This window comes from Achroia grisella, unplaced genomic scaffold, assembly GCF_030625045.1.
Source record: "Achroia grisella isolate CSIRO2021 unplaced genomic scaffold, CSIRO_AGI_Agris_v1 utg1186, whole genome shotgun sequence".
Classification (NCBI taxonomy): domain Eukaryota; kingdom Metazoa; phylum Arthropoda; class Insecta; order Lepidoptera; family Pyralidae; genus Achroia; species Achroia grisella.
The window spans coordinates 145,955-218,043 of record NW_026712592.1 but is presented as its reverse complement, the minus strand read 5'-3'; the positions used below and the strand labels follow the sequence as shown (position 1 = coordinate 218,043).

The 72,089-nt window shown below is 28.8% G+C and overlaps 1 protein-coding gene across 2 annotated transcripts; it reads left to right on the top strand.

Annotated features, from left to right (window-relative positions):
• The first annotated feature begins 28,272 nt into the window (after positions 1 to 28,272).
• Positions 28,273 to 59,612, top strand: LOC131854410 (endoglucanase-like). 2 transcript variants are annotated; one of them, XM_059205528.1, is made up of 8 exons: positions 28,273 to 28,423; positions 47,383 to 47,490; positions 51,089 to 51,259; positions 54,583 to 54,752; positions 55,573 to 55,786; positions 57,017 to 57,446; positions 57,727 to 57,830; positions 59,095 to 59,612. In XM_059205528.1, exons 2-8 carry the CDS (start codon positions 47,430 to 47,432, stop codon positions 59,205 to 59,207), a joined length of 1,263 nt encoding a protein of 420 aa, XP_059061511.1. In that variant the 5' UTR covers positions 28,273 to 28,423; positions 47,383 to 47,429; the 3' UTR covers positions 59,208 to 59,612. The 2 variants fall into 2 exon arrangements, with proteins under 2 accessions (XP_059061511.1, XP_059061517.1); XM_059205534.1 differs by lacking the exon at positions 51,089 to 51,259.
• Positions 59,613 to 72,089: the final 12,477 nt, after the last annotated feature.

Below are 72,089 nucleotides of genomic sequence, written 5' to 3'. Positions count from 1 at the left end.
AATAAATGTGGCAACAAGTCTTTACCTATCTCAAAGAGAATGCATGAACTTAATACGTGTAACGCTCAAGGCTCCCAGTAGAATGGTTTGTACGATATAACCCGCATAGTGAGGAGATTCCTCAATTTGTAATCCATACAGCGCTACCAACGGAAAACGAAGATAATACTTTGTCTCCAAAATACAACTTTAGGTAATGTTGTTTAATAAATCATGCATTAGTATATAAAAATTAATAAATTAAGTAAAACATATAACATAATAAACCGAATTACAAACGTTATCAACCATATAACGTTCCTCTAATAATACAGTATTAATAAATATATTCGTAAATAAACATAATATGTAAATAATGTGATGATGTTGTAATGCCATATGTATTACAATAATGCTGGTAATATAAATTTCAATTTTACTTCAGCAATAAAACAATATATTAATAACGTCCCATATTACCTGTAACCGTTAATTAGGTCTGCATATTTGCAATCTGCATACGTAAGCTAATGAGTTGTAACGAAATAATAGGACAAACAAACGCTTGGTAATTGCGAATAAATCGAATTTTATTGCGTGGCCATAAAATGTTGATTATAGTAGTTAATCTGTTTTCTGTTATATTGTTAAATGAAATAATATCATAAATTTTAAAATATGTAATTAATTAAAAAAATGTTTTGGTGAGCAATAGTAACAAAAATTTAGCAGTAGGCATTTTCTATTGCTATATTTATGAACAGATATTTGCATAATTTACATTCAATGATTGCCTTTCTTAATCCAATTTATTTTCATAAACAAATTACAACATAAATAAAAGCATTAGAACAATGAAGTCTTATTAACACTGAAAAATATTATTAAGCACTAATAATCTTCGTTTAGCTGATTCAACCAATTGTTTGTGACTTTTTAATTAAAATAAAATTATGTTGCCTAACGAAAAAGTGTGAGAAGAATTAAAAAATCACAATAAATGCGAAATAACGGCGATTCTGCTTTTTACTTCATGAAAGTGAACTATATTTACTATTATTGCAGTATGGATAATTAAATTCAAATTTGGTTTAAAAAGAGTAGACGTAATTATTAAATATTGTTAAAATGAATCTCCAATAGTCAATGCTGTATTATCTATTGGAAATTCATTTTTCAACTTTGTAATAAGCATTGATATTTACTTTCCAACACACAATTTCTTTTTTATCCATTATCTCTACATAAATGGATTCTATTTTATGATTTCCATGTATTCTCAGTACCATTATCTGATATTATTAATTTACATGATATCTCATTAAATATTTGAAAACTATAGTATTCCCTTGGTAATTTTATTATTAATATTTTAAATACCAAATTTGTGAGTATGTCCATCGATACTCACAAACTTTCGCGTATTTCTGACTCTTTCACTCAAAAACTATGGAACAGATTTTGATAAAACTATACAGTAATATAGCTTATACATCAGAATAACACATATGCTATAAATTTACCGCGGGTATCGGTAGTAATATTATATTTGAATAAATAGGTATACATTATTTTCCTCAGTAGGTTTAACCTAAATAAATATGAGTAAATCTAAAAATGACATGTCACCCTCAACTGTAGGTTACATGTATTTACTTAGCTAAATTTGCTAGCATCTGCTAACTGCTTATGATATTAAACTTCACCTATGATGTCTGTTATTCCGAAGTAAAGGACAAAAGAATTAAAAATCTTAACCATAATGTGTTCAGAACCATAGGTATTGTTTGAGGGTAATTATAATGACATTTAGTTTTTTATTAATTATTCGTATAAATAGAAAGTCCAATCTTTATTTGTAACTACTTAGGTAAAATATAATAAAACAATGTAATTATCAGTCAAATCAAAGAGAATTATTGATAAGAATTTAGGTCTATTATATAATATTAAGACAAGGTGAACCTACAGTCAATTCAGAATGTAAATTGCTTTCAAAAGGACATATACCTGTATGAATATCGTATCATCATAAGATAAATTGCTATATTAAAAAAAATGATAATAATAAATTTCATTTCCTACATTTTGCATTATTGACTTAATGTATACATATATATATATATATAGCTGTACCCGCGACTTCGTCCGCGTAAATAATGAAAAAATATTTAACTCAATTAACACAATATAAGTCAAATAAATAAGTTTCATCATTTTAGCTTAAAAAATGATAAAAAATAAAAATAAATATTTAATCAATAGGCTAAAAAATAAATTTCAAGCTTCTACCTTTAAACATGACGATACATCTATAAGACCTTGGATCTACCCTTTCAATCCTCTTGTAACCCTTTTTCACATTAAAAAGTAACCTATGTCCTTTCTCAGGATCTAATCTATCTATGTCTGTTTCAAATTTCAATTTAAATCGGTTCAGTATTTTTGGCGTGTAAGCGAGACAAACAGACAAAGTTACTTTCACATTTATAATATCAGTAAGGTATTTAATAAACTAACTAAAAAGACAAAGAAAAAAGTTTAATCGTTCTAGCTTCCACAACCACACAAACAGCAAATTTCCACAATAACTTTCATTCCCTATTTTATTTTACTAACCCCCCTAAGAGTAAAAATTTTACAAACATTGAATGTCATATTTATTGATATTTAAACAACAGCCTAAAAATGAGTCTCAAACTTCTAGTTTTAAAAAATGACGATTCTTCCATACAGCGTACCATTGCAACCCCACACATCCTTTTTTCACATTCAAAAGTACCCTATATTCTTTGTCCGGGTGTAAACTAACTGTGTACCAAATTTCATTTAAATTTTTGTTTTGTTTTGGAGCGTAAGACTGACAGAAAGACAAACAGAGTTACTTTCACAGTTATAATATTAGTGGGGTATTTAGAAATCTACCCCAGAAGAACCTATGAAAATAGTTTCATCGTTCTAGTTTCAAAAATTATGAATTTACATAATAACTATCATCCCCTATTTTATTTTACCCCCTTAAGGGTACTTTTTTTACAAACAATGAATGTCATATTTATTTATATTTAATCAACAGCCTCATAAATAAGTTTCAAGCTTCTAGCTTCAAAAATGACGATGTTGCATAAAAACTTGCATCCCCTATTTTATTTTGCCCCTTTAAGGGTAATTTTTTTACAAACAATGAATGTCATATTTATTTATATTTAATCAACAGCCTCAAAAATAAGTTTCAAGCCTCTAGCTTAAAAAATGACGATTTTACATAAAAACTTGCATCCCCTATTTTATTTTACCCCCTTAAGGGTAATTTTTTTACAAACAATGAATGTCATATGTATTTATATTTAATCAACAGTCTCAACAATAAGTTTCAAGCTTCTAGCTTCCAAAATGACGAATTTACATAAAAACTTGCATCCCCTATTTTACTTTACCCCCTTAAGGGTAATTTTTTACAAACATTGAATGTCATTTTTATTTATATTTAATCAACAGCCTCAAAAATAAGTTTCAAGCTTCTAGCTTCAAAAATGACGATTCTTCCATACATTCTTTCATCCCCCCTTTTAACCCCTTACAACCATTTTTTCGCATTAAAAAGTAGCTTATGTCCGTTCTCAGGGTCTAGACTATCTGTATACCAAATTTCATTCAAATCGGTTCAGTAGTTTTGGCGTGAAAGCGAGACAGACAGACAGAGTTACTTTCGCATTTATAATATTGATTTTTGTCACAGCACAAAAATATATTTTTATCGTTTCCGTACAAATAGTAATTTTACAATATTAATCTACAAACCAACATTTTGTTTCTTACAATCAGCTAAATAATTTAAATAGTTTCATAATATATGACACAATGAAAAAGTCATTTATTTTATAAAAAAGGCAGTTAGTTTTTATTTTAGTGAAAAATAAGAAATTTCTAATTTGATACAACAACCATATATTTATTAATAGCTATACTTTATTATTTTTGTGTTAATGCTTTTTAAATAAACACCCACACATTATTTCTGTATAACCTACAAAAATGGGTAAATAATTTAATTTCGGATAGTGCCACACCACAACATTATTTAAAAAATGAAAATAATAAAATGTGAAGAAATTGTGATTGTTATTAAGTTTTGTTTTTAATAAGTTCGTCAGAACAGAGAAACAACATTGACATTTATTATTTTTTGAGATTGGACATTGACTTTAATTTTTGTAATTTATATTGTAAAAAACAGGATTTGTATCCAGAGCCGTAAAACAAATTAATAAAAAAAATCTCCAAATTTGTCTCGCAATCGGCCAATTTCAGGTTTAAAGAAAAAAACACATACACACGATATACGATTTTATCATAAAAAAGTGTCAAAAAACAATATTTTCGCTAAACGTCAACGTCATGTTTTCGGCAAGATCTTTCGTTTTACATTATGTTATCTGTGATTTTGTTCTCTGTGATGGATACCTTATTGGCGCAAATGCACGCGTTGTGTTGATTGGTTGTTAGCTAGTGAAATGAAAAGATGGCGAATGGCGCAAACGCACGCGATGTGTTGATTGGTTGTTAGCTAGTGAAATGTAAAGATGACGAATAAGTATTCAACCGCATAAAGATAACCTTGTATTTCCATTTTGAACCCCTTACAACCCTTTTTACGCATTAAAAAGTAGCCTATGTCCTTCCTCGGCGTCTAGACTATCTGCGTACTAAATTTCATTTAAATATATATATATATAATATTAGTAAGGATTTAGTGGTACTTAAGTCAGATTTACTGTTGTATTTAGAAAATCAGCAAATACTTCTTACAGTATTAATTGTCTAATGTATATTATATATATAATATACCCATTACGTATACTATCATTATACTTTTTGTCTCCTTTATACAATTAAAAACAATTTAAATAAAAAAACATCATTACAAGTAACCAAGAGTAATTAAATAATATCAGAGTTAAGAAGTCTAAAACTATACGAATAAATCAATACTAAATTAATTTTCGACGACCAAAGTCTCATCCGTAGAAAATTAATCGCTTCTCGATTATACCGATAGTTAGCAAAGTTTACTTTTTGAGTTATGATACTTTAGTATTTGGAACTATTTGGAGTTTATAATAATTTCAGCAATAATACAACTAGCTGTACTCGCGATTTCGTCCGCGTGAAATTGAACTTTATTTTCTAAATTACTATATTTTTTCTAAAATAAAGTAGCCTAAGTTACTTCTTATTAAAGCAGCTACCTGCCAAAAAAAGTCCCGTCAATATCGGTCTAGCCATTTCAGAGATTAGCCGGAACAAACAGACAGACACAAATTGTAAAAAATGACATTTTAGTGTATATGTACCGTATTTATATTTATATACATATAGTAAAAAACAGTTATTTCAATATTACAAACAAACTTTCTAATTTATATGTATAGATAATATGGAATCCATTTGTAATTTAATATTAGTAACACGACTAGATTAAACCTTCTCACCGTTGCTTCTCAATTTATATATTCAAATATCCTATATATTCATAAAAATCTTGACTTATTTCTAAAAACAGCAATATTCATAATATTAATACTAGATTTAAAGACAACTTGCTGTCCCCAAGTATCGTTTAGAAAAAGTAAATAGTTCTTTTATGGGAATAGGTATAAAATTTTACAATAAGATACCAAAGGATATATTGGAATTACCCTTAAATAAATTCAAAACATCTGTTAAATCATATTTACTGAGCAAGGCCTATTACTCACTAAACGATTACTTGAATGACGAGCGTGCATGGCAATAGTTTTCATGTTCGGGATTTTCATTTAATGTTGTAAATAAACTGGCTTTTAAAAAAAAGTAATTCAATTGAGTTTCTTGCCAGTTTTTCTCAATTGGATCTATATACCGAACTGGACAGTAAGGAAATGTAAAAACTTGACGTTCATAAGCGGCTAAAATGTCCTACATGAAAAATAATTTTTGAATTTGAATTAAAAAAAATATTCTAAGTTAATATTTTATATACCGAATTATATATTCAACACACATGTAGATATATGTATATGGGTGTTCAACATATAATTACATTATCAACATATACATATGTATGTATATATCCATCTCACTTCTTCACAGGTTTTTATTTTCAATAATGTTTATAGCTTTGATTATACCAATTTACCCCTGTATGTTAATTCACTACATTTAATTCACTACTAAGGCCATCTTACGTAACTGATTTTATTGCTCGCGTCTTTGTCCGCGTGGTATAGTGACCTTGACCAAATAAAAAAATATAATTACCCAAAAAATGTTCATTGTTCTACTAAAAAATTATATCTTCATACAACCTTTTATCTCCGCTTTCAACCTTTCTATCCAAATCCAAATGTCCTTTCTGAGGGTCTAGAATATCCGCGTGCCAAATTTTATTTAAATCGATTTAGTAGTTTCGACGTGAAATCGCGAAAAACAGACAAACAGATTTATTTTCGTATATATTATATTACAATAGTAACGATTTGTATGTATATCTAAATATATTCAGGTAAATAGAATGCTTATTTATAACATATCAGAAAAAATGTTTTTTCCTTCTTCTTCCGAAATTCTTGGTCAATTATTAGCAATAAATCAGAAAATTCATGTGCGTTTGTATTTCATGCTGTTCGCGCCCTTATATTCATTGGTTAGTGCATCTGTATGATGTATCGGCAAGGGATTGAGGTCTTTTAAGCATGCTTTTATCTCCATGATCTTTTTACACCGTGGCACTACTATCAACGTTTTTCATTTTATGTATAGGTTTGTCATTTTACGGATATCTCTAAACGTTCTATGAACCGCCTCTTTTCGATGTATTGGTTTGTAAGTTTAGTATATATCGCGATATATGTACCTATCTATTTATTGTGTCTGGAAATACTGTACCAAAATTAACAAATGACGTGTTGTTCTCACTCTCTGCATTAGATCAAAATCACTTTACTTAAGTAGCTTGTGTACTAAAATAAATAATAGTTACTATAGATTTTTAACTATTCCACGAGAACTGCTTAATTTTCCGGGATTTTTCCGGAAAATGTTGACCCGGGATGAAAGCTACCTCAATGCAAAATTAACGTACCTATATATGTATTTGAAAATAATACACTCCTTCATAAACATATTAATTTTAAATACAACCAGTCTCAGAGTACTTGGAAAAAAAACAATAAGATAGGTAGTGTTTTTATCCAACGAAATTGGATTGGAAACACAACAGTCTGTACTACTGCCCTAAAGATGCGAACAAAATTGTCTGAAAGGGTATTGATGATAATTCCTGTTTATATCCATTGAAGAACAGAAGGGAAAGGCCATATCCAATTGTTAGATCCCATTTCCGAACTTAAACGACCTCCGAAGGTCAATTCTAGCATCAAATTGACATTATCAGTACCATTTTCTGAGATAATAACGTCAATAAATAATACGTTGCTTTGGAAACGATTGTGCTTATTGACAGAGCAAGATATAAATTCGATTTAAGGCATCTGAAATCGTAATTCTATACTATTCCAATACATACATAATATTAGTAACTAAACAACAATACATTCTGAAAAAAAAAAATTAAGGGATTATTATAGTGCATCATAGCTTATGTAGATGAAATTAGGGCTGTAGAATAAGTTAGTAAGACATATTTTTCGCTTAGAAAATTATATTTTAATTCATATGTACATATTTTAATATGTAAGTATATACGTATATACAAATATAAGTATATAATTTAAGTCTTCTTGCTTATGTATGAACCAACATTGTTGAAGTATATCGATAGATCAATATTTCATTACTGTAAGTACCTGTGAAAATGAAACTTTTATATCATTTTATATTATTTCACGACCTCGGTGGTCTAGCGGTCTAGCACACCGCTTTACATCCGATGGTCGCGGGTTCGATTCCTCGCACGGCACAAACATTTGTATTCATGAGTATGATTGTTTGTATCGGTCTGGGTATTTTCTATGTATAATATGTATGTATTTACGAAAAAAAAATTATCTATGTATTTGTATCAGTTGTCTAGTACCCATAACACAAGCTTTAGCTAGCTTAACTTGAGTCTAGACGGCGATGGGTGAATCATCCTGAGATTATTATTATTATTATTACTTTCTATTAAAACAAACATTTTCTTAAAATTACACATAAATATTAGAATTCAATTCATTAAGATAATGATTAAAATTAACCATGGGTAATAGTAACTATTTTTCGCAAAGTGTTAACATATGAACGTACTGACTAACTGAATTTATAGAACTTCTTCCAGTTTAGTTTAATAGAATAAAAATATATAATATCTAGCCTAGATAGAAATTACTGTTCAATTTGTTGCTCTAAGAAACAATACATATTTTAAATGCATTGAATCAAACTCTATTACTAATTAAGAAGTAACGCAGATGCATCATTACAAAAATTCAAATAAGTATGGCGAAAGATCTTTGCATTTCTTAAACAATATGTACGATTTGAGAACCGTGCGACTATCAAAGAAGATTTAGATAATTACATATATATATGTACTTTTACGGTAACAGTGACGCCATAGTACTTGCACGCTTTAAAAGATTTTTTTAATTAACAATTTGTAATTTAATTTAGAATAGATATGTTCGATTGAAATCATGAATTATATACTAATATAAAAATTCATATAATAATAATTTCAGGAAAATTCATACAACGCCATCTAGACCCAAGTTAAGCTAACTAAAGCCTGTGTTATGGGTAATAGATAGTTGATAAAAATATACATAGATATTTGTTTTTCGTAAATACATATATATTATACATAGAAAACACCCAGAACTATACAAACAATATATTAGTGAGATATAACTCTTGATGACATGTTGCTTGTCTGTCACAACTCTGTTACATTAACTACTGGTGTTATATTAAGTGTTAGGTATTTCAACAGATTTTTCAATATGTATATATTTTAAGATTAGAAATTAAACTGTTGCTGTGGTGAATTTGTGTACCTACACGTTCCTGAATAAAGCCACGTGTATACTTTTTACTACACCATTTATTCGACCATTTCATATACTTTCTCTAACACTCTTTATAAAGGAAGGTCAGAAGTTAATTACATATTCTTCATTTATTTTTATATATTTTTTTCGAATTATATAATTTTTGTTATTGGAATAAAAAGTAACATTTCCTACAAATAATATGAAACGTATTACAAATCTGTACCTAAATAACATTTTCATTAATATATTCAGTTTAAATTAATTCAGAAATCAAATAAAATATAATATAATGCAAGTTCAGTTTTGAAATAATATTTTAAAATATAATACAATATTTATCCATTAGAGACACTTATTTATGCATCTTCGCCTTGCAAATCCAACAATTTTCGTTAATTGAAATTTAAAAATGATTATTTTGGCTATGTTGTATAGGCATCTATACCTATACAATAAAGATTTATGTATTTGGTTACAACATTTGAGTAAAAAATTTAAGCAAACTGTTCCCACAGTGTACACAGACCTTTACAGAGTGTCAATTTTATGAAAGAGACAGTGACAAAGTTACCTTGTAGAAAAATACTACGGGCAAAGGACGCTTCAGCATCGAAAGCGGCCTGATACAGGTAATTTATTTTCGGAAGAAAATTCGCATTAATGTCAGACGCAGGCAATTTATCTTGGCGTAATTCGCGTAAAACGCTTATTGGCTGTCGTGGCCCTACACGAAGATAACATGATTTATATCCGCTACCTAATTATTTTATAGATGCGATATTTTTATAACGTACATACAAAATCAAAAACTAGGATGTAGAATTTAATTAACGAGGGATCAAAAATAAGCAGCGTCGGTAAAACGTTTCAGAGCTATTTAGCATGTCAGTTACTGTATAGGAAAATATACTTATCATATTTTGCTATCAGTAACTTTTCTTCCTAAGAAGGCATAAAATTTTTCGGTTTTAGCGTCAATAAATCTCTTATCTTCTATTGGTAGAGATTTCAAGAAATCCCACCTCACCCTCACTCGTGCTTTACTTTATCTGTATCCATACAATTTCAACTACGTACTAAAAATGTCATATTGGTACCTACCTTTCATCTTTCTCTTTCAGTCCGTTTATTTGTTACAATTTGACACCATAACAACTAAAATGCCCATCGTTATAATAGAAATAAACCATTTGAAATAAATGAGACAACTTTTATTGGTTATTTATACCGATGGTAAATGACGCGCGCCCGATGCGACAGCGGCGGTGCAACAGAAGGGAGTTTGCAAGTGCATCACCAGTCTTTTTATTCCAATATATTCCTGTCACAGGCACTAAATTCCTAGTAAAAACAACCTTTTATTTAAATAAAATTTTGCCCTTAATTATATAGATGTCAATGGCTTAAATATGATAATGGCACTTGTTACTACTAAAATAATAAGTAGTAGCATAACACGTAATAGATTTATTGAATTTAATATATATAATATATATATTGCTATATTCGAAATAGTTTGTTACGTGTGCGAACAACTAATGAACATCGAACAATGTCTAATGTTACCTCGAACAGATCAACTCTTGTTTAACAAACTCCGATAGCTAGCGGCGGGAAAGGAAACCACCGACAAGAATTGTGCCAGTTGTCTGACAAACACTATTGGTTCTCGCGTCCAGTGCTCACAGATTTTCTGCTGTCAGGCTCTATTATTTGTTATTAGTCAAAACATTTGTTGGTAAAACTTCTTACTTGTAGCAAAGTGGATTAATGGAACACAAAAGCTTTTTGTCTGTTAATTTAATATATGAAAGGTAAAATAAGAAGCAATTTGAGAAAATTGCGTCATAATATGAGTTTATGGAATATAAGCTAGCATTTTTATGTATTCATATAATATGTATTTTTATATTTGTTATATAATCTTGTTAAAGGTCGTTATGATAACGGTTCATGTGATTGAAAATAATGACTCTCGCCTGGATTAAATTTTATATTGTGCGAAAAACTATTAAGTAAGTATACATGGCAGGTTTCCAATTCTAAAAATAGGGCGTCTATGTGTTACGTTTGCACTGGCTATCTTAGTTTTCAGGCCGAAATACAACTACACTAGTATAATTCCTTTATGGGACATAAATGTACACAAAATGGTAGAACTTTGCCTAATTGAACATACATGTAGTAAATCACAGAATAGTAACCAAGCAAAGCTTGTAATGGCTTATAAACTAAGCTATTCGGGTGCTTTCATAGTATCCGAATAGCTTATTTTGTATAAAATTACATTTTTAAATATTAGATACCCAAGAAATATTGACATAAATATTTGTTTTCAGCTACAATCGATACATGAATGGGAATGCAATGCGTAATATTAAATCACCCTTCTTTTGTTATAAAACAAAAATAGTACAATAATCTTAATTTTTAATAAGGATTTAATTACGCTCCAATATCCAATATATGTATATATATCATTTTGTGACAGTGTGATGCTGTATACTTAAAGTAGTGTAAATATGCATACACCGCATAATTAAAAAGTAATTAAGTTCCTATTATTAAGGGGTGATGCCAAGCCTGGAGCATGCCAAAATAGAGCATGCATACAATACATAATAAATATAATTAATACATTCTACTTCTTCTTACAATATTAAAATGCTTATAATGTTTACATATTACTTTATTATTACAATAATTTCGACATCTAATATGAAAATAGGATATAATAGTTTTTACTCTCATGTACTTTTTGAAATTTGATATATTAACTATAACATTAAAATATCTAGCATCCTTAAAATATCAGATTTTTTATACCTGAAAAGCACCATCCCTACAGCTCAAACACACTGCATTTATTATTCCGTCGATGCACACTGGTTCACTATCGAGTGCAAAATACACCGAGCTAATAGCAACATGGGTTCAGTATTGCCAGGTATTGCTACATTCTATGCCTTGTGGATAGATTCATCTGAAAAGTTAATTGCCCGCCTCCGCATTGTTCGTCTAAAGATTTGTAGGGTTGATGGTTTATTACAGGAAATATGTTTTACAGAATGTTGACATCATCACACTTTGGTCACTATATTTGAATATAATAAGCAGCGGCATACCTGCCATTGTTATTCGAATTACTGTTTTATTAGATTTTTTGTTTAAAAAAAAATAAGATTGATATGGGTTTATGTGATATATGTTGGAAAGAAGTTGTTTTGGAACACGACTTTCAGAAATAGTCGGAGATGAAAAAATCTATACTGAACAAATAAGTCCAGCGAAATATCATAGTTACAGGTTGTTGTTGTGTTTGCAGGAGGAATATCTATGTTTAAGTTCTTATATGTAATAACGAAATAAAAAATGATTAGTATTTATTGTACACTGAATGTAATAGTGACGCCACGGAATGTTCGAGAAGAAGTGAAAAAATGTGTATAAAGTAAAACAAGACTACATCGATGTTCGTTGACGTGACGTTCCAAATTTGAATTTTATAATTCTATTTTGAAATGTATTATATGGCTATTTGTGATCGCAAATACAGGTAATGCTAATTGTTGTTTTTTTTTACCAATAGATAATTTATTATAATATTCAGTTAACATCTATACATAATATTGTTTAGTTGATTGAATATAATAATAATTACATTTAATCTTCATCTTATATAATAAGGCATATATTCTATTATGCAACGAAGCTGTTTTTTTAGATATTTTGCAATAAAGTTTCCATATCCCACGTCACGATACATTAAAATGGCTTCTCTAATTGAATAACATTTATCTGGAACAAAAAATATGAAGATAATAAATACAGAATAAAGATAATATTTTACAATAAATTATAAAAATAAAATATACGACTAAATACAGTTTGTACCGTGCATCGCCAGCACCCTACCGTGCTATAGCGGTGTCTATGTAAGGGACCCATCTCAGAATAATATGTCGTGGGTAAAGCCACAATGATTTTCAGTAGGACACCCAAATATATAAAGGATTTTCAAACAATCTTCGTATACATAATATATAATTACAGACAAACGAAATAGTGTATTTGTATATATGTATATATATATATATATGTTATATACGTTATTTACAGACATGCTATAAATAAATAGTGTATTCATTCTAAAATAATAATTATGTATATTTGTAAGGAACGTAAAATCGAAACTAATATGCATTAGAGTATAATATTTTTTAAACATATATTATTGTGTACTGACTAAAAATTAATTTTAAAATCTCAATTTACAGACAGTCAGATTGGAAAATAGTGCTGATTCATGGCGTATCTGAATACAAGGGTGAGGCTACTCTTGAATCTTCTGTAACATGTTAGGTGAGTTCAGAAGACAACTTTGCTGGCCCCGACATATTAGCCGGGCCTTGTGGGAGCCAGTATCTGGCTCACCCAAACCTGTCAACGACTCAATCCCAATCTCAACTATCGGCCAACACAAAGACAATACGCGCGGTTACAACAACGAAGAAATAATCATTACTGTTAGTAGCTAAAATTATCAATCAAGAGCTCCTTCCAATCTCGAAGAACGTTTCAAATTCGCCTATTCTGCTCACTCTTTATCATTACATTCTTCCGAAAATCTCTTGCTTTCTACTCCTTTAGATTACACTGAATTCCATCACAATTCCTTAACTGTAACTGGTATCGAGTTACAGAGCTCGTTACCTGCGACTATTAGAACTGCAAAGTAAATTGATATTTTTCAAGTGAAAGAGTTTCTCCTCATAATATTTTTTTTTTGTTTTACCTTAATTATTATAGATTTTTTCTTTACTGTATGATACAAATTAAGTTTATTCTATGTATCATTATATGTATTTATTTATTTAAATTCAAAATGACATATAGTTTTTGCTTTGAAGCTAAATTAACTATGCAGTTAATATATGTATAGTTGAACAAGTTATTAGTGATTTGTATACATACCCCTCTTTATAACAACGGCTTTGAATTACTATCATGGAGGGATTATCCAATTAGTACAGTAAGGATAAGGGTATTTGCTGATTGTTCATGGTATCCTTGGCGTTTAATAGGAAATCAAATAGATACGTTATACGGAGAAACTGCTATCATCCACTCCATGTAACTGTAACGTTGCAGGTTTAAAAGGATGTAAGTAATAGTTACAAAAGTATAAATTATAATTGGCATTTTAGACATGTTTTTATTATACACGTTCAATATATATTATAAAATTTTATGTACTCATTAATTAGAGAATGTATATTTGAAATGCATTACTATTAGTTTTGAAATACGTTGTGGTTGATTATTGTAATCGTTAAAAAGTGACTACCATACGACCAAAAATTATTCTTTACGCAAACAATTTAAAATATTTGTATTGATTATTAAAAGTAATTAATAGTTTGGTTGTTTATAGTTTATCACCGAATGTGAATAACAAACCGAGTGAATATTTCTATACTAAATTTAATCTTAACAAATATTTTAACTGCATTTCGTTTTCAAATTTAGTTACGCATAAAATATTACATAAATACAATGTGGTAACGTGAATTATAAATCAGCAAGTTGTCATGACTGAAAAATGTTTTATTATGAACCAAAATAACGTCGTGAATCAAGGAGGCCTATTCTGTACGCAAATTTAGGTGACATATTTGGCATCCCTCCAAAAAAGGAAAATAATAAAACTTAAGAGGGGCGGTTTTTACTGATAAATTCTCGATTGTTTATTCCGGATGCGTGACATAACGATGCAAATGATCTCCGAATTGTTTCTTTGGAATAATACCAGTTGGTTCACGGTTCATTTCAAATGGCCGTTTAAAGACTGTTTGCAGTAATATTTTTTTAATTAAACAAAATAGACATTCTTGTCTAAATCATATGTATAACTATTACTATTGCCTGCTTCTATGTACAATACCTATATGTGTAGATTTATTAGCTGTTTCTGATGGAACTGTTTACAATTTTAAATGTAGCTATTGATATTTAAATAAATATATGTTATATATTTGTATGTAAAATATTTTTTTTGACAGTTAATAGTCTCAATTAGTGTTCTTTATAAATCAGTCTATAATATAATTAGCGTAGTATCATACAATAAGTGTGTGTAATATATATACATACGAATATATATTATATACAGAAAATCACTAATATCAACAAATTTTATAATTAGCCTAAAGAATATATAGCCATATATTCTGCACAATTCCATATACACAGACGAAATTTTCACTCCTTGTTTATTATATAAAATATTATAAATCTGACGTGACTAAACAATAAACAAACTAATTTGTATAAAGTTTGTCAATTTCAATTTTTATTCTACGTTGAATAACAATTCCACAATGTCAACAGTCATGACATGACCTCAATTAGTATTCACGATGCTCACTTCATAATTATTCCGAAACCGTGTTCAAGTCACAAAACAAACAAGAGCAATAGGCTGTGGGTCTACTAATTCAGTCAGTACAGTGATAAAGTTGTATCTATCAGAAGCTATGTAATTATAGATAATCTTCCTTATGATTATAAAAGAGCAGCGCTGATACACAATGGCACCCATCATTGTATTTCATGTAGGTTCTAAGAAAAAATATAAAATTGGACTTTATATTCCAATTTTACATACTGTTTATACTCTTCATAGAAATAGGTAGATAGTAGAGTTAAAACGACAACCCAAATAAAATAAATTCATCATCAAATAAGACAGATAACATAAATATGTCAAGATTTTAATAGAGCTCTTGTAAGTAAGTACATAGAATGTCATATACTGTATAAAACCACATACGTTCAAAAATATACGCATTTTCCATTTCCTTTAAATTATTAATGAAGTAGTCTGATTAATTCTCACACATTTTAAATATCAGTAGCTTTTCCCAACATACAGTTGTATTTTTATTATTATTTTAATAATTCCGTCTTTTAAATGTGGTAATTAATTGTTGACATTGTCTATTCTTACGAGGTAATGGTGTCTTTATTTATATATTTTTATTGAATTATTTAATCAGAATTTCATTTTGTAATGTTTTGTATGCCAAAAACTGGCGCATCACGATTAGTACAATCAATATGTAAAAATATAAAGAACTATTTACAGCCTGCCAATCTTTCATTCATAATGTAGTATTCCGTGTTAATGAGAATGATGTAAATAAACATTTGTTTCGTATTAAGTCGCTTTTACCATGACCTCTAACTATATATTATACTATTATTTATAATGATGAAAATATTTTTTTATATGTGATTTTAGGCGAAAATATAATATAGCAACTGTTCTTAGTATTCTATATACTTTGTCTATATCCGTAACATAGATATCGCAGTAGATACAGAGCAGTTTATGCACTACAGAGAAAAGTGATACAAACTGCATTGCGGACTGCACAAGTGCATAATTGTGGGAAGTGAACTCGACCAAACTGGACCGTTAATGCACATCACTTACCTGTTTTCATTTGCTCTTTTATTCAATTGTTCTTTATGCGTTCATTATAATTGCAAACAAAATTAAAATAGAGTACACAGATGATTTACAGTCAAGCAATATGAGTACGGGAACCAGTACTGATTTCCATAATCGTATGCTATGTAATGATCTGTGGGCGAACAGTCGGCATCACGTTCATCACTATTTTAAAGGCATAATAAAATGTGGATCTTGTAAATCTCCTATAGCATTTATAACTAAACGATAAAAGACTAATATAATATGAATAGGTATAAAATTATTGGATAAAAACTTTTACAAAACGTTAAAGAAAGACCTAACAAACTATTTTTATTATCGCATCCGAGGCGAAGTCGTTAGCGCGTACGATATTGAATGAAAAATAATGCGACACCGGTGCATGCATTGTGGCGTACTTGCCATGAAATACAATAAATTTCTCGATAACATCGGAACCCGTATAGTATAGATAGGTAACAACGAATAAGTAGTTTTTCATTGACTTGTAAGTATATATGCACTAGATTTTAGTTGTCATACTTACTTAGTTTGAAGACCCCGGTGAACGTCGGACTTTCGAAGGTCGCGGGTTCGTTACTCGCACGGTGCAAATATTTTTATTAAAGATTATTTATATCCGTTCTTTATTACGCATAACACAAGCTCTACTTAACTTGGAATTAGATGCCCCGCGTGCATTATCCAGAGTCATTAGTATTATTCTAACATTTGGTAGAGGCCAAAACTACTGCCGTTTTTCGTATATACCTACATATTTGATCTGTTATCGGCACATTTCAGCGCTACATTAAATCTTGATGCACATATTTAACGCAAAATTTTGGTGTTATATATTTATTTATATAAGGCATTACTGAGCAGAGACACGAACTTGAAAAACAAGGAACTATTCCTGTATTACTTTGTTTGATTATTACATTTGTAAAATATGTAATTGTTAAGTCAATTGAAGATACAAATTACAAATCTTAATTTGCTTTGAATATATTTTTACCGAAATATGCAATAGAAAATAGTTTTATATAACACAGTTAACGAAAGACAATAAATTCACGCAAACGAAGTAGCGGGAAATAGCTATTGTTAATATACACGCAATATAGCTGAAAAATGGTTGCCAATCTGCAAATCCTACGCTCCACGCAAAACAAATAGCACTCGTAGCAACAATATTTTGATTTGTGTGCAGCGTTCGGATGTTATTCAATAGTTTTATTAATAAATATATTGTTGTATCAAGTATATTTTCAATCAAAGTTTAAAGCTTTTATGATAAATAACTGTCATGCTAAAAAGCGCAACATTACAAAACTAGCGTTGTAATCATTTTTATGATGTAAAATTGGTACAAAGACGTTTCTTAAGTTATTTTTATAGTTGTAAAATTATATCATTTACATAACTTAATTGTACAACTACAACCTAAAATTAAAAAGCTTAAAAAATATAATACAATAACTAAAATATATTATTAAAAGGGGTCCCTTTAGGCAAAGATCCGAAGATACTGGCAGCGTTCCCTCTTTAAATAGCTAGACTAATTCTTTGTCCAAGGTAGCTGCCAGCTCTTCGGTCTTCTGTGATGTCGACTAACCTTTTCGTTATTTCTTTGAAAAGTCTTATAGCGCTAGGACCCCACGGACCAAGGGTCTCGATACCAAATGGGACAAAATCATATTCGGAGCCTAGACCCCTGTATTTATATGCTTGTTGTAAAAAAATAATTGAAATGTTGTTCATTTTTATTAACAATTTATCTGGTTCTAATATGTTAAACATACTACAGTCACAAAAAAAACTATTTAACATAAATTATAAACATATCTTAACTAAGTACTTACTTTAAATATTAGTAAAAAAATATATAGTTAGCAACAATTCGTCGTAACAGATTTTACATATAGTAGATTCCTGGTAACCTATAAATACAATTTTCTTTACTCATGTCATTTTTTCTCTACTCTACATAATTCAGCCACAAAAGTCCAGTTTTTGATTCCACGTACAAAAACGTTTATCATTTGGTCTACAGAGAAGGGAAACATTGTGAGCGAATGAAGGCTTTGAAAATTGATGCGGGTATTCTAAACATGTCCAATGTGGCAGCCCACTTATCAAGCTGAAACCAGAAAAATCTCTTAAGTGATAGACATTTGCAAATTGCCTGTATTCATCCTAGTATTTTATTAGCGAAGTGCGTGTGTGTAGGATATTTTAATAAATAATGTTTAAACTATCCACAAAATGTATTTATACTAATTTCTTCATAATAGGTGTACAAAATACTGCTATGCGTACAAAATATATAGAGAAAAATATACTCAATAGTAGAATAATACAGTTTTAATTATTTTTTATATTTATTTTTATATAACTAGTGAAATATAAAAACAAGACCTGAAAGAAATAAGTGAATATTATGAAATAATATTCTTACTATCTTATATTTGGTGAGTTGTATTTACCATTTAGGTAGTACAAGGCAAAGTAATGGGAAGGACCTGAAGAATGATGGTGAAAATAAAACATTATATATATTTTTTTAATGTACTTTAGGTACTTAACATAAATTGTCTCGATTACTCGAAAGTTTCAGAAAGATTTTTTCTTATCTATAACAATAACAATTAGCTATTTAAGTAATATTATTAAAAATAAACACTTGTGGACTGAAGGCTAGTCATATTCAGTGTAAAATGCTTTACTGTGTGATATTGTTCTTGTTTATAAAAAAATGCTGTAAAATTGGTGATTATTCTAAAAGTTAAAAATTCTGTTACAAAAGGAATATGTTACATAAAATTAGTTTACGAAAGGCGAATATGTAGTATTTAAAAAAAATGTAATAGAACTAAAAAAGATTATTGTAAAATCAGTTTGAAAAGTTATCGATTTGGAACATATCATAAAAGTATGAACGGTAACATCATTTATCTAAAGTCAAAAATAAACGAATTATTACAGCAAGACCATCGGAACCCAGTTGGTTTTCATGTTGATGCGTCAAACCAAACCGACAAGATTGATGGTTCTCGTTTTGCGATTTCCAAACAAATATTCGACAAAATGGATAGCTATAATGCAGTGGGAATAAGACTATTGTTCTACTACTTATTTCTATGGTTTCATAACTGGCTGGATGATATCAACACGCAATTTATGTATATATAATGGTGATGCATGACCTATGTACATATTTCATTTTTACTTGCTTTTTTTTCAATCTCTTATTATTATGTCCTCTCTCTCGATATTCCATTACGTTCTAAGAAAGTACTTATTATACTAGTGATCTTATAGTAAATATGTAGAATGAATCAAATTGTTGGTAAACTGTACTTGATCGCTAACATACAATTCGTAAAATCCCTTATCAAACTTGAAGGGTATAAATGACAAATGCTAAAAGGATAAAAAAGGTATCCAAATGTTAAACATAGTAAGCAGTATATTATGTTGTTGAAGAGGAAGTTACTCGTGAACGAAAAGCAGGCTAAATGTTTAACCACCCCACAACTTTTCAAAACGAATCGTGGAAGGGAAATAGAGAAAGAATACGAAATAAATGCTTTTTCATTTAGCGGCTCTTTTGTGTAGGTACGGGTTAAAAGCAGAGAGCGATGTATAGGGAACATTAGGTAAAACAATGCGGCATTGTCCCGAACTTGCTATGTGTTTGTTGGTATATATAAAAAAGTTTTGAATGAGAATGATCGATTACTCAACCTTTATCACCATTTGTTGCTGATTTCCTTTTCGTTTCAAGTTTGTAAAGGAACATGCCAAAAATGTAATAAACAATACAAAGTAACGTTGACTATATATACTATATGTGGTAAAGTAGTTATAACAGCCATATAAATAAATAAATAGACATCTTAAATGTAAAATTAAATAAATAATAAATATTTTAAGTAAAATAAGAATAAATCTATTTTCTCACAAAGTCAAAATGAATATACCTTTACTAATATTACATATAGAGATGAAAAGTTTGTGAGATTGTAGTGAATAACTTATGGATCTACTAAACAAATTTTGAAAATTCCTTTACTAATAGAAATTTCCATATTTTGTAAGTTTCATGGGCTACATATAATAAAATCATACTACGCAGCGGAGTTGCAATGAAAATGTTCCAAAAACGGGGAAAACGTGATGCAGACGTAGTTGTGCGAGTCAGCTAGTAGAATATAAATAGATTAAAAAATATATTTGCTGCTGTATATCTATATGAATAAAATAGATGAAGATAGTACCAGTATAGACTATACTGGTACTATCTTCAACTATTTTATTCACTGTCGATTTTATGCTATCAAAGATGTCAATTTCACATCATAATATTGACATATTTCATTATTATAATAAAAGGATTAATTCTGTCTATCTCACCACTTGAAATCCTGGCTTAACAATTTTAGATCACATTTGTTACTAGAATACCTTGAATTCTGTAGAAAAACGAAATAATATTTTAATCTATATAATAAATATAATTATGTTTACACATTAGCCTCGCATTAAAATATCGTAAATGAATAATAATAAAAAAGTGATTAAGTAATCAGATAACTCATTAACAACTCGAAAGCATGTGCTGAACTGCCATGTTATGCTGGGCGTAACAAATTAAAAACTCAATCTCATTAAAGCATTATGTAGTGAATAGCAAACACTACATTAATAAAGCGTGCAATGTGAAAGTTTTTCATTTTCGCCAGTTACTCGACATTTGCTTCAAACTATTTCGGTACTCACTCAGTATAAAGTATAGTGCCATTGTAATAAAGCTTTTATTACAATACTCTCCATTGTGGACTGAAAATTTTTCATCTTACTTACAAACAACTTAAGAAAAAGTTGTATTCGAAGTTTACGAGGACGATTTAACTTTATATTTTAAAAAAAAAAATACATTAAGCGAAATCTTTAAAGACTTAGATTGCATAATAAAAAAATATGTACAATATATGTATATCCAACAAGACTTCTTTTTAATATGTCATTACTTTTATAAGTAAACATAAAATTATGCTTACTATTACTATATTACTCCCATCGAAGAGACCGTTCTTCTAGGCGTCCAGAGAATAGCTTCTGCACACCACCGCCAGATCCTAATGCCTCCTCGGTGAGCTTAGGATGGCCCTAAACCTCCTCCAACCTAGGGATTATATGGATTCAATGCCCAGCATTGACCTGACTAATAGCTTCAAAAAAACAAAATGTCATCAAGTATTTGTAATGCCTGTATGTAACTACGTACATTAATGTGATGTGCCTATTCAAACAATTATTTTTATAGAGTTTACAACAATTCATTGTCCTTCGTCGTGTTCGACTTAGGCAAAGTTTGCTTAGGTTCGATTTGCCTAATTGGGCGTGATTTATTACGAAGTAAAACTATTTTATTCTAGTAAGTTTTAAAAAGTATTTCAATAAATACATCTATAGAAGTCCATTTGTTAAATGAACTATTTAATTATTTATGTAAAATAAATTCTTGGCTAAATAAAATCCTCATATAAAAACTAAAACTGAATGTTGTAAATTGAAGAAGAAGGCATAGTGAGGCTATAGTGTTTGTCCCCGATAATGTCCTTTTTATATATCTATGCTTACTTTATAATAAGCTTTTTATAATTGACATCTATTTGAAACAAATAAATGGTACAAAGGCTGAACGTAAGTTTCATTGCTAGCAGTATTTTTAAGTTTTATAAAGGTGGATTTTGGACTGTAATACTCCTTCTGTTATACCCATCCATGTGGGTGGGTATAACAGAACCACACTGCGGGTATTAATTTTTTAATACAAGAGGCGGAGTGAGACTTAATAAACTATTTCATTATTCAATATGCATCAATAAATCAATAAACTATATGGGTATTTTTAATGACATTCACACACACATATGTGACTTGTAGGAAATATAATTATGGACTGATAGAAAACTATATATAGTAGTATTCAATTTAAATAAATTGTAGACTTTTTATTCAGTTTCAATAAAAATTTGACTGACCGATTTGATGCCAATGGATAAGAGATCTCTTTCCATTTCGTTACGGCATTAAGGACATACTCCAAAGACAAGCGGACCTTTCTATGTAATCAAATTAGAATACTTTTTCAAAGGAAAAGTTACAAATAGTAAAGGAGCCGTAAACTTAAGAGTTCAGTATATCGTCTTACAATAAATACTATTAAAAACTTTAAGTAAACACTGCTTGTAGACATAAAAATATTACTAGTAGGTATATAAAATGTAATAATAAAAATAAATAAAATAGAATTCCTTGAAATTAAAGTAGAATTTAAATAGTTTTATTTCTGAAATCGCAATAGACAATAATGCACGTCATAATCTATTATCTGAAATAATATTTATTGTGAAGGAACATAAGCAAGAAGAATAAAATGAGAACAGTATCTGTAATGCTGCCGCAACTTGAAATATGTGCTTGAGAATAAAAGTTTGAAAATACAGATGGACGAAACTTTGCTATGTTTCTGTCCAAGCACTGTATTTTATTTTACTTCGGTATGTAGATCATACGGTTACGTATTGTAACTTCAAACTAGATTCTGCACTCATACTAAACTTATCCTGTATTTACTTTTAGAAAATGTATTTGTTTTATTCGTTATAAATGACAGAGTGTCGAATAAGTTATATACACATATTTTTAGAGCTAATTGCTCTAAAAATATGTGTAAACATAATCTAATAGTATAAATGCAAATGTTTATCTTATTATCTGTTTATTACTTTTTCACGCTTAAACCGGTAAACAGTTGACTCGAAAGTAGATTGCTTTATAAAGAAATTAGCTTGTATTACATAAAAAGAAACTACAAGAAGCAAGGGATGAATACTTATATAAAAATCAGACAAAATCACAGGTTTGCTTGTCAATTATAAATATCAAGTATATATTTTACTGATATAACATCTGAAAATAATACTATCATTTGTCTCCATGGAACAGGCATAAGTAACAATTCACGCAAATAACACTGACGGTGCCCTGTAAAACAAGGGAAAACAATATATCTAGTGAAAAGGGCGAGTAGTTTTCTTTTCTCAGTTTAATATATAGAACGTATATTAAAAGGAACAACTCGTAACAATTCGTATTTTTTGCTACATTTAATCATTCTACAGAGTTCACAGAAAAAAATATATATTACTATTCAGACGAAATTGTGTGCATAGGTAAGTTATTTTAAAATACTATATTATTCTATTATAATTATTTGGAGAAAGCAAGGAACTCGTTTTACAGAGGATTTGCATTTATTTAAATCACCGGGATCGTGAATTCTATATAGTAGGGACTATTTACAAACTTTTCGCATAGGATGCCGCATTAAACATTAGGCATTATACGCGTAGATTTTACTTTTTAGTGAACTATAAGATTCTATAGCCTATCGGCTTCTAGTTCCTGTTACTTACAATCCTCTCTCCATTTGCCTATTTTCATTTATTATGTAACAGGTACGATAACAAAAAGACAATAAAATCAAACACTTCCTTTCAGTCGCAGATACAGTTTCAGATCTTTTAGTAGGTAGGTATTTGATTTTATTAATTTTTTTTAAGTCCTATTAAAAAAGATAAATCTAAATATAGGTATTCCGAGAAGGTATATTGATAAGATTATTACATTCTAGAATGATTACAGAGTGATTTCTGTAGCATTAATAATGTACGTTGAAAGAGACTAACAAAACAAGTAGACAGATTTATTTGTTCGTAATAATTATTTATGTCCACCACTAAATACCAATCGACCCGTGACCAGGATGTTTGTAACAGCGACTAAGCCTGAGAGCTTGAATAAAAAATATGGTATCATTGTATTCTTATACCGCATTAGGTATATAATGTATGAATTGTAAATAACCGTTAATAAAAACAAAATAGAAAGTATTTCTTTCAGCCGAGAATAACACCTTAACGTATCATTACAAGATCAAATTTTGTTTATAGCACAATGAAGGCAAGCAAATATACGGTAAATGGTTATCATAGCACATATACGCCTAAGCACTAGTTCAGGCACACATTGATAGTGCCATGTTTTTTTTTATTATATTTGTTTCTCCTTGGTTGTGTTTAATTTCTCACTGTATATGTATATTAATGGATTTTTCTACTTCAGCCATGATTTGATACCGCAAAAAAATTCATTGTTGAATGTGTTTCTCTGGAGGGGTGGTTTTTTTAATTATGTATAGGTAATGGAATGGTGCACCCGCCTGCGCTAAAGTTGTACTCTTCCGGGGCACCAGTGGCGAATGATAATATGAGCATGAGGTCAGTGAGCCCATCGTGGCAAATTCGTGGAATTTATCACAGGGGTTTCCAGGGGAGGGTACGTGGAGGTAACCTGACATCACACATTGGTAGCAATGGGGTCATTAGTCAACATTACTATAATCCCTTCCCCCTTGGAGGGGTGGTCGATAATGTTATGCCATGCACTAATTAACTGTGTACCAGTAACATAGCATTGGATGAGATAGCATGAGTTCAGCAGTTTGTTTCCAGAGCAGACCGCGTGGAGGTCAATCTGACATGGCCCAGTACTAGCAATGAGGTTACTAGTCCCAGTTATTAAGAAGCCGCACCCCACAATATTTGAACCCGAATTGATAACGTAGGGACTTTAGATACAGGAAACTACTCAAGTTAAACTCACTGTATCGTCACTCGTACAAGGGACCAATGACCGTACTTAACGTTACTTGATTATATTGATCGGTGCCAACAATAAGTTTAGGTAACTTGACCACTTTCTGATGTATGTTACGAGATAAATTGTTTTATTTTTTTTATTGTGTGTCATATTATAAATCATCCTTCCCGCTGAATCTTTTGTATGTTTTTCTGTATGTTCGCTATAATTAAAACCGCTTCAGAAATCACTATTTCTAAAGAAAGTTTCTTAATGTTTTTAGAACTATATATCTAAACCTCAGGTATACAATTATTTAAATATCCATGCGAAACATGGGGTAGGTCGCTAGTCTATTTATAAAAAAGTATTTAATTAGGGTTAAAATATAAAGGAACATAGAAGAAAATATAATTTATTATTTTATTTCCTTTATACGAGTATTTTACCTCCATGTATATATATACGTGCCTACGTAAGTACATGACCAACCATTACAATAGCAATATAACATCATAAAATGTAAATATAAAATTTCCAAGAAAAATAAATGCAAAATGCGGAAATGTGTTTATTTGTCAAACGTAAAATATGATCACTAAAGGTAAAGACTGAAAATATCCAGCAAGTACTTTATAGATAATGCATTTATTGCGTTTAAACTGATGTTAAATATAGACATGCAAATAATAATGGAAACTATCAAACATGTAAATTGTCTTTACGACCATAATAACCTTTTCCAAAAAAAACAAAACTGGTCTAAATACAAATTACTGATAAAGGCATTTATTCGGATTACAGACAGATATATACATAGCAATTAAGCCCCGGTGACATTAGCATACTGCGCTGTAATATGCCTTTTAGATAGTAGTAGGTATTATTTTTTTATTAATGAACCAACAATTAACATACCTTAACACATTATAACACACTAAGTTGTTTTTTTATGTATTTTATTATAATTTAGGGAATGACAGAAAAACTGTTCATCTACCTTATGTTAAGAGGTAACCGTCGCTAATATGTATTAACAGCACTACGAAGAACGATAACACATTTATATATTTCCGAATTTTCATATTACTGCACTACATATATATAAATATGTATATGTAATACATTAGACCTCACAACTCAAGATTCTAACGTCCCGAAAACGTTGTTTTACCATATAGATTTAAGTACTAATATAGCTATTAAAAACAATTTTCAATACCGTTAAAATAATTTAAATTTAATAAAAATGTACATAAAACGTAATAGAATAAAAAGATTTAAAACTAGTGATTAATGGATATCAGTGACCAATCCCTCAATGTTAAAAATATTCAGTTAGACAATTTTTTTCTATATTTATGTAAGATATCTAATTATAAATTCGCTAAATATTGTAATTTATTTCAAGTTTATTCGGTCATTCTAGGTCATCTAAACGCCGATTTTTTCTATATAAAACAAACTTAAATTATGTAGTACATTTACATAAACGATAAATTATAACAAAATTTCAGTTTAGTTTTAGAAGAGCGCACCTAAATTATAAACATGTTACTTTGTAGCATTGTGCTAAGTTGCCGTGCTCCTCAGGGGGAGCATTTCAAGTAATTTCAAGTTGGCAGCATTCGTGGCGGTGAGGAAATTAACCAAAGCATCTAAAACCCTACTATTACAGACGTACATACATTTACGCTACGGTAACTGAGGGTTCATACATATAATGGTATCGGCACATATTAGAAAAACTAAAATGCTAGATGTTGCTTATATCCAATTCATACGATAGCCACCAATTAACAATTGATAGAAATAATAGATCAATCAGCGATCTTCAAGCATTTTTTTAACTTATGACGTTTGTTGCCTATCATAGAAGAATATTAGGGATACATACAGATGACAAATCTGTAATACTACCAATTAAATAACGAAAGTATGAATCTACTTTTACCAAATTATATATATATATATTCTCCCTTTTTTTCTTTATTTTATTGAATCTAGGTAATGGTTATGCATTTGGTTGTATTAGGTGTTTTTTTTCTTTCAATATCATTGTTCTTTGCTTCACCGATACCTAAATACAATATATGAATATATAATTAAAAATATATGTTTTAAATTTGACGCGATTACGTATAAATAGACAAAATCACGGAATCTTACCACGTTTTATTTATTTTTATTGAGTTCCCAGTACTCAAGACTAAATTAAAATAGTTTAGTTACGCAGTAGTAATTACCTATATTGTTTTTGGATCACTAACCAAAGAACAATGATACCGAAATAAAAAATATATAATTACAAATACTTTACTACGGACATATACTTTAAGAAAATTGACAAAAATGGAAAATAAGATATCAAACTTTAAGTAAAAAACGACTCGTTACAATTCATCGTAAGTATTCTTATTATACAGAAATAACGTCGTCAGAATATGAATATCGTCCTATAATTTTTAATTACAATATTTAAGAATATTCCATTTATTTTGCGTATTCAAATGAACTTTCCGTTGGTTGTCGCTACAATGCTGTCTACATACAATCGGGTCAATGTACACCGATTACGACAAAAGTATAATGGTTAACCCAAATAATATTTATTGTTGAAATCACTATTAAAATTTTGTAGAATCAGATTTTATTCAAATTAAATATGGTGGATTATTCTCGTTTTTTTTTTAATATAGTTATAGTTTCTATTGTATAGATAAAACAGCAAAACGATAATATTAAGATAAGTCGTAGTACAATATAAAGCATGAAGACGGGTTGTATCCTCGTGATTGATGTAGACCGATGTAAAAAAAAGTACATGAAATCGCACGTATTATTAACTTTAATTCAAGACGAATTAAAAAAGATACATTATATTTATACAGTATAAAGTAATAGGTCGTATGTTCGATTATTTTTTTAATTCCATACTAACAATTAGGGAGCAGTGTAAGCAGATTCGAACCCACCCCGACGTCAGTTCGCTCCCACTCGCTCCCATTTCTAGCCAGTACCATTTCAGTACCACGCAGCCTCTCGTGGAGGTAGCATCGAACCGCGACATCCGAAACTACCCCATAGACTAGTTCGATATAGAACATTTGACGTGTGGAGTGCAGTGTATGTTAATATCTGTGCACCTGTTCATTTTTTAATGATAAATACTGCTTTTATTTTATTAACTTAAAATGTAAGTATAAATTAATTTAATATTAACTTAGACCTAATTCAGCTGATTTATAGTTTCTCTATAAGAAATATTAAAAAAAAAGTTTTATTATCTCTTAATAAAAACTTTTTTTTAAGATTTTGAAAAAAAATTTTTATAGAAATGTTTAATATTATAATAATATTATATTTGTTAATTTTTTGGGGTCTCTCAAAATATGTTACGAATGATAAAATACATAATGTAAAAGGTTACGAAAAAATATATAAGCAGTAACTGAACCTTACAATATATAGCAATGTATATGCTATATATCATACGGGTATCCATAATAATATCCACTATTATGCATCTTATTTCTATTAGGTACCGTCATAACATTAAAGGTAAAAAAATGGTGCTGATTCATCACCAATACCGACGGAAGAGCACTTGTTAAATAACTAAACAAATGAACTATAAATATGTATTTGGCATTACTGACTGCATGAGATTTGATCGTACTCATTTTATTTTAAATGTCCCACTACCACCCTAGATTTTGTTTCATGTAATTCTTCTGACATACCTATATATGTATATGACTTTTATTTCTTATATTCAAAGCCTATGCTTGACAGATGTTTACTTAAGTATTTTTTAATGGAATTTAATGAAAAAATATGGAAAATGAATTATTAACAGAAAAAGAGATTTCTTGTTATAACAAGAAATTTCTTTTATATCATTTTTATTTGGATTAGCCTCAGTAATGTAAATCGAATCGAAATCCAATTGAAAGGCTATAATTAATTCTTGTACTTTAAAAGAAAGATTAGGAATTCTATAAATATGCTACTTTCTTTTTAACAATATGATTTTCTCGTTGTACTAAAGCTTCATAATTGAAATAATATCTACATATAGTTGCAATAATCGGCCTTAATCTTTCTTTGTATGTATTTCCATCACTGTCATATATTTTGTTCAGCATCAGAAAAAATAATTAGATTACCATCGGATAATTAGCTGTCATTAGCTATTTGACTTATCTACTGCCGACAAAGAGCTGTAATTATGATGTTTTCATTAATTAACATATTTATCATATTTTTCTCAATAGCTTTATATTAAAAAAATATATCTTATTTAAGTGTAACATACATACATCAGTCATGTTTGCTATTATGGTATAAAAAAAACTCAAAAGCGCTTGAAAAACTAATTGATTTTTCCTATTAATAGAATAATAAAATTATGAAAGACAGTCATTAATTACGTCCAATTCAGTAAAAGTAAATGGTTATCGATTATTGTAGAATAAGACAGTTTTCAACCGAACCGTGTAATTGTAATATATTTACTGGTTAATAAGTAGGTATATTGGACATTGTATAAAATACTACATATGTTCTTCTATTACATTTTCGGTAATTGTTGTGTTCTGTAAAACGTTTTCCGGGTAATCCAGATTATAATAAAAGTAAAAACTATTTTAAACATTTAAAATTTGATAAAAATTAAAACTTAATAACCAGGATTGAAAAACATATCATTTTATATTAATATATAGTGGATGAACTTTTGTGTGTGTAATTTAAACAATATTTCCGCAAAAAATCTGATCATTGATTCTTACAAGAATTGAGTACATAGTCCTAAAACATGTCGCGATTAATTAATGAAATGGACAGAGCAGAATGCACTTTTACGTGATAAATTTTCGTAAGAGACCGGTCGGACACGCTACGGGGTGTTTATGACCATAATCGCGCTGCTGTAATATATATTTTTACAAATAAAATGTAAGATTATATGTTTCTATCTTCTCTATGCGTTCCTGAACCTTTCAGCGTATCTTGATAAAGCTTTGGTGAGTTTATTCTACGTATACTGACGAAAGTCCCTGGTAAAAAAATACTCTATCTATATTAAGCTTTATTTATCGGTTTATATAGTCGTTAGTAAACTACAATTTCCTAATCTGACCGATCGATACATGTATTCCATGAGACTCTAAAATCTGATGGCAAAAGCTAGTAATAACTAAAAACACTATGCGAAATGTCATTAAAGTGAACTTGTCAATATCATAAAATTATTTCGATAACAAACTTTTGTAATTTAAGTAACATTACTCAAGAGACTTAAGGAATTACCCTTAATATTCGAAACCATAAGCGCGAAGTGATCACATAAAGTGAAAAAGTTTCGCTACTAAGCAAAGGTTTTTTTAGATTTATCGACATCATTCCAGAGTTTTCGTTAGTTATCAAGCTATATCATTTGCTTTTATATTTCGAGACTTTAACTATTTATATTTTGGACCGATAACATTTTTTTTAAATTGCGGGACAATTTTATGACCAGATTCCACCAATATAAATGAAAATATTTTTTAGACTATGTTTGGTACTCTTTCTTACAAAGACTATTAGGATTAGACGGTAAACTGATAGATATTCTAATTTAACATATACGATTCTTTTATGGGATATACATATGTATATAAGTGAAATGAAATAATAGTGAGCTAATTTAGTAGATATATTACCTAATTTGGATGTTGTTAATATTTTCACATCCTCTGTTTTGGGTTTCTATTACAGAAATATTTATGTAGGTAAATGATCCTACTAGTTTAGTGAGGAAAGGTCTTTGAGGAATTGTCCTACCGCTACTTGCAAGCCGTTCCTCAAAGCTCTATGCCTACGGTCCTTTTCAAAATAGTGCTTAGCAAAATGGAACATAAAATAATACTCGAGATATAATGTCTTTTAATTTACCATTTTAAAACTACTTCTCCAAATTTATCTGAAATACTACACTTTACCGTTAAACATTTTAAACAGTACCTACGTTGAAGAATCCAATAATTATTTATTACTAGCTGTGCCCGCTGTTTCACCTGCGTTAAATTTAAATATAAAATATAGCCTATCTGTTATTCTGGTACATAAGGTCTAATATTACTAATCCGTTCAGTAGTTTTTCCAAGAAGAGTTTGTTGTTGTTGAGAATGTTTGTTACATCCATACTTATAAACTTTCGCGTTTATAATATTATTAAGACTAAAAGTAAGATGAACTTCTTTAATCAATAAATTATAAATTCTCATTAAAATTTTCTTTAGAGCATCGTTATAGTAGTTAACGACACTGGTTTAACCTTCAAACGTCGAGAGTTGAAATCCAACGGACACAAAAACGTATATGTATTCGTCAATATTTTCTTACTGACTTTCCTGCTATGGATACACCGATAACAAACCAGATTGAAACGAGAAACGCTAGTTAGCTGACCCAGTGCCATGTTGAACCCAAATATCGGAATATGGGTCGTGAAAACTTATATATTTATATTTATTTCTTACTTTGAATATATTTATTATTTACCTTTGCTAACACTGTTTCTAAATCATATTATTACTGTATTATTTGTACAAAAAAAATATCTTCATTACATTAATATTTAAATTTATTTCTTATAAACTTGTTAAGTGAGCATTTAAATGATAAAGAGAATGTTTCTTATATATTGTAATCGACATACGTTTTCTAAACATATGCATATGCATTGATGTTCCACATAGTAGGTAATATTATTCTGTGTACAGAAATTATTCTACTCTCTTTTAGCATATATAGTCATAGACGGGAATAACTGTTATTGGCAAGTTCTATTGCAGATTCTAAAGCTGTAATATCTTATCTCAATTGTTATCCATCATAATAAGGCATAATAATGGCTGTAGTAAATAAAAAAAATTAAACATATCACGCATTGAATTACAGATAATTTAAATAAATAGTAAGTTACTTAAATACTGGAGATTCTTACTAATTTGTTGAATTATATTTAAAATATTAAAGTATAAATAAATTTTCACGTCAAATCTTTACGTTATACATACATAGTATCTATTTGATGTGACATCGATTTGATTACAATGCAATTGCGTGAAAAGTCAGTATGCAGGTCTAAAATTTTCACTAGTGCTTTGTATAGGGCATCATAGGGCAACATTGAACACTTTTATTATGTTTTCGGTAAAACTGGATATTACTTAAATTTGTCAACCAATTTTGGATGAATGGAAAAAGTAGTATTACTACCTAGCGTTGTGTGTCGTAGATAGATTTGTACCAATCTGTTAAGTGGATACAAAAGAAAAATCTTAATATTGAATGTATTTGTGATAAGATATTGTAAATGAATGTGTGTATAGATATTATGGGAATATCTCTAGTTTGTTAAATTAAATAATAATACAAATATAATACAATTATTTTTAAATATTTTTTGTACCTATAGAATATCTCTATATTCTATAGGTAACTATATATGCAGTCATAAAAATGTAAAAAAAACATCCTATCCTCATAGTCTTAGTATTTCTTTATTCAGCCAATGTTTCTCTCAGTATTGTGATTTAGAAGTATTTATATCTACATAATAATATTATCTTAAATGAATGGACATACTTATTCAACAATTTTATTTTATGTTCAAAGAAGATCTAAAGATCTTCACGTTACAGAAATATACATAATACATAAATATTTCTAAACATTGTTATGTGAATAAAAGCCTCAGGCTAGCGACGCCTCTTATGAATAATACTCCACTACTACGTCCTTAACTCAGAAGGGTTTTATTAACAAACTTCTAAGGTTTCACGCGATGTTTATCTTTTGAAGTTATTGGCTAAGCAGTTTATTTTGAGATTATCTTATGTTAATATTAAGGTACAAAGGTATTATCTGTTTACATAACATATTGTTGACGTTAAGATAATTTATAGATTTTTAATATCTTTATTTTTTCTAATGTTGACCATCATCCTTCTGTATTATCCACTAGGTACATAATACCAATTGCTTTGGGATATTACAAAATATTTTTTTTAATCGTTTTTATTTTTGAATTGAAAAAGTATTACAGTTTTACATTCAACTTAAAATATATGCCGCTGATGATTATGAAAAAATGATATGAATATCTAGAACAAATGGACACAAGCAATTCTTTTTCATAATATATAGTATTTGTTATAAAATAATTTAACCGACTCAATGAAGTTAATTTTATACTTCAAATTCATTTTATAGTCCAAGTTATTTGCAGTGGTTTGCTAGTTCAGTAATAAAACATCTGCTCTATAGTTCAAGGCATAAACTATTACTTGCTTGAAGTTTACTTTATATTACATGCCTTTAAACTTCTTCAATCTTAAAGTTTTGCAGTATAAATAATCTGAAATTGATAATATAGCAAATTACAAAATACCCACTAATAATGTAGTAGTAATTAATAATTTTTAATTAATGATTTGATTTCTTGATGATTGATTGAATTAATGATATTTTCAATAAATTGTCATAATTACCCTCAAATAGAGCACTGGACAATTTAGGAAACGATAGTTTTATTGTTTAACTAAACGGGCCATTTGTTGGTATTGGTAAACAATTACAGTAGTCTATGGTCACCTGAAATACTAGAGATATTTCAAGCGTGTTAGCAAACCTTACGAAACCTTAATGTACCCATCTTGAAAAAACCTATCCGTTAGTCTAGAGAAAATGTAGACATATAGTTTATTTTGAGTGTGTGTGCAAAAAATGATAATCAGATAAAAAATCTATTTTTTTTATTCTAGCATAGTATACAAATGTTTTGAAAATAACTCTCGCATCAAAACTTGTGGTGCGAATATTCTATATATAATCGTTGCATAATATATTAGTATTATATATCTCCTTCTACCTTGTTATAAATGATAATTTCAACTTCAAAATATAAAAAATTTTATTTATCTTTAGTTTCAACTGATGTATATGTTCTAGCAAAATTCTTATAATATTTAGTGTTTCCTTTATAAATTCCATTGATCTCCATTAAAAATAAATTATTAACTATTGATATTTAGAATACCACGGGCAAAAGTTGCAGCTTTAACTAGTTATAGATATAATACAAACAACGTAGTTCATCATAAATCATGAATCGATAGTATTAACCAATTAACTACACGGAGATCAAGTTTAATAGATGAATGGTGGTTATCAAGACAAGAACGTAGGTTATCTTGACGGGTCGGCCTAAAGACATGTCAAATCAAATTACTTATTCAGAAATAGACCACAATGGGTGTCCTTGAATCCCCGTCATACCCGTATTTGTACCGTGACCTATGATCATTTTACTAGTGACATTTCAAGTCTATATTTATACTTAGTGGGTCATTGACTTTGGTTTTATTTAGATCAGTAAATTAATATCAACTAACGGATTTCGCGGTGCTTTATTTAATACAAAATAAAAGGATAATCAAGGACGATATTCTATTTCAATCTTGTATATATCCCTAATCTAAAAAATACGTAGAGCATTGTTTCAGGTGTCAATAAGAATTTAATAAATTTTATATAATTTATTAAATTCTTATTATATATATACAATACTTTTATACAATTCACGTTACATAAGAAGTTACTATATATTATTGTGTTCGTGTAAGTGTAAAACATATAAACTTCATTTTAATTTTAACACGTCTTTTAAAAACTTGCGTTTAAAACCTCAATACATTTTATATCTTAACCACTAAGTGAACGACGATGATTTTTAGGGACGTATGAAAGCTAACCTGACATTGTATATTATTATTAATGGGGTCAGTAGTTCTCACAATCAAATGTTCAAACAATGAGTATTGTCATCCAGATTATATCATCATAAGCACCAACCAAATTTCAGTCAAGTGTAATAATGAAATTTAGGTTAAATGTTGGTGCAATGTATGAATAACTGAGTTAGCTTAGAAGATAAAATATTCAAATCCAGATTTGAAAGTTAAGGTCTCCATATCTTTATGCGATTGTAATAGTACTTTATTCTACACAGAGCAAAAGACAATTAATACCAATTCAAACGAAAAATATATAACTTAACAATACAAGAGAAAACTACTTGGATTGCCAATAGATTATTGAAATCTGTTGAGTGTTACGGAAGAAACTATATCCCAGAAACCGTTGAAATGAATATCTTTTTATGGCAGACTCTAGTCGGTTTTTAGTTTTTATTTAATACAATAATCAGTACTTTTGCGATAAAGGGGCACCAAGTTAAAGGCCATTTACATGGATTACCAAAGTCATTTCGGCTAGCGATACACGATACCTTAAATAATGTTATTCCGGTGTATGACACGCAATACATTTCTATTTTCAATGTTTAATTAATAACTTTTAGCACACAAATCGTTTACGTACACATCGATTAGTGTTTGTAGAATACTATGAATAATTTATTTCCTGTAATAAATTACATGCTATTTAATTGGCATTAGAAACTTTCTTACTTGCAATTTAGGAAACTTCTAAATTGCAAACAAGAAATAACATAAATTTGTTTAGAGACACTTAGTTATTAATATATACATTTAATTTTCTCCAATAGGGTCTATCGCAAACCGTATTCTTCTGTTCCCCATAGAATATAACGCCATGTCTTTTTTTCCTAAAAACCTTTTTATGAAGTAAAGCGACAGCGACTTTGTTTTATACTATGTAATGAAGTACAAATTTATTCATACATATGTATACAAATGTATAATTATTGCAATATGATTACGCTGTTTAGCTTTAAGTATTATATAAATATCCCTATATATATACACAGTACATAGTAAAATCTTACTACTATTAAGCAAAGCGTTCCAGGTTGAATGAAACCATATTGAATAATGCATTATTCATGAGTACAAAACTCTGACCGAACTATAAGAACTACCTATTCTTGTTTAATATAGTTTATACCATTTCTAATAGTTGTTAAATAATACTTTTAGTTTCAAAATTAATTCTAGAAGGAAATTCAATATGAGGGTTTTTGTATAAATAAATGTTTACGTTATATATAGCGTAAATATTTATTTAATTAATTTTGTGTTTAGAGAATATATTCTCTGTAATATATTTTCTTGTTTATATATGTAATAGTAGTAGTAAATAGAAATAAGTTAATGTTTTCGTAACACTGCCTTCTAAAATTTATTTCAATCATAATATCTTTTTCAATCATAATAATTATGTATTTCAATCACAAAATTTTAGATAAAAAAAAAGATAATTTATCTTTTTTTATCTTAAAGTTTTTTTTTATGTTTAGTCTACATCCACTAGTATTATAGAGTGCAGAATTTTATATGAGAAAAGGAAACTCTTTAAAAATTGCTCTAATATTAAGTATTTTATCACTGTTTAAAAGTTAAATTAATACAGAGTAACAAACTATTACATATATTTATCAGGCATAAATATAATATTATCATAATACAAAAATTAGTGATGAGTCCAATCCGAGCAGAGAAGGATGGGTCACTAATTAGTAGAATAAAACAATCAAATCTAAACGAAATCGGTAATTACACCATCATATATATAGTCACAAAAAATCGTTTCAGTGATTATACATGAAGTTTGGAGTAGAGGCTCAATCAATAAATTTAAAAATCACTATTTACTTCAATAGCATAAAATCAGGTTCGTTAAACAGTATTAACCCAAACTTGCCTTTCGTTTAGGACTACGATGGAGAATTGGGATCATAGAATATATTATACAGAGTGAAAAGGATATGCATATCACGTCGAAGATGAATAGGCAGTAATTTTAACTGATTACGAAATACAGAAACATGATCGAACTTACGCAGACCAGTGATAACTTTGATTGGTATATTTTGAAGGCATTTGAATTTGTTCAGAATCTATTCACTCGCATCAATAAATTCAACATCAGTATAGTCGAGAATGGGGAGATTAATAGATAGAGCAAGCATAATTTAGGTATTAGCACAGAGAGCACCAAGTAGGATGTCAAAACTAATAGAGTTGAAGGCATATGTAAAATAGTAAGTTACGTAACCAAAAAAATTTAAGAGTACAGCAGTACGTGGTATTTTTTACAAAGAATAAATGAGGCACTGAAACACCAGTGTGCATGATCACCACCAATATATGACATTTGACAGGTGACAGACAGTTCATTTCCATAACCCACAGATAAACAATGTGTACAGGAAATTTACCTATATACTCTTTAAACAAATATCGAGTTGCTTTTTTATAAACACTATCATTACCTTTACCTATCTTATAAAAATATAGGTACTAATAAACTAATAGATGTATATTTAAACTTACATATACTTTGCAGTGTAATTAGAACTTATATTTTATAAAACAATAAACGCATTCAGAAGTAAAGTACATATAATGATTTTATTAGTAATGACGGTTTACAGTACCACAGATTATCTTAAAATATAATAGATAATTCATTAGAGAAGGGGGCTCATCTTTAAGAAAGTAACTAATAACTAACTCCTAACATAAATGTCGATGTTTAACTAAGTATGGACTGAGTTAAAGATGATATATATAAAAAGAGAATAAGCTCAAATATGACTGTAGGGATGACTGAAAGAAGATAACATACTGTGACGATTCCAAATAATGGGATAAAAGGAATTACTGATAACAATGGTACACTTAGACTACCAGTCTGTTATAATACGACTGCAGTAGAATATATATACTATATATATAATTTTATTCTGTCTCTTCTATAAATAGGTACATTAAATGTAAATTTCAGTCTCTCGATGTGTTCAGTGATGATAAATTGCATTCTACCAAGTCTTCTCTGCGTCTGTTTCTTTTTACAGAATTGGTTCAAACTCATTCACTTGTGTTTAAATTTTTAAAATACTCTACTGAAAGCATCAGAAAGCTTTAAATTTTCAAAGATACTTTTTTAAATTTAATATTTGCTGACTAATTACGTAATAACTTAGTACACATTTAAATAAAATTTGTAGAATTATTAAATAAATGTTCTTAATGAAACATGAAACAGATTCATTCTTTTACTAGTGTCTGTAAGTTATAGTTATGAAGACCATTATGAAGACAAATTTAAAATTTCTATCCTAATATATATGAAACTTTCTATTATAATTGACTATATAATTATTACTTGATGGCCTCGATGGTTTAATGGTTTAGCACAGCGCTTTACTTCCAAAGGTACACAGTTTGGGTAAGGGTTTGATTCCTCGGACGGCACAAATATTTATATTCATGATGATGATTGTTTGTATCGGTCTGGGTATTTTCTATGTATAATGTGTGTATCTACCCAAAAAAAATCTATGTTTTTATATCAGTTATCTATAATAGTACGCATAACACAAGCTTTAGGTAGCTTAACTTGGGCTAGATGCCGCTGTGTGTATCGTTCTTAGATTATATTATTGTTATACATAGATTTCTTTAGAAACTTCTCATTAAAGGATTCATAACGGATGAGCCTTCGAATAAAAAAAAGCTTATTATACAGAACTCCTTATATGAGGGACGCTGACAGGCTCGAAATTGCCTATTTTTAAATATTTACATTTTGTGATTATATTTTATCATGCCTTAGTTTATATAATCTTGCCTTTCTGATCGACATTGTTTGCTCTGCATATATTTCTATATTTTATTATTTACATCTTCTATTACGCCACTTGATTATTACCAGTATTGGCTGCATCGACCTCGGCACTCTATACTGAATATTGTTTGAAATTATTGATTACAGATCTCTGTAGACTAATGTCATACGAAAACAGAGAATCAGATATAGATATATTCTTAAATATTAAATCATTTATAACAGAGTACCTACACAGTTCAAGTAAATATTTATGTATATACATATTATATTACTATATCTGATTACATCGTCAAGGAGCAAGGAGCATAGAGCGTGAGATTACGCGCATTTTGCTTCATAATCCTAATTCTGCTGTAAATTAATAAACCTACAGCCTTCAGAGAACTCTCAAGTAGGTAAATACTTATTTGCTATGGGAAGTGATTAAACGGGTAACATATTATCATTTAATACGTAATAATAATGAACAAAATATATACCGTGTCGTATTAAATAATGTAAATACAATCTATATATATTTATAAATTAAAATCAATTTTAATAAAAATATTATATGACTTAATTTAAGAGTTTTTAACAGGTAACCATGTCATGAACGTGTAAAATAACCGTAATTATTATTATTTACACGTTCATGGATACAATTTACATATTGGTAAATTGTACTTTTTTTTTAATTTTCCTTGATTATATATAACCAATTATGTGTATATTGTTGACACGTTAAATAATTCGTAAATGTATTGCAATTTCGTAACTTAATTGCACTTAATGACATTTTAATAAATTTGTTGTAATATTTAGTAACTGGGCATCACACGTCTATATTCTTTGTATTAATAACATATATAATGACCATGTGAGAAGCAAATCTGTAAATTAAATTGAAATTAAACACCATTTTTTTTACAAAAATAAGTACACTTAATGTCCATTTAATAATAAATAAGTAATTCACATTAGGTTATTTTAGCACTTTTTTTATAATTATAAACCCAAAGGTTGATTTTTTGTCAAAATAATCTTTTTATGTAAGTAGTTACTACAATACAAGTTTTGAGCAGAAAAATTTAATTCAATAGTGAATTTAGTCATTTATTCTTTTTAAATTGATACATCGCCTATTTATCAAAAAATATACGTAAAAATTCTTAAGAGCCACATCAATATTACGTCACAGTAACCACCCCAATACTAGTATAAACTGTTATAGCAAGTAGGTATTATTAGATTACCCACTATTTTCTTGAAAGTAAATACAATACAATTTTAAACAACTGAAGAAGGATCTCTTGAGCGTTACTGTGATTTACTTTTAATTATTTATATAGACACTTAAAAGTTTTTATGCCTGCAATTTAACTTCCTTTACTTAGGTAAAATTTGTAAGTAACTTTCAAATCAGTTTCCGTTATGAATAATTATTAAAATTTTCCATGCATCCATGTACAGGAAGGAAGTAATAGCTAGTACAATAAAAGCGTTCTAAAAAGAAAAGAAGAAAATTATCTCTTTTAGGTTCTTTGTGTCAAATTATTTTAACAACTTTATTTTATAGTAAATATTGTTTATCTATTTAAACCGTAAAAATGGCAAACTTCATTTAGATATTGCATAGATGTTTGAATTTACATGTGTAAATTATGTTCACATTTCAGCGTACCTATATACAGTATTCTAACAATACCCTACCCTACCTTTCTCAAAGCATAAAAGTAAATTTTGTCTGGATACAATCCTCGGCCCCTGTCTATCATGTTTTCAAAGAGATCCACACAATGCATATTATGGGAATGTAATCTAAAAGAAAAATATATATTTGCTCTAAAACTTCTAGTGTCCACAAAGTAGAGAGATTGATTTATAAAGGGTACACACATAAGTTAGTACTACATAATATCAAATTACATAATGCCTAAATTATAGAAGAATATTTAATCTTTATTTTCATGTATTTTATATTCTAAGTTCTTTTCAATTAAATTAGTACCCTTAATCTATGGTAAAAATATTTATAAGTATATGAAATATACATAGTGGATTTAAGATATGACACAAAAATAAGTCGTGACCCTTGTGACCTTGTGAAATATTCTGTAATTTCATATTGAAAGCACAAATAAAATAATATTGGGATCTCATATAGATCGAGAGAAAAGTGGAAGAAGATTGAATGCATCTGTAATATGAAAACTAATATACTACGCGAAGAATAGATATAGAAATCCATGTTTTTGTATCTCTCATATGTACCGGTCAGTCATTTTTTGCATTAGTTATTATTTGTTAATTTTCAATGATAACTTTAGAATCTACTCTCAATCTAATAGAGTCTTATATTAATTGAATTGTATTCAAGAAACGCATTAATCTCAAATTTAAGGAAGCCATTTCTAGATTATAATGATATCTAGTAAAAATAGTTTATTTCATATCTTTATATGTTGTAGTTGCGCAATTATATTACAATTTATGTTTCATATTACTGTTGTATTCTAATCCGTCTAACACACGAAAACGGAGGAAACTCATTATTACACCACTGTCACAGATTGTATACAATTTCTCAAAATTGTTCCAAAGAAGTAATTTCTTACTAGATAAACAGGCTTTCTCCACGTAGATAACCAGTTATCTAAATTGGTTATCTACGAGGAAAAGTACTGTTCTTTTAGTTAGTCTGGTTGTCAAATGAAATTATGTCAAATCCAGTGTGGATTTACAGAATTAGCTTACATATTTAAAAATCACGACTATGTGTAATGTTTTAGAGACAAATGAATAATTAATTTTGAAAGAATTTATATATATCAAGAAAATGGTCTCCATCTGTCAGTCAATTACACATGAATAGGTAAGTCTGGAGACACGTTTACCATTTCGAGATTTATGTATAAATGCTTTACTTATTGCATTCAATCTGTCAAGAGAAACTATGCTATCCATAGAATGAAAACAAATCATGTGTTTCAACTTTTGTGCATTAAAAAGAAGACGAGGTAAATTAGAATGTATTGAGTTACTGACCTTTTTAGTATGTGAACAATTTTTATAAACTCATTTCAGATTCTGTTTTTATCTGGAGTCAAACATACACTGTCGTATTTGAACGACATTTTCAATTGGTACGAGATTTGTTACAATGAAAGTTCATTGTCTACAAAAGTATTTGTAAAGTAACAATGTTGTATGTAAATAAAGAATCAAATACTCGTTTTAAAGACGTATAAACTCTTCAGTTCACCTACTTAGAAATATAGCATTCATACTGTATAAATTGGAATGAGAAATTACTACTGTGTATAATTCTATTTTATTCCATTTACAATCGTAAATGATAAAATAGATATAAGAATAATGTAGCAATAAAAACAAAATAATCTTAATTGAGACAATGATAAATATAATATATTTATATTTCTGGAAAACTGATATTAACGTTATAATAATATTGGCCCATATTATATTATACTAAATATAGACTAAGTATAGAAAGTAATCAAAACTAAATAAATAACGATATTGTATCTATCCAGTTTTTGCTGCAGGAATTCAAGGAGCTCGCTGACCATAAGTTCACACATGGCCTCGATATAAACTAGGACGGCTTACGCCGTGCTGAGGAAATTATCGTTATATAGTATATTTAAATAAAACAATACGAGCATATATGAACACGAATACGGTGGTATTCGTGTTAGCTAGCCTTAAGAAATTTTACTCTCATAAATAAAAAGAATAGTCTTATTATTTACATTAACTACCTATTATTTCTTAATAGAAAACAAACTAACCTGGTTGAAAATAATATCATCTCAAATTGTCAAAATATGTTTTTATTATAAAACTTTAAATTTATTATATCTATATAAAAGTTTTGGTACAAAAGTAAGCACTGTGACGCCTGTTTTGGCGGTCCTGATTACCCCTGAAGTAACGCGTTATAAAATTACTCACGATACAATGCTTTTGGGAACTCTTGTGTTATTCTTCAAACTTAAATACAACATAATTTGCAGGTTTATGACACAAATAAATAGAGAGCTTAAATCTCAACCGTTACAATAATGTAGTGCATTTAAAGTACTCTGAGTGAAATCTTGTTATAAATATAATTTGAACTTGAAAAAGTACAGCTATTTTTGTTAGTTTCACCGCGGAAATATTATTTTCCATCCATATGAAAACTTTATCGTATTTCTTAAATCTAAAAGTCGACATTTGAATGGGAGAAATTACATTAGTAAGTCTCGAAATACCAAGAATATTTTATTTCAAAGTAGAAGAATCTTTCGAGTGAACTGAAAATACGGACCGGAATTACATTCCGATATTTTGAATATTCAAATGAGATAAATGTCAAAGACCATTATCATCTACCTTTTCAAAATTAAATTCGTTATTGAAAATAGGGTATTTTTAATCATAGTTGTATACATGAGTACAAATAAAAAGGCGGTGTATTATTATATCTGCCGTACTCTCTGTCTACTATGGAACTAATTCAGTTGGAACAGTTATTTATATAATAAATTTATTTAAATGTCATGTCCTAACCTACGTACATACTTTATATAAACACTACGTCATAAAACATCACAAAGCTCTTAAATTGTCACTTAGAACCTTCAACAGATTATATGATAACTCCATTGAAATATATCCTAATATTCCATGTGACTTTCATACATTTCAAATTATAAAAAAGTATTTATGTTAATTATATCCTATATTCGTATATTTTGTCATTAACATTTTGATTGAGGCTTGACTATAAGGAGAAATGTAAAAGACTAAAATTGTAAAAAAAATCATCAAATTCAGTTCATCAAATTCCGTTCAGTATTTTATGATTCTATCGTGAACAAACAACGTACCACGAAATTTTTATATGTTAGGATTTCATCAATGTTTATTTTTTACAATATTTATATATTTTCTCACATATTAATATAAATTGTATATGACATTGATACTATTAATTATATTTGAATACTTGTATACAATTATAATCGTTTAATAAATTACTATGACAAAATGTCTAACTGTAATCCTATTTGAATTATTTCGTAGAATTTCTTCGATTCTCTTGTGTTTCTGTATTTTGGTATCTCGGATTAGTGTATTTTAATGGTGATATATACTGTCACTGGTAAATTCTCTTAAGAGTTTTCCAGTGAAAACATTATTGAACTAAATTTAATTACATATTCCATTAACTTTTTTTTACATTATTTATATAGACCTTAAATAAAAAAAAAACCGAAATCCTAAGGTATTATTTGAGCCATTTTAATCATTGTATGTTATAAAATGTGAATAGATACATTTAGATACATGTAACACGTGGGCGGATTATTAGTAATGTGGATTAATAATCCCATTGCTAGCAATGTACCATGTCAGGTCGACCTCCACGTGGTTCCAGGAGGAAGGTCAGCATACCATCCCAAACAGATCCCATTTTCCAAGAAGGGAAACGATAAATGATCTGACCTCATACTTATCTTATCATCCTACAATGGTATACCGTTGGCGAAAGCAATAGCACCATTCCATTATTATCCCTTAAAAAAACACGGACACATGGATAATAGAATTGCATACAATGTGATATAACTATGAAGCTCGCCTGTTGTACAAAAGTTTTTTGTTCAATAAAGAATAAATAAATACAGGTGTACATTATCAGAAGAAAACTGTATAAGTTCTACTATCAAGGGTAATCAAGTGACAGAGATTCATTATACATATTAAAATCACTTCGTCTTTTTCTTGTGCGTAGAACTTGTATACAAGTATACTTGTTTGTATGTAAGTTTGTTTGTTGAAAGTCGTTTTGAAAATAAAATCCTAATTTACATTACTTTGTTGGAACACCCTATGTGCGACTCCGATACACACTTTACCGTTTTCTTATTATAAAAGAAGTTGAAGTTCAAAATAGGGATTTTAAGAATGAAAGACTCTTTTGTTTGTGCAATGCGACCATAAAGCTTTGATTTTTTATCCGCTGATTTTCCATTCATTGTATAAAGACAGTCTAAGAAAAAGAAATGGTTATTATGAGCAAAAGACATTATTTATGACTGTATTTTTTGCAGTCTTTTTCCAGTATTATTTCTTTACTATGATAGCTTAGTTGTTTCTAAGAGTCTTTTGACTATTACATTATAAAATAATTATTTTTGAATATACAATATAAATAATTTATATTAAATTAATATACAATTCCAACAAAAACAGCAATGTTTTGTTATTATAACAAACTTGATTGAACGACCACAAATTGAACAATACGATACTCGTATTTGTACACCAATTTTATTGATAGAATTAATGAAGTGGTTTTATATTGTAAAAATAATTTAATCTCTTTTAAATTTTACGTCTACATAAATTACGAATACTTGTAATAAATTGATGCATAAGAAGCTTCACTAAACTCTCATTATATTGTTGAAGAGGTTTGGAACTTACTACTTGGAGATTAGCTATAATATTGATATATATAAGAAAATACGAAATACACTTTTTTGTTTGCTTTTCGGTAACTCAGTTATTACACATCAATAAAGTAGCTCATTATTGGTCTGAGAAGGGAAAATATACGAAATTCCTTATTTTCCTGTCTCTTTATTTCGTTCTTTTACTTATCTTAAGGGATTATAAGGGAAATACTGACTAAAATATTTCAACTACTACTGTGCTGTATAAACCTGGTTCTTTAGTGAATACGAAACATATTCTATATATATATTACCGTTTTATTTATATTCTGAGATTAGTTACGTCCTTTAGGTTTTTTTAGCCTTCATTATTTCTGTTTGTGCATTTCGCTATCGTCTGAGTTAGTATGTGACCAGCAATTTCTTTTGATCATCAAATCTTTAAATTAACATTATAAGCAAAATGCAGATATAAAAAAATATTTACCATATATTGACTAGAAGCAAATTCACACACGTTACATTAAGTCTACTACAATTATCAAATGATGATGATGATGATGATCTGATAAACATAGCACATGTTATGTTTATCCGATTATTTTAGTTTTTGGTAGATAATTTACTTCTTGGTCCTTATATTTATTGCAAAATAAGTTTATACATAAGAGTATATTTCCTTAAAGAGAGTCGTATTTCAAAATTTAAATATAGACTTCTGTCTATGTCAGGTTATATATTTGTCAAATTTCTTTACGATTAATATAGCCAATAAAGTATCTAGTGATAATAAAGACGCAATCAAACATATATTTCCAATATTAATGAACATTTGCATATTATACACATAGATACTAGAAGATTCAAACCCTAAATACACATTCGATTATGATATAATTTAGATTGCGTCCAGAGTTAATGGTCTTGGAAAACTATGATAATTATTAATATAGTTAAATAGGTTTTAACACGAATAAATTTAAAGATATACGTTTTCCCTAAAATGTATTTGCATTTTAGGGAAAACGTATATCTTTATGCAAAAAAAGATAAAGGAAAGACAAATAAATATTTACCAGTAAATATCTTGTGGCGCGTGTAGTATAAATTTAGCGAAAAGACTTTGACAACATTTCAGTTAATCGAAGTAAACTAACAATAGACACCGCAAATATCCACTATTGTTGATTTTACTATAATGGAATCAAGTACGTAATTAATTTTCTCTCGGCCGTTCCAGACCGTAGGCGTACAAACTGAAAATTGCGTAGGTTAATTATAGAGAGCATTCGAAACTATTGAGCCGCAGGGTCGAAACTTCAATTTTCCGGAAGGCATGTCTTATTCAACCATGTACAAACCAATTACAAGTCCTTGAGATACGAGTTAAATGTACCTTTTAGCTTGGCATTCTTTACGTGAAATCGATAAATATTGTTTCATAGAAATATTATATAATCAAATAAATTCTTCTTAGTCGCCTAATAAATGTATCTTAGATATTTTTACGGCTGTAATTGAACTGACATTATAATGACTTTAGTCAATGAAATATAGGTATAACATACTGATGTTGTAGATGTAGACTACTGGTCTACCACTAGAGATAAAGTAAATAATATATGTATATGTGATATATCAATTAAAGTTTTTATGTGGGACAGTTTTGCTTTCACGACCTAATATGTAAACAGTCTGAATAGTGATACAAGGCTGCAATGAACTCAAGAGAAACGGTCTAAATTTAAAAAAATATGCTCTAGTAGTTTAATTGATTTGTAAGTTATGATAGTTTTAGTATATTATAGTTGTTATTACTATTACTTTATCCATAATATATATGTATATACTCTGATATTTCTAAAAGAACATGTACTTCATTTTATTATCTGTTTAGATACCAAAATAATAAATTATAATAATATTTACCCTGTGTTAATTGTATTACCTGAGTGGTGAACTTAGATGTTAAAATAGTCATCTACTCGTAAATGGAAGTTCAAGTAAGTTAATAATGTTATGAATTCTTTATCGGCAGGTGAGGGGCGAGCGTGATGCGTCGGCACTTGTGATGTGCACTCTAATATGCAGTGGGACGGCCTCTACTTCGTCTGTCTAGCGTTATGCTGCCTACACACTGCATCTGGTAATTATATGAATTATATGAATTACGCAAATTACAATAATTCAATATTATTTTTATATCTGCTTCAAAATAGTGGATGATTCCATGTCCACTATATTCATCATGCAACTTTCAAATGGGATGATATTATGCAAAATACCCGTTAAAAGTCTAATATCCATCTGAAATTCTATATAAATTTAAATTTGATGAATATAACGCACAGATCCAGCTTGTACAGATGATAATTTAATATATACTCTTTGGGTAGATAAAATTATAGTCTAGAATGACAACCAGTGTGATTTTTTAAATGACAAACAAAGCAACAGTCTACCTAATTAATAATAATAGCCTTAAGTAGGTTTGTAATTTTGAAAATTAAAGATAAAACAAGAATTATAGAAGTGACATTTCGAATTGTAAACATTAAGCTATGTGAAATAAAATATATATTTTATAACGAATTACTGCGGATGCTATATATACATTTTGATGTCAATGATAAATAAGTATAATATTTGTATATACAAATGTATTACTTATTCTACGGCGGCTGTAGTCTAGCGGTTTAGCACACCGCCTTACTTCTGATGGTAGCGGGTTCGATTCTTCGCAAGGTACAAACATTTGTATTCATAAGTATGATTGTTCCTATCGGTCTGGGTGGTTTCTATGTGTAGTATGTATGTATATTTGTATCAGTTTCTAGTAACTATAACACAAGTTTTAGCTAGCTTAACTTGGGCTAGATGGCGTTGTATGAATTATTATTATTATTATTAACACAAATATCGCGCAAAGATAGCGTATTAATAATAGTATTTAAGTCAGTTATAAACAAAATATAAGTGTACTTACTCATAATATGAATGCCAGAGTTAGGTCAGAGATACTTACTTATTTAATCTATTTCACATCTTACGAAACACCTTAGATTAAGGAGCAAAGCGAAGCAACGCGAAACACCAAACTGTAATTAATCTAAATTATAAATGTTGTCAGGTTAATGCATATTTCTCTGTTGATTTGTGTTGACAACCTGCCATGTCTGAGTTACACGAATCTATGATTAACTAAATAATAAGCAATTAAATCACAGTAATATAATATTGATATTAAACTATTATACACTGTTTTAGGGTTCAAAGTGAGAACCTAAACAAAACAAGTATACCTGTTCATATTTGATGTACTGCTGATATATATAATGACCACTATACTTTCATTTTGTCAAACTGACTAAATGGTAATCTTAATAAGCTTTCTTAATAAGCTATCACATTCATCCGGTGCCCATACTTAATTGGGATAAAAAGTACCTAATTTATTTTCTTTTTCATTCAAAATACTCTGTATATACCAAATTTTATTACTACCAGTTCATTATGGCCAGAGATCATTATAAACTTTTTTTTATAATTTTAATTGGTATTTATAAAAATCAATTATAACTAATAAACAAGTATAAAAATAATAAAAAATAAAATTGTACGTATTAATATTTTAATTATCTTTGAATTTTTATTTTACCTCATTTGTAAATGAATATGTTCAGTTCATTTATTTGCTTTAGAAAAAAATCCATTTCAGGCTTATAATATGTTCGTTTTACTTTCGGAGCTGGGAGAGTTAATAAGAAAATCCTTAATGTTACATACCTACGGCTATTCAAGCAAATAAAACTTGGTTGCTTGGGTGCCTACGCTCTTTATTTCTCTTGATTGAGTTTCTTACTAGTTCTGACATATTGTTAGTTTTTCTGGAGAAGTTAGAGTAAATACAGTTTCTTATAGGCATTGTCAGTGTTACCAAATAAATTGGTATCGATAGAGTCTATCAAAATTATGTCGTGTTCATCAAACTAAGGATAATGACAACTAATTGTATCTACCAGTAAGACACATGACTTACGGGTTACGTACAGTTACATAAACTCAAATAGATTGGTAGTACAGTGGTACGCAGTGTGTTATATATAGAGAATACTTTTTATAGCATTTCTGACATACTAACTTTTATATAAAAGGCTAGGGAAAACATTAACTTCCTTGTCATATAAAAATTCTTGGAAATTGAACTATATTTTTTACTTTTAAAACGAAATATATCTGGAAATACTACTAGTATATATTTTCCGTTTTCCGATCAAATAAATTCATGTAAGCCATTTCATAACGCCTGATAAAACTTGGCATCCGAAACCGTGTATTGGAACAGAAATTATTTGTGAACTTTCCACCATTAAATTAACAGCAAAATTAACGATATTCATTGGGGTATCGCGAGTGAAGTAGACCACAAGTTTTTAAATAATATGACAGAATAAATTGTAATGTATTTTGAAATATTTATGTAGTAGCTTTATGTATATTGGAATATAATGGGCGTAATTACTGTCTGCGAAATAACAATTACTTGTAACTTATAGATTGTAGAGTTAATCAATTCTATGATCAGTTTTTTTTACTTGTTTTTTATTCAAAAGCGTTTTTATTATCTAGCGTCAAACTTAAGCTGCGATTTTTTTTATTAGTTGATATATATAAAACCTTATTTATAACTTAACTAACTTATCTTTTGTGCTTATTAATTCTATATTTACATTTAATTCTATTAAAATACGAATAACAATGACAATTGATAGCTTAAGTGATTTTTAGGTCCACATTTGAATATTAAAATTTGCTATTTACAAATCATAATGAAATTCGTACTTAAATTCTGAATATAACTCTAATTAGGATAGGTTACGAATTATATACTGAAATTCAGTTCAATATTGTGTTTCCGTTCAACCATAATGAATGATAAGTATTCTATACATATGTACAGCATGCAATAATACTTTATCTATTTCTATTCTTTTTTTAAATACAAGTTTTAGTAAGCGCACTGTATTGCAGTGTCAAAAGATAGAAGTAAATTCTGTTACCCTCAATTATGGACAATAAGAAATTATATGATATAAAACTACTCATTACTCGTATACAGTAATGTTAAACCTGTTTTTATAAGACTAAAAGTATTACAATTCACATCGCGTTTTGGGATCAGCCTTGACAGACGACGACGGCTTTCGTCATTTTTCAGGCTCAGTCATACGAGCACCCAAAAATATCTTTTTAGATAAACTACCTATACTGATTTTATTTATAACTTGTTTTTTTATGGTTAGCATAGAATATGACAGTAACAATCTTTTTATCGAAATAACAAAAAATGAAAATAGGAGAGGATAGTATAAAAAGGTATTTTATACTTGTGTATTATTACTTTCAAGAATTTGTTTCAGATATAAAACCGTCTTTTGTACCTTATTAGTTTAAAAAACTTATTTTATATTAAAAATACCCTTTCTGATAAACTATTTTTTTATTGACACACAAAACATTCGACACATTTTTTAAGCAATTTTATTAAATGAATCTAATTTTTAAAATTATATTTTTTGTAAAAACAAACCACATGAGTTACCATCTCTGTTAAACAAAAGGTAATAAAATTGAATTTTTTTTTTCATTGAAATCCTACTTATTACCCATCATTATATTTTTTTTAATAAATTTAATCCAAACATTTTTACGGATTATAAAATAAATCTTTATAATCTATGCAGAACCGCTACGATTCCCAGAAGATTACCGAGCAAATGGCGCCAGAAGACGTCGGAGCGATGAGAAAGATAGCCTGGCACTATCCAGGGAGATATTTAGAAACATTAGTAAGCAATTACGAGAGAACATCAAACGAGAGGGAGCGACGGACCGAAATGACAATTTGTTACAAGGTAGGTTATATATAATTTTATCAGACTACTCTCTGCCTGTCATTTTGTCCGAAGGACCAAGATTTTCTTTAAGCCATAATACTAAACGGGGAAAAGTAAATTATTAATAATGAGATTTTTTTAATGGATAATAATGATACGGTAGTTTTGCTTACGCTAATAGTATACGCTAATGGGTACTAGTGAAAGAAGATAATATGAGCATAAGGTCAGGTCAATTATCCCATTAAGCTGAAATTAACCATGATGATCTTAAGGGGAACAGCGTGAAGGTCGATTTTATATGGTACATTGCTAGCAATGAGATTATTATTAACAAGCTCTTTCTCCCAAGTTATGAGGATCATTGTCTCCATAGCAATGTGCCATGAGTGACTGAGATGTCTTCATGCCCATCCTCATATATCATCTTTAACTGGTGCCAAGTTAGCGTATACTATTAGCACAAGCTGGTGCATAGCTCCATTATCATCCATTTCTATAAAGAAATCAGGACGATTAGGTAAACTGTTATCATGCTAATAAGCTATAAATAAAGTTTAAAACTTTAAAAATTGAATAAATAAATGAAGAAATTGTGCTAACATTTTATCCAACATGCAAAAAATAAACATTTATTTAATTTGTTGATCAGTAAAATATGGTACAAAAGGCGGACTATTACATAGACATTCTCATCAATTTAGTCCATACTAATCTAGGTAGTACAGATAGTTATATTATATTGATACTAAACTTACTAAATTATTATGTTAAAACCGACGCGGCTCCGAAAACGAGAATTTCCTCAATTTAGTCCCTTTCCTTGTTATTTTTATATTTAATTTCGTAGTAGGTGTCTACGTAAAGAAAAGCAAATTATAATAAAAATTATTGAACGTTTCTCTCCTAACTTTAACTAACTAGACAGTTAGGTCTAATTCCCTATTCTATTACAGATACAGTTATTCGTTCTGAAATAAGATATAAGAAGTATATATAGAAATAGACATGTATATATATATTTAAGTCTATTTCTATATACTTTTCTATATATACTTCTTACATATTCAATTAGGAATATGTATAGAAGTATATTTAATTAAATCCATCTTATTTACTTTATAAAACTAGACTTTAAAAACGATTTTTACGAATATTGGAAATTTTTTCATTTTCAAAAAAAGTAATCACTGTCCTTTGAAAGTGCCGGATTATATTTCATGGTAGTGTATTTCGGAGTATCTTATAAAAAAGTGGCCTCGTGTTTTCAATGAAATGGCTCCACATAAGGTCGACCCATAAATCTTTATAGTATTGATCTTCAAGAAAGTGTGGTTTCACGTTACTAAGTGGAGCGGTGCTCACTGACCTGTTACTTACGTTTTAATATTACGTATTGGTTTTAGTACGTTATATATTATAACATATATTATCATAGCTACGTGTATAAAATGTATTTTAGAATACAGAGTAATGACACTTATATACTAGGTTTTATTCTGTTAACTTTCTTATTTAACTGTATCTAATTCTTCCATGTAATTAGAATAACAAAGAAGAGTCCTCATGGTAAAAATCAAATCAAAATTTAATTTTCTCATAACTAAACTACTTACAGGTACTCGGTACTAGGTAAACACATAATGTATAGGTATGTATACTAATTTTAGTCATTATAGTTATCTACTATAGCGCTCTATCTTCATATAGATGCAATTATTATATAATTAGGTTCATAATATTATATTTTTAATATTAAATATAATCCAAATTGCATCGCTGATAAAGTATGTATCATTTATGAGAGAGTCAGGATTTTCTAAATTGGTTAAATTTTATTTTTATTATATGTATTACAAATATAAATAAAAATTGACTGTTTAAATTACTTTTAAAGGCAGTGGGACAAATCAAACATAGTCCACGTTTGAAAGAGAATTAACTAGTCTCTCAGGTCTGGTCGGTTTCTGTTTAAATTCTTGCTACAAAAGTAAAAGAAACGTTTTAGTTAAGCTCTTACCGTAATATAGGGGACTCATTGAAATGTACGATAAAGAGCTCATGACAACAAAGCCTAAATAATAATTAGGGTATTATTTAGATAGTGTAGAAACTAATCGCGAACTCCGTTATTTTCTTAAACTACACAATAAAGTGGAATTGTAGGTACTAGACTAAACTATTAAAAAAATATTTAATTAACAAATTATTATTATTTTATGTTGTTTATAATGTTGCTTAAATCGTTTTTAAGTATAATAAATAGGAATATAAATAATAATAATAGGTAATATTGAAAATTAATGTACATTTGATACTTCTGTTCTAAAATCTTAATTTTCTGCAACTCTATTTTAAAATCTACTATTTAATCTATAAACTTACGGATCCAGTAATTAATCTTCATTTAAATAATCAAACGTAATACATTATTCATTTTAATTAAAGAAATAACAACTTCATCATGATCATTTCGACAAAACTTAGAACCATTAAAAGTTAATCCCAACTAGGTAGACGATAATTTTATTAATATCCGTCATAATTCCTGAATATACATAGCAATAAAACAATTTATTCATGAAGTTAAAACAGATAACAGTTAACTATTCTCGCAAGGAGAATATCGTTTTGCATAATTATTTTACAAACTGAGGTTTATTAGATAAATTGGTGAGCATACCGTAGGAAATCCGGTATTAATTTACATTACATTAAATAGGAACTTTGGAAACAAACCGATATATCAAAATGTCTTTATACAGATTACTGTGTGGTCTACTTGGAATTGGCCATCTTATCTCATTCCGAGAATGTCGTAAAAGGGAACTAAAGAGATAAGAAACTGGAGTATATCTTACTATTATTTTCTCTGCTTTTAAAACATCACACTGTGTCTCGTCATATGATATATTACCCTGTAATCTAGCTGTAATACAATGTTAATTAAACTGTTATATTATTTATTGTACAATAATATTATTAACAATAACGGTTACTATAATAAGTATCACATACATAACACTTTACGAAAACCAAAAGTGGTGTCTAACTGTGGATACATCGCTACTTGTGGGTATGTTGGTCTATTTACTTGTACTCTATAACTACAACTAAAACACTGTCACATGATTATTTCGATATGTTAAAATTGGATAATGAAAAATTTAATCTGGTAATACTATTGGCGAAGATTATTAATTGGCATACGACAATTTGATATGACAAGTAACATGTAAAATTACACCGTTAATCTTCCTAAATAAATAAAATAAATAACTTTTGAAACTATTTCATATAATTAAAATTACTAAAATAAATCTTTTCTGTTTCTACTTTAGGAAAGGTAGAAGAGTCTCGACACTATGTACCATACCAAACTTATCATGATCACCATCATGAACACCATTGGGGGCCATATTTTGAAGATGAGAAGTACTCGCAAGTTGCAGCCCATGTCGGCTCTGAAGCGTTGCTGAACTGTAGAGTCGTTATGCTAAAAGACAAAACTGTAAGCATAATAATTTGTTAAATTTATTTTTAATTACTATTAATCATAAGTAATTAAATTGTTGATTTTGTTAAATTAATTAACCAAAAATATTTTATAACATTTTTTTGGTAAATTTATTTATAACCATGCCTATTTACGTTACATGACATTTCGGTAATGAGGAATTAATTAGGCAAATTATATTATAAAATGAATTTAATTAGATACTTTCATTAATTTAAATATCTAAAAATATCAGAACAATGTTGTTAAATGACTCCTTGCAGTCACATTAATTTTTGTTTAATAAAGTAGAATCATGATTAGACTTTTAATTACTCACAGTATTTGATAGGTTAATTAAATAAAATTCTTAGTTTAGTTAAATTTTGTAATGACTATTTTTAAATTCTTAGAAAAATAATCAAAAAAGTGACAAATTGAATATTATATAATAGATTACTAGGTTTAATATAAAATTCTTAAAATTTTCGTTTCATTACCGAAGAATAGGGAACTTTTCCGTATGACTTTAAGCCCTATAGCTTATCGAATTATATACATACTCGGCACATAGAGGCTGGTACATGTTTGCTGTATTTTCGGAGCAAACTCAAATCGCTTAATATTGCAATTGTTGTTTGAATACGTATAATACATACGTAGACTTTCTACTATTTATCATACTCAAATTTCTATAAAATGATAAGCAGCACATTTTAATTTAGTATAATCTTTGATAGTATGTCATATACCGAAATGTATGTATGTTTCTAATTGTATGTATTACCTTTACTTGAATATATGAAACATAAGTAACTTAAACTACCGTCCGCAGGTAACGTGGATGCGGAATTCAACAGATTCAGCGCAGCTACTGACAGTTGGTCCATCGCCGTATACTGGCGATAATCGAATAGCTGTCAAGTTTCAATATCCAAACAACTGGAGGCTCAGTATGAATCCAGTTAAGCATTCTGATGCTGGGAAATACATGTGCCAAATAGCAACCCATCCTCCCAGGACAATATTTGTAAATTTAACTGTATTACGTAAGTATTGTAATATTAAACACTAGTTGATGCGCGCAACTTCTTCTGCGTCATTTGTCATTGCAGCTCTACCTATTAGCAGTAGTTATAAGTAGCGTTATGTTATATAAACTAGCTTTCAATACTAAAAGGATTTTCAAAACCAGCTCAAAGAGCTTATACCCCCGAACATTTAAACTCGAAGATATATTATTATAAAGAGGTATTTAAATAGGCATATATATTAAATTAATAGGATTCAAATTAAAACTATTATTATTTTATACATTTTTAGACTATTATTTATATTGAATAAACTTAATAATTTGTAAAAATTCTAGTCCTTATTAAAATGTAACATACATTCTTTAAAAAACAATATTTGACATTAGATTGTAATCTTACTTTATTTATAGTGTATAAAAACATTAACAAATCACTTTCAATACATTTATACGTTGTCCAAAAAGGTCATCATGTATAAAAGATTGTTATCTTTTATAATTTTGTAGCGTAGGTAGTAATGTCATATTTTATTTTTCCGCGTCCTCACATCGCGTATCAGATAAATCTAAAGCTCTCAGAGGACAATGCTACTCGTTTAATATTATTTTTCGTGATGAAAATTTTTTACGTTTTGTTCACAGGGGCTTTTACCCGATATCCATGATATACCGACCGAAATTTTAAATTACGTAATTCATAAGTTTTCTTTGCAACTTCATATAATTTAATATTACCCAGTTAATTACGTATTATTATTAAATAAATAAATAGTGGAGGTGTGTCTTACAAAATATTTTTACGACGTTGTTATATAGGAAAATGGATTCTTTCCATGTTTATTTTTGATTTTAGAAATAATTACATACTTTGTATGTCTTCTCATATTAAAAGATTCATAATGGTAGGCAAGCAACTGTACCTTATGTACCCAAAGCCATAAATAAACACATTTTAATTTTGCAATGTGCATCCCTATATCCCTATACAGATATACGTGAAAAAACGAAAATATAGCTTTTACGGTTACATGTTTTCCTTCTTTTTAACCTTAGGTAGTTCAAGCGTGGCGTGAAAAAGCACTTGGTGACCCGCCATAATGCGGACAAGTGTTGGAGGAAGATATTCGTGCCGTATTGTTGTTGGATTTAGGACTGTTGTATTGTCCCTTTTTATTATACCCTTTTTACACCGAAAATAAATTACATTATTTAAAAAGTTATCTTTGAAAACATCGCATTGTTTCAGCTCCTGTATTGACCATTAATAATGATCAGTCTCATGAGGTGAAAGATAGATTTTACAAAGCTGGAAGTTCAATAAAACTAACTTGTATCATATCAGAAGATTACGTTACGTCTTTACCAACTAAAGCACCTACTACAACACAAGCTCCTAGCACTACCCCTACAACCACTACTACAGAATTAACAACAAAATTGAGTACAGTTTTTAATAGAATAGATCTAGTAATGAATAAAAGTTGGAGCGTCGAAACAACGACAGTTACTTCAACAGTTAGTATAAGTACTACTACAACTAAAGCACCAGAGATAACCACTGCTGTAGTCATGACTGTGAAACCCACAACTCCGCCAGTTGAGAATAATATTTATGGTATATATTGGAAAAAACAAGGAAAAAACTTCTCCGATAATGTTACATGGCGCAATATGAGGTAATAAGAACATAGTTTACTTTATATATATTATATATAATTATGAATAAAAATAATTATACACTTTTTTTAAATTCAACTAATAAAAAAATCATTTCTTCATAACTATAAAGAATTTATAAAAGTCGAAAATACAATATACTTATTAAACAAGTACAATAAGAGACGAGTAAACATTACATCTTTATGTAGTTAAATATAAAAACGCTTAACATAGTACATACAAATTATTGTGTAGTTGCAAGTTGTCATAGAAGTATATATTGTTACTTTTTTTTAGTGCTACAATAAGTGTGGCGTCTGCTTCACAAAATGATAGTGGAACATACATATGTCTTTTACAAAACCACTCACAAGTAATAGTCAACGTACATGTTCTGATCGGTAAGTTTAAAATAACATTGTTTTTAATTATAGTATAACATTGGACCATAGTGTACACATATATTTTCATAGCAATATAAATAAAAATAGTGCCATTTTTGTATGCTTGAAATGGTTTTACGCTTCATCGAGTTGGGGAATCGGGCAGAAGTGTTCAAATAATAATTTTCGAGAGGACGCCAGAATGGAGACTACTTTAGCCTACTGGGAAATACGCAATTTCACAATTCGAATTTCACAATCAGATATATTCTTGACCTAAAAATGGAAGGAAAGCAAAAATGAAGCAACGAATTAAGCAGTATTATGGTTATAACGACCTATATTTATTATGATCATGTAAGGAGTTTATTAGTCATCTCCATCCAAAAAAAAGTTTTGATAAACCAAATGTATCCAACGTTTGGTTTATCAAACATTTTTTTTCTCCCCATTTACTTCCCTAATGCTACCTCTCTTGGCGGTGCTAAACTTATCAAAGTCATTGGCCTAATTAGCACATTCTACTTTGCTGGGTAATAAACACTCTTACGTCGAATTTAATTTCAGACGATAGGGAACATAATTGTATCCTTGAGTTTGAATAACTATTCCAATGTTTAGAAGATGTACTATATGTATCACTGCTTGCATGTTGTTACTACAGCTAAATTGAGCGTAACGAGCGTGAGAATTTAAGTGTCCACTGAAACTTATTCAGTTCTGAAGCCAAGCAACATGTTTTTTTTAAAATTGAAGTGTAGTTTTAGAACTCCGTATTTAAATATACAGTTAAAGTATTGATGGATGTGACTTCATACATGCGAACATTTGTACTTTCTATCTATTAATGATCATCAAATCATAATAATAAATATTGAAACATCAAATGATAATGTGCGCACGGAAGAATAAAAGAACTGAATAAACAAAAAAGGCCTTATAACCTTATAACCAATCTCTTACAGACAACAATATTCGTATGTCCATTTATTATTTGATTAATAATATTGTACGTATTTTTTTAATACGAATTATCATCTCTCTAAGAGACATTTTCTTTAGCCTACATGTTAAACCTTACATATTTAAAATAATTAATATTCTGTAAAATTTAATTTAATTTATAATTTTTACATAAAATATTAACACTGTAATATAAGTTTTTGCCTCGTAACAATCGTAAAATATATAAAGAAGAGTGAATTCATGCCTGTACTTGGAAGCCAGTATTATCTGGTATTTGACTGTAATATTGCATTTAATCTTAATATTTCTTTACCAGGTGAGAACCAAGCTGCCGTTCATCATGACACGTGGAACAAAGGAACACTATTCTGGCAACCAATAAACTTATCTATAGTTTCTCTTATGGCTTTGCTTTTATATTTTACTTGAAATATACTTTTTTTCTAGATGGGCTGTATCAAAATTGTTTTTTATTTATGAACATGCATCTCTTCTATGCAGAATTAAACGTTCAATATTGTAAATACATATTGAATGCCTATTAACACTGAAATTGCCCTTTTTGGAGCTTAGATACTTTAGAAGAATTTACATTCTGTAGTTTTAAATACAATATAAGAAAGTCCACTTCATAATTTCGCGAAAGAATTAAGAAACACAATTTTATAATTTAGAATTAGAAAAAAAGGTTGACTATTTCAAACATTATTTTAATATAACATTAAAGTTGTACGTTTGACTTAGCAAAGAAATTCAGTCATCTATATTTTATGTACATCTAGAAACGAATAAAGGCTTACCCAAAGTTAATTGATATCAGACAGTAGACTGAAAAGTAAAAGTATTTGCAAATGGAATTGCCCTCAGTTCTTCGTTTCTTACATCTACTTATAAGTATCGTACAGGACTATGCTGAGCATATTTAAAAAAGCGGTCCGATTAATATGTTAAGTTCAAATGTTTATTTAAAGAAAACTTGTACCAAATATATTTAATGTAGTTCCAAATGTTAGGTAGTATTTTTAATTGTTACAAAATAAAGCAATACCTATAAAGACAAATATTAAATATAACTCATTACTGTATACAAATATAATATTGGAATTTGCCGAGTTCTAATTATACCTAATTGGTAATAGAAGTTGCTCTAAATATTTTATCAAATATTTTGCTACTTATTGTAACAAAAGTTTACGAACACTTATGGATATCGTGAGTGGCTGTTCTTTGACTTCTTACAGTATGGTCAACCGTGTCAAACACGACTTATTTAGATATATAGGTACCATTAAATTCAGTTATAATAGTTATACTAACAACATGACGTAGACTGTATATACCAAATTTCTAAATCATTAAACATCTAATATTCGGTGTAATAAAAATAAGAATAAAATGATTCTTGTAATATCTAGAGTAAAATTTATCTTGTGTATTTTATTACGACATGTACAGCGTAAGTCTATTGAATAATTGTTCTAAGAACTTAGTAGAATTTTCTTGTTTGTATCATAATTAAATGAATAAGATGTTATTTAAAAGGCGGAACAGAATAATACCAAATTCTATATATTATAAGATATATTTTATATGTTGTTGCACAATTTTGTTAATATTACACAAATTTCTCATCTGTAAACAGAAAAGACTATGTTAAATAACTGTAAAGGTATAAAATAAACTAAATAATATAAATAAAATAATACAAAAGTATCGTTTCTTTTCATTTTACTATCGTACATTTTCTGTTTAACATTTTTTAAGTATTACAACTTATCAGACTTCAATATATAATTTATCACAACTAATATTCGCACGATGCGTCACATAATATGGAATAACTCATTATTTCATACATATAAGGTGAGATGTTTTATGCATGTACTATCTACATAATAAGCAATCTTACGAAAGGTCTTTCCACAAAAATATTTTCAAAAGGTTCGAGTCAATGCAATATAGCTAAATATTAGAGGCTACGCTGTGAGCCGCACGATATCATCTTCACCTTTCACAGAGAAAATGGGAAAGGGGGTCGACGATGTAGAAAATCAATTATACAGCTGACTTCAAAGAGTAATAAAGAACGCTGATGTTTCTATTAACAACAGAAAGCCAAAACGCGAATAATCTTGTACGAAAAATTCATAAGTAAGAAATCACAATATTCATAATACCGGGTCGATATTTTCTCTCCTAACATATTGTATAAATCATTTAAATTATTTCTTATAAAAGCAATAGAATAAAAATAAAATAGATTTATCGCCTCGAAAGCTAATACTCATCAAGTAGTAGACGGTATCAAAGCACCAACTACCAGTCAACTCACTATAAGCTTCCAAAACATTAAAGCTTTAGGGGTTGACAAGGTAAACGTATAATATTTATAGAGGTGAGGTTCTGATTTCAGCACATGTAAGTACGGATTGCGAGATACCTTCATAAATATTGCCTACAGGGAATTTCATAGTTAGATAGTGTGACGCTTCAATGAGAATAGTTAGCGAAACTACTTTATTAGGACGCTCCAGTTTCAAATACAAATTAATGAAGTAAATTTCGTAATACAGTCATATGGAGGTAAACACAACATTTTACGTAATATTATATTTCACACAACTTATTATTCATAAAACAATTTGTTACTATCACCTACACTTGAAGTGAGTGAAGTGAAGTGAAGTACCTACTGTTCACATAACCAGTCCATACAATTGTATATAAATTGCCTGTGAATTTGAAAAGTTTATTTTATAATGAAGAATTCAAATACAATTTTTTATCGTTAAGTGTTTTAGGTGGGTTAGGGTTGGGGTAGGTTAGTGTACATGAATTTAGGAAAGAATTAAAAGACATATTTTAATTTATTAATATCCCTAATTATAATTTGTCATTTTTCTTTCTCGAAAATATTGATTTAAAAATTTTTTTTATTGTTCTTTTTAGAAATGGGATCTTCATTGTATTTAGAATCATCAGTAATTAAACAAGTGTTAAGGTCACACATCGATGGATTTAAACAATTCGACTGGAAACGAATGTTCATCTGGTAATAACTGTAAATATTCTACAATATGTCCAATCTTAACACTTTCCTAATAATATATTATTATATTATTACTATTACTCAGACTCTTATCATAAATATCAATACATATACGGAAATAATCTACTACATAACTTCCCTAAAAACTTTAATTCACTTGTCAATTTACATAAGTCCAATTTAACAGAAAAGTCGATTGAATATTCATTACTTACCTACCTTTAAAACTTGAACCTCTTTACCCCTTCAAATAGTTCATAGTGACAATCGGACAAAAGGTCTTAGTGAATTCCAGGGATACTAAAACTTACTCCGGTTCGGCAAACTATTGCAGATTAATGTTTTGCCTTATGCTTGAGCCGCAGGCTATTCATCTGATAGTAGGCATATCTACGGAACTTTGTAAAACTTTCCGACAAGTATTTTGTGTCGAGTTATATCTTGAATTATTAAGTTTGTAAGATTACTTTGCGGTGTCAGTAAAATATTATGTTGTATTATTTTTCTGAAAATATAAAATATATCACGTTTGTACTCAAATCTATATCAGTATAAATACTACCATCACAGATAACATAATATTACATCTACCATTGACAGGAAACAAAACACACCAATCTCATAAGTAAAATATTAGTGATTAAATTAAGTTTATTTAAATAAATGATTTTCTATTCTATTCTATACTATTATAATATGGCAATCTACAGCTTGCTATACAACTATTATAAATTGTTATCAGGTAAACATAAATTACAATTCACGTTTTCGACTTCTTTTTATGACAGATAATAATAACATTTTGTGAGGTAAGTTCTTCCTTCTGATACAATCAATCAAATCATTTATCAGTTAAAAGATAACAGACAGACATATACATTTTTGCATTTGTAATATTTGTATGTACAATACAGAAAATCCCATCTATCGTAATGCTTATCCTTACCAATAATAGAATATGAAAATCTATCTGTGACTATTTGTTATGATTGATTAGGTTATTAATTCCTATAGACGAGGCATACATACGAGAATAACTCAATTTCGTCCAATAAGCTTTGAGACATAATCAAAATTGTATATATATCTACAATAAGCTATCATTGTAATAACTGAACGCAGAATAATATAATTTCATTGCAAGTATATGTGAAAGTTGTAAAGGAATATTATTAAATTAGTACTATAATTAAATCATACAATATATGGTAATAGAATTTATTCTTAATATAAGGTAAATTACCTAATAATTAATATACTCAAGGAATACATACGCAGTATGTAGCAAGAATTTATATTAATATTACCATTTTAAAAGACAAATCCAAATTAATAAAACAATATTCGTTAGTCTCTTCATAAAATAATTAATTTATACATTTGTTAGGAACTTTAATTAAGAATGAAGACTTATAAAATACAAAATACATCGCGGCACTGTTTTAACAATTTATATAACTTCACGTTCAAATACTGTATGTAGTACAAAACCTGAGTATTATAACGAAAAGTGGTTCAGATCTATGGCTATATTTTTTTATCGTTTTCTCAAATAAACTCAACACACGGTAGGTCGTTATCGTGTATTCCACATGTGTACGTGATGAGAAATAGAGACGCGGATAGTTTCCGGTCCAATTTATTTCGTATATCATTTTATAGAATGTGTTTTCAGATATATTATTATGAGTGACTTATGTTCCGACAAAGTCTAATAAAATATTCGTAAACCTTCTACAATATAAATTTGACTAACATAAAAGAAATCCTCCAATTAGTATTTCAATCAAATTTATCGGAGTTATGCGTGAAATATCTGAAATCATATTTTAAATTCTATTCATAAACGAATTCTAGTTGTGTACAAATTTAGAGTGTATTTGTAGAGAAATAACTGTTCATTTTGTGATCATGTTGATAGAAAATCAATAAAATGTATTACCCATTTTGGTCACTATACTTTTCTGTAACCTGTGTTTTGATTTGAGGTCTGGAAGCAAAAGTAAAGGATATGGACAGACTTATATTAGTTCATGTATGCATAAAGACACTAGTTACTACTTACTATCCGGCGGTCCATAATTTTGTTTGGCATTCTAGTTGCAGTTATAAAAATGAGGAGTGTATTTTAAAAGTTTAATAAATTGTTGTTACATGTATAGCTCAATACTGCTATTGCATTTATCTATACATATAAATAAAATTGGAGTGTCTGTTTGTAATATTGATATAACCGTTTTTTGCTACATTCTTGTGAATATAAATACGGTACATACACCAAAATAACATTTTTTGACTGTCTGTCTATTTGTTTCAGCTAATCTGAAATGGCAGGACTTTTATTGGCAGGTAGCTGATGTAATAAGGAGTAAGTTAAGCTACTTTTATTTTGGAAAATTAGAGTTAAATTCCAAGCTGACGAACTTGCGGGTGCAGTTAGTTAAAATAGGTAATCGGATCTTTACACGATTTTTATTTAGTTAGGTTGCACTTGCCATTGTCACGAGCTCACTGGAGTAGAGCGATGTCAATGGCAGATGCCAATGTTTTTTCAATATAACAAGACGAAGCTCAGAAATCGGAGGTGAACAGACAATCTGCATACATGACGTACCTACTTGAAATAAATAATTGAGAAAATTGAAACAATACGTTTTTATATGCTCAAAAGTAATAAACGTTTGATTCGATTACGTTCGATTTACGTTCTCCAAATAATTAGCTGTTTTAGTTGTAAGCCATCCAGACTACAAAATGGATGCAGTTATAGTAGCTATTAGACTTATATTGTCAAACAAAATGTTTTAACATTGTTCAACCGCATAAGTCTGTAGATAAATCAAATAATGGCTAATATTATCCAGGAATTGTAGGAGAAGCAATAGTAATAATAGATATAATATAATCCGCGAGAACTCCAGTGACAAAGTTTAAACAGTATCACACAGCACTTAATGAATTAGTATCAGTCAATAATTCATTAAGTGCTGTGTGTAGAAATCTTTCGTTGGACAATCTAGTGACGATATCGATACATAATCCACTTTTAGCAATCTAAGATTGAAATTTCATTATATTTTTGATGATACACAAAAAAGGTGAATTGAAATTTTGTAATTAACGTAACAAATAATAGACTTTTGTAATATATTAACATTTCGTGTACATTAATACTAACATCAAGTTATATACTTCGAAATTTTTAAATAGAGAAATGTTGAGGCATACATTTTGCGTAACACAAAACGGCGGGAGGGAACGGTCGATCCAAAGATCGATGCCTATCGAGTGTCAAAAAAATAAAGTTGTCATATTGGGACACAGATTGGAGACCGATCTAGAGATAGGGACCAATCTGAGATTGGTAGCGATCTTGGATTGTAGATACGTTATTAATTTTGGGCGATAGACATCACTGTATTCCCGTCAGCTCTTGATCACTGCTACCGCAACCCAGTCGCATCGTTGAAAAAGACATTTATTTAGAAAAAAACATTTGACTTACAATAAAAAAACACTTAACTACAATATTTTAATATTGTTTTATAAAATCGTAATTTAAATATTTTATTTAGGTCACTACCTAATTCGTTTGATGTGAATTGAAATTAAACGACTGTTATTTGTCACATGTAATCTAATTTACATAGAATCTTATTGAAATTAGATGGAACCAATAAATACTCAGAATTCCAAAGTGATCTCATTAATTTGTTAGCTAACACCTCAGATCAAAGACAATCCCTTCAGTGCTTCAGATGTTCACTCAAATGATGAATGTCAACAATTTAGATTGAGCTGGCTTATAACGTACGGATTATAAACGCTAATTAGTTTAAATTGAACTATCGTACCTATATAGGTGCTAATAATTTTATATAATTTCCAATCACAACACTATTTTGGAATAAAGAATAATATAACATTCCCGACATGTTTAATACTTGGAATGTAAAAATATATTTAATAAAATTGCATATTTAATCCCTTTTATTTCGAGAGCACTTAAAAGACTAAGATTAAGATATGTATTTTATTATTTTTACCAGTAAAATATAATGGTACTTTACATTTTAAATGACATCATTTTGTATTAATATTTTTATTCAAAAACATAATGGACCGCTATATAATCTTTTAGAGCATACTTTACTTTTCTATAACTTTATATTTTAAGATATTTTTTTATACGTAACTAGGTAGGTAAGTTGATACTTGCCATGTTTTTATAGTGTTTGTTCGTAAATTACATTGTTCATATATAAAACATTGGTAAGACGTTTGTTCATTATTATGTGAGCCGTTACATTTTAATAAATTCAATTTAATATTTCAATAAATATCTTTTTTGTTACTAATGCCTTTGTATTACAGTTTTAGGGCAAAATATAATTCACAGTTATAATAGAATTAGATTATGCCCTGAACTGGTAATTAAAAGGCATTTTTAATTAGAATATATATGTATCATAATTTAATTAATTAGAAACTGATTTATTAACGAGCCTAACCCTTAAAAATTACCAAATAATGTGATCTACATTTTACCTACCACTGTCTATTAATAATAAACACATACGTATGTATCTGTATTTAATTTTAATGTCATGTTCACATTATTATAACAATTAAGACTTAGATACGTAATTAATCTCAACATGCGAATTATTTCGAGGTAATTGCATTAGAGAGCGTGTGTTTTACTACATCGAATTAAATTCCGAAGTATGTGAGATCGAATTTTATTTAGAATCATGACTATCTCTTTCATGATGAAAATATCATTGTGAAACTATAATTTAATCTAAGGGACAGACGTAGGCTCGTTCGCTGCCACGTTGGATATAAATATACGAAGTGTGTACATGTCAACCGTTGCGTACACTACAAAGGCGATATTGGCAGTATATCTAACTAGTGCGTCATGGCATATCAATCATCGAATAATAGAAGTAGTGGTATTACTGTTGTATTTATAATATCATTACCATAGTAAAGCTTTTAAAGTCTGTATCCGAAGGATTACATAAATTGTTTTCTTAAAATCCAATTCCAAAAATTATTCGCATGTCGATAAAACTGGACTAGGAAAAATTAAATTTTCGGCATAAGATATCTATTAAAATCAGTTGGATGTAGAATGCTACTTACGTCGAGTTTTATATACCAAATAACTACTCATTAACTAGTAAAAAAACTTACTTATTAAAATAACATTTATATTTTTCCAACGATAATGTGTAATTGAATTCTGTATTGTTTATAATATTGTCTATAACGCTTTTCAAATAGAGCCAAACTTTAAGTCAAGTTACATAGTACGTATGTACAAAGGAGACATCACATATTATATTGTCCTATGCATGATAAAGAAAACAAATTTGCATAAAACTGCTTCCATTTAATGTATGTATGTGTAATAGTTTATCAATTCTTATGACGGAATTGGTTATTATATAAGTATTATTTGAACCATCTTCATTTACAAGACTGTATACTTAAGCTGACGTATTATTACCAGGATTTAGTTGAACACTGAATATTTATCACCCGCTGTCACTCGACTCATGAATAGTCATAAGGTTATTAAAACATTTATATGTATTTTGCATACCTTAGTACATTAATATTGTGTAGACAGCGCTGAAGTGCACCGTTGAATAGTGATTGTATAAATTTAACTCATCTTTTAAGGTACTTTGCGACTATTGAAAACATTACTAATAATAATAATCCCAGGACAATTCACACAGATATCAAACGCTTGTGTTATGAATACTAGATAACTGATACGAGTACATAGTTTTTTTTCGTAAATTGTTTGTATCGTTCTATGATATTTTATATTGATGTTATCTATGTGTAATACATAAAAACATCTAGATACACACAATCATACTCATGAATACAAACATTCATGAATACAAAAGAATCGAACCCGTGAACATCGGAAGGAATTATCAAAATATCATACAGCTGTAATACGTAATGATTTATAATTTATAGGGGAATGGGTATGGCAGATTTTTTTTAATTTATATCTATTTTAGAGAACCTAAACTATTTTAAATCTAACGAAATTCAATACGATTTGTATAAAACAGTTAATAAAGTTACATAATTTAAATGTAAGTATGAGCATAATACACGAGTATGAATATAGGACATCTAAATCAATATAAACAGTTATACTCATGACTACAAATGTTTGTATTGTTCGGGAATCAAACCGGCGAAAGGGTAACTATAGATGACATGAATTCTTAACTCATTTTTTTTTCATACTAGTGTACTTGTACTCCTACTAAAAATTGTAAAATAGATACTGTAATATTCGAAACTTTGTTTTACGTCAGATTCTGACAAAAAGTAGTAACGTACAATATTCTTAAGATTTCATAAGATATCACCAAAAATAATAATTGACCTCAAAGACATTCATATAGGAATCATAAGCTACAATATATAAGTATAGTATTACGTTATATGAATAACAGTAAATCAATTCTTGTTAGCCTGACTAAAAATATATCGTAATAAAAATCGATTTAGTTAATTGCTTTCTACCTTAAATAATAAATGTATGTAAAGTGAACATTGCTCCTTATTATTTCTTTTAAATTGATGGATCAATTCAGTTATAGTAATAATAGGTACGTTTATGGATTTTAAATTCCAAGGGACGTAAAACTAAAAGTAATTTCTAAATTAAAAAAAAACTAATGTAATACCTCTTGAGAAATATTTTGTAAATCACATCTAATGTGAATTTTTAAAAGTAATCGTGGTGGTTATGCTCAATAACTAACATTAAATTATGTAGATTAAAGAGCTCTTGAAGTAAACTCTTTGTTGTCAACAATATAATTTTACATTTATTCATATAAATATATAAGTAATCAACAGAATAATAAGTCACGTTGCTCGTAACTTTGTATGATATTTGTGAGCTGGAAACAACGGCGATAAATTGGTGTGATATTGCATATCGCTAGCAGTATTTTAATAATTATTTTATCTTTTAAATTTCAATGTATATCTACATATATACATATATCAAAATGTTTTAGGCACTATTGTTGCTGCATTGCACTTACTTAAGTTGGAACCTTGTAAATTATTGGCATTGGTGGTTCTTTCTATTCAAAGCCCGAATTTTTCTTCCAAGGAGAAATGATACTAAGTGGGTTTGTAAAAAGTAATGAAACGCTCTCATGTAATAATAGTTGAGTATTGCGGGGTACATTGAGATTTGGACAAGCGAATATATTTCACGGCAGTTATCCCAGAATATTGTTTAGTAAGGTATAGGATGAAAGATGGAGTTGATATAGTGGAGAGCAAAAATATATACAAAGGCTGTCCTGAGTAACGGTAATAGAGAGGACAAAGACATTTAGTGCCTTTTCACATGACCTGATTGGTGCTGCTGTAAGAAAAATATATCATTTATATTACAGAGTTTCTTTAATATAGAGGCAATTTTTCATATAATATCCTCGTAATTTCTAGTAATAAATATTTGATGCAAAATATTATTTCAAGGTTTAGTTCAAATTAGGATATTTGTAATATAATAATTGAAAGAAAACATCTTGTATAACAAATGTAGATTATTAATACTAACCTCTGTATCACAAAGAAAATGTCCATCGAATATTTATTCGTATTAGATAATAAGGGTTCAGTAAACATGGTTTCTGCTTGTACAAATCAACATTGGTTTGTACTCTTATACTTTGAAATAATATATCGCAAATATAACATATTTTTTGAATTTTACTGAAAACGAAGGTCTAGATATTCGACTTTGTTCTTGAATAAATCGCATAATTGTGAATAATAAATAATTGTTGTTATTTCTTCTTCTTTATTCTGGACATAATAGTAATTTACATTTTTGCTAATTGCTTTCAACTATCGAAATGATATATATATTGAAATGTAACATCTGTAAATATGAATTTAAATACCAAATGATATGAAATATTCCAAAGTACGATTTCAAAATAATTCAGTTTCAGAAAAACGCCTTTTTAAAATTAATGTAGAGTATTATACTCATAAAACTTTCAACGTTTTATTTTAAAAGATTATAAGATTTAAAAGAGACGAATAATGTAATTTAATTTCCGAAATACTGTTCAAACAGTTTAAAAGTTCAAACGCGGTATGAATTCTAAATCAGTTATAAAGATTTTCATTATTATAAGTTAATGCACAGTTTCTGGAGTATGAGATATATAGCTACTTACCATATAAATAATTTATTATATTCTTACTTATTTACTTTTTTCTTGTAATTCTTTAAAGCTCTCTAACAGTTCAAGAACAAAAATAACATTACTATTGTACGGAAAAATTGATAGCAGCCAGTACAGAAACCTAAATACAGTCGATAACTAATGAAGCTTGTCAGCCTTCAGAGTCACGACTGAAAGACAAATTCCAGTGGGACTACGAATATGTGTAAGCCTGTCCCTTAGACAGTTGGTTTTTCGTTACTTCTTTTCCCTGACGAAAAGGAAAGATACAAAAACGATATATTATATATTCATTGAAGGACTGTCATTTAATAGTGACTTATATAAGCTAGTCTTTTTTTCAAAATATTTAATGTTTAATTAATCAAACAAATGTAGTTTTTACAACTGTTGATTGATATTTTATACAGATTGCCACAAAATTATGTTGCTAGAGAATAACGTATTTTTTTTTGTGTAAATGTAGCAATATATAATAGTTGTTGATAATACCAATATTATATTATCTGTGATAATACTGTAATGTAATTAGACAGAATTATCGACAGGAATCAATAACATATAATAATAATAATAATAATAATAATAATAATAATAATAATAATAATAATAATAATAATAATAATAATAAGTCCCCTAAAGTCCAACCATACGTCCGAATCGAAGATCTGATTCACGAGGGGGACGGACACGTGATATAATCAATTTACTGGCACGGCTAACATGGCTCTGGTAACCCATTTATGATGGAGATTGATAATAGTTCAAGTATAGAGTCGCTGCCTGGGGGTGATCGCCAGGGCACGTCTGGAGCTGGCGCTAGACGTGGCAGTATGCGAGCCAGAGGCCGTTCGTTACTCCGGCGGGCGTCGGTCACACAAAATACTACCGCCGAGACTATACAGTCAAGTAGGACTGAAAGTGACACTATCAGCACGTCACCCCCAGCCAGAAGTGTTTTGCAGGAAATTCTACCTGCAACCACTCAGGCTGGCCGAAGTAGACAACGGATGAGATGGACAGATGAGATCAACCGACAATTGCTCCGTTGCTATTATATAGTCACTGATCTGGAAAATAATCTAACAGGATACAGAACAGTATTGCATAAAAAATTCACCGAAATTTATCCAGAGCTAAATCACTTAACACAACAAAGACTAGCTGATCAAATACGAGTAATACATAGAAACAATAGAATACCGCCAATAGAAAGACAAAACATAAAACTGCAAGTTGGAGACCATTTAAACACGGAACACGAAGCCAATATAGGTATGGAAGAAGAATCGATCAACCCGGACACTTCATTGGAAACAAATACACTAACGCCTCAACAATACAACAATATACCAGAGAACGCTGACACATCTATAAATAATCAACATATTGAACCACAATCTAGTACTGAAACTAACACAAGTACAGTTAATTATACTAAAATAGAAGATATATTTAATGAAACATTAATAAAATATAGAGGCACCGACCCTACATTGAGACCTAGTTTACCAAGGCTACAAACCAACCCTAATATGACCCAAACAGTTAAAACATTAAATTACATAATAAAAAATTTTTTAGAAGAAAACCTTGTTAACACACTTGAAGAATTACAACTGATAATATATAGTGCGGCTTTTACTACTTCCTTAATACACAATACTCGAAACAAAATAAATACGGAAAATTCAGAATCAATAACAGAAACCAAGAATCACAAAAAACCACCATGGCAAAGAAGATTGGAATATAAAATCAATAGACTTAGAAAAGAGATAGGACAACTTACACAATACCTTCGAGGAAATCTGACTGTCAAAAAGCAAAAGAAAATTAATCGTCTGGGAAGAAATAGAGATAGTATAGTGGATGATCTTGACGAAAAGAAACAAAAGCTGCAGGCAATGGCAAAACGTTTACGCAGATATCAAAAGAGTAATTTACGAAAACAACAAAACAATTTATTTGAAACTAATCAAAAACTATTTTACAGAC

Bases quoted from the DNA above. Each gene is read 5' to 3' on its own strand.
- LOC131854410 (XM_059205528.1), top strand. From the start codon at position 47,430: ATGCAGTGGGACGGCCTCTACTTCGTCTGTCTAGCGTTATGCTGCCTA. The intron at 51,260-54,582 runs GTAGGTTATATA...TTTCTACTTTAG, and splicing joins AAATGACAATTTGTTACAAG to GAAAGGTAGAAGAGTCTCGA. The intron at 57,447-57,726 runs GTAATAAGAACA...ACTTTTTTTTAG, and splicing joins GTTACATGGCGCAATATGAG to TGCTACAATAAGTGTGGCGT.